Raw genomic sequence first — 72,089 nt, 5'->3', positions numbered from 1 at the left:
TGATTCTAAAGATCAGAAAGGATAGACAGAAAAAAGATAAAACAAAAGAAAAACCCAAGGGCAGACTGCATCAGACACAGTTAGAGCAAAAACAATATAGAAAATAACAATCTATATGATGCATGAACAAAATTAACAAATGGTGCATGCTCTAATGCAGTGAGAAAAAGTTTCATTTCACTGTAAAATCACAAAATTGGCTTGAGTATAGAGTTATATCCAAAAACCCAAATTTTGAAAACCCACTTTCACAAATTTGAACAAACTGACCAATTGATCATTACACAAGATAGAGAATAGATTATAATGATCAAATTAATCAATCTAACAAGCCAATTTCATCAAATTATGTTCAATTTAACAAAATCCCCAATTCAGGTAGTTTCAAGCCCTAGAAAATCCAATTTTTCCCAATTCACCAAATTGATCAAACTAAATCACAAAGATCAGTTATATATCATCCCACGACAAAAGCCCAAGTGATCAATTTAGAAAGAAAAGGTTGAAATCAACAAAATCCCCAATTTTCTATAGGTTCGAAAAACACCCTTAAATGCAAGAAAAAAAATGCATGAAACATGAAAATAAATGAAAATGACAAAAATCTTGCTTTGAACCCTTGACCGATCGAAGAGAGAGAGAAAAGCTTTTGAAAATTTTGAAAAAGTGTTGAACATGTGAAAAGCTAATGGTTTATAAAAAATTAAAAAATTAAAAAAAAAAAGAATAAATAAACTCTCTATGTGATTTTTGATTGATCGAAAAATAGATTCGATCGATTGAAAATACCTTTGATTGATCCAACAGCGATCGAGCATCGATCAAACCAGGCAGATTCAAAACAAAATTTTAATCACAATTTCAATTGGTCAAGAAACATATTCAATCGATCGAAAATCTGGAAAAATCAAATTTTTTGAAAAACAAAGCAATTTTATGCAAAAACTCCTCAAAGCATAATACGTTATATTAAAATGCATGAGTATGGGATGAAATGCTTTTCAAAAACACTTGTATTGAACCCAAATCTCTCAAAAATAAGATTTTCAATCAATTTTCCTTAAATTCTCAAACTTCAAACATATTTTGTATTATAATCACGGAATTTTCAATCTTGGATGGCCAAAACAAGATCACACACAATAACATGTACAAAGTTTAGCAAAGAGTAACTTGTGTAGTGTGTGCAACTAGCAAAAACTTGAGAGACATGTGAGGTGATATGTGAATAGTAAGCAATCACAATTTCTACAAAGTTCATCACATAAATTTGAAAGAGACTATCACCTAAAGAGTTACATCATATAACTCCTACATCTCCTAGAATAAAAGATTGCAATCATGTAAGTTTCTTGATTTGCCTTATAATGTAAACACCAATTTTATTTGATCAGAAACTTATTAAAATAGCCAGGATAATGTACACACCAATTTAATTGATTGAATTAATTATAGTCCAATAATGTACACACCAATTTTTGCATTTAAACCGAGGCTACACCTTATATTCTTTTCGTGCATGTGCTACACTTTCTTGAGCAATGCATTATGGTGTTCATGATTGGCTAGTAAACAATGGTGAGATGGCTATTTATGCCTTTCTTAATAAGTTCAAGTCCAACAATCGAAGGCATGTGATTTCAAGATCAAGACAAAGTGATCAAAAACTATAAACATCTTCCCACACAACATGCACTACAAAGCTCAAACTAGTAAAGTGTAATAAATAAATTCATCCAAGCTAAACAAGGTAAATAAACATGTTATGTAAAAATAGAATGGCCAACCTTGATTTCAAATCCAAATAAAATAATACAAAACACATTTTGCTTCCCTTTTTCCCTTTTTTTTTTGTTTTTTTTTTTTTTTTTTTTGAAAAGAAATAACAAAAACAACCTAGAATGAAATGCATGAATGTTATGCAATGAAAAATTCTAGAAAAACAAAGAAAAAGAAAACAACAAAGAACAATGGTCACAAAGAGTAGAGCAATAAAGCACAAGGACCATGTTAGAAAGACTCAATTAGATCGAGCCTTTTGCATCGAAAACTTTTTAGATGCAACTCTAGCATTGGAGTTATTTTTCACATTAGAATGCTGAGCAACTCCAGGATTGGAATAAAGGTTTAAAGCCTTTACCAATTCACTAATAAGTACCAAAGAATCTTGTGCTTGAGGCACAGGTACTTTCAGTTTATTTATTCGCTTGGTAGCTTGCAACTTGAAATAGTTTGGACAAATGTGCCCAAACTTTCCACAAAAATGACAAATCCATACAGGTCTATCATGCAACTTGTCCTTAGAAAGAGTAGAATTCTTAGGCTTAGACTTTTTAAGATCAACCCTAATCTTCCTAGGAGGTGTAACTTCTACAGGTTTGACAACCTCACTAACAGGAGGCTCAGAAGAAGAAACAAAGTTAGTGGAATAAGTTTCAGGCACATAGATGCTTTCTACAAAACCTAAACCAGTTTTGTCTGAATGAGACTTTTGAACACTCAGCATATGATCAAGTTTGGAACTAGGAGACCTATTTTTTTGTTCTCTAGCAACAGATAATTTATGTTTCAAATTCTTAACTTTATCAAGTAAAAGCATGTTCTCAATCTTCACATTATTCAACAATTCATTAGCATCAAACAGTTTCACAAGCAAATTCTTCTTATCAAGTTCAAGAGATGCAATTTTCTTTAAGCCTAAATCAACATTCATAGCATCCTTTGCCGCAACTTTGCAAAGTTTATTATAGACTTCTTGTAAATCTACATTCTCAGAGAGTTCCCCATCATAAGGGTTCTCTTCAACAGCAACACCTTCATCAACTATAACAGTAGCTATGAAAGCAATGAAGTTTCCATCCTTATCACTACCAAACTCATTGTTAGAAACTTCATTATTACTAAGGGTTACAACCATAGCCTTACCCTTAAACCTCAAGAATGTAGGATATTCTAATTTCACATGACCATACCCTTGACATCCAAAACATTGTTGACCCATGAAATTATTAGGGGTTTGACCTACTTTCTCTCTAGGTTTTTCAGTATTATTTACCTTAGTGGGATCATTCCTCCTAAAATTTCTAAGTTCAGCATTGTTTTTACCTCCTGTCCTTCTATTATTGTTCCCAAGAAAATTTCTAAAGTTCTTGGCAAGGTAAGTAATCTCTATAGTAGAGAGTTCATCATCAAATCCATCTACATCAACATTATCAATAGACTTAAGAGCCATTAATTTGGATTTGCTTGTCTTAGGTAAGTCCAATTCATAGGACTAAAGAGATCCTACAAGTTCATCAACAAGGATGGAGTTCACATCCTTACTTTCAATGATGTCAGTCACTTTAGGTCTAAAGTCCTTAGTCAAGGATCTAAGAATCTTCCTAACAATTTTAGATTGATCATAGATTTCACCCAGATTATAAGCAGAATTAATAATATCATTAAACATAGTATAAAATTCATCAAAAATTTCATCATCAGACATCCAAATGCTTTCAAATCTAGTTGTTAACTGCTGCAACTTAGTGATCTTGACTACCTTTGTGCCTTCATGCACAATTTGGAGAATATTCCATGCAGTGTGAGCAACTTCAACATTTGAGATTCTCTTGAATTCCTCCATAGAAACAACATTAAAAATAGCACTTATAGTTTTACTATTAAAAGCAGCTGCTTCTTTCTGAGAAGTTTGCCCCTCACTAACTAGAGTAGTGGGCTTCTCCCATCCGTATTCAACGGAGTTCCAAACTCTCTCATCAATAGATTTCAGGAATGCTTTCATCCTTACTTTCCAATAAGCATAGTTGTTACCATCAAAGTGAGGTGGGATCACAAGAGAGTGACCGTGTTCCATGACAACAGAAGTCAAGGATCAACTCTTAGATCAAAGGACCTATAAAAATAGAGCTAACCTGCTCTGATACCACTTTTAAGTTTTTAAACCTCTTAAAACACAACCAGATTAACCTAGTCAATTAGCCAAGTGATTACTTAGTCAAATTATTCAAATTTAGGTTAACATAAATATATCGTATCATTGCAAAGTGTGAAAAATAAATAACACAAAGATATGATAACCTAGAAAAACCAAACCGGTAAAAAACCTAGTAAGGATTTAACCTAGCTATCCTCAAGGTAAAACAAATCCACTATAGAGAATTGAAGTTTACACAATAGCGACTTAGACCACTAACATCCTATTACTACCACGAGTAGGAAACTTACTACCACGACCACGTGATAGCTCCGAGTCCACAGATTACTTCTCTCTTGGATTCACAGCAAGCACAAGTACTCCCACTTGTGTATCTTTAAGCTCTATATACAGCAACCGAACTGATCATCAAGTTCTTGACATAATCTTGATTCTTGATAACCCTAAGTATATGTGAAGGCAAACACCTCTAGATCTCATAACAGATTCACATACACAACATAAACAACCACAATAAAACGTGGCTAGGGTTTTTCCTTTTATACTTAAGGCAAAACATAAAACTCTACACATCAAACGAGCTTGGGCTGAGTTGGAAAATTCTGCAGAAAAACAATCTGCACGAGCTTCGATCGATTGAGTCTAATTCTCAATCGATCGAACCAGGCAGATTTACACTGTAAATCCTGCAGTACACTTGATTCCAACTTTACACATAAACATACTTTGAGCAAGTCTAAAAAAAGACTAAACATTTTGATCATGGTTTGCCAACATTATAAAATAAAGTTCTAATACATTAAATCTAAAGTCTTAGAACCCAATAGTGTCCAATCAAAGCATGAACAAAGTCACCTGTTGGGAAATATTTAGCCTTAAGGACCCTATAAAGAAGAGAATTACCACCCATTTGGAGATGCCACCCCTGTTTTGCAAGCAAAGCCTTATTAAACCATTTTAAATTCTTGAAACCCATTCCACCATCACATTTAGGCTCAAACATTTTCTCCCAACTAAGCCATGCAATTTTCTTTTCCTCCTTTTTTTGACCCCACCAAAAATTCCTAATCATCCCCATCAGTTCATCACAAAGTGAATCTAGAATTTTGAAACAACTCATAGTGTAAGTTGGAATTGCTTAAGCCACAGCTTTTATTAAAACTTATTTCCCCATCTTGGAGAGCAATTTTTCCTTCCAACCGACTAACACTTTTCCCAATTTCTCCTCAATAGCATTGAAGGTAGTTCTTTTATTTCTCCCCACCAAAGAAGGCAATCCAAGATACTTCTCATGTTGCTTAATTATTTGGGCTCCAAATCTATTCTTTGTCTCCTCTTGAACTTCCCTTGGAGTGTTGCCACTAAAAAACAAAGATGTTTTAGCATGGTTTAATTGTTGACCAGAAGCTTTCTCATACATAGCAAGCAATCTTTGTAGTTCATCACACTCCTTTAACATCGTCTTGCAAAAATTCAAACTATCATCTGTAAAAACAAATGAGACAATCTTGGACTACCTCTACAGATTTTTACTCCCTCTATTTGACCTCTATCCACTACTGATTGAATCAAAGCAGACAAGCCTTCTGCACACAAAAGGAAAAGGTAAGGTGACAAAGGGTCTCCTTAACAGATCCCCCTTGATGGAATAATGCATCCCCTCGAGGTCCCATTAATTTTAATTGAATAAGTAACTGTAGAAACACATCTCATGATCAAACCCCTCATCCGGTCAACTAAGCCCAATTTCTCCATAACTTTGTCAAGCCAAACCCACTCTACCCTATCATAAGCTTTACTCATATCTAATTTAAGAGCCATCTCCCCAACCTTACCCCCCCACCCCCCTTTTTTGGCTAATATGATGCATGGTTTCAAAAGCCACCAACACATTATCAGTAATTAACCTCCCATGGACAAAAGCACTCTGCGTATCACTAATAATTGAAGGTAAAAACCATTTCAACCTATTTGCAATAGCTTTTGAAGCAATCTTGTACACTACATTGCATAAACTAATAGACCTATAATCTGTTATCTTCTTTGGCTCTTTAATTTTTGGGACAAGAGTTATGTGGGTTTCATTAAAGTTGGGTGGAGAAATACCAAAGTTTAGAAAATCAAGTACCGTTTTGGTAACCACCATACTACTAGTGCTCCAAAAGTGTTGAAAAAACAAAGGAGGCATCCCATTAGGTCCCAGTGCCTTAAATGGATACATTTGCTTCAAAGCTACAGTCGCATCACACTCCACAAAAGGCCGAATCAGCCATTCATTCATTGCATGAGTCACCTTAGGTTGCACAATAAAGAGAAAATCAGAAAAATCCACCGGATTACTAGTAGAGAAAAATCCCCAAAATACCTAATTGCTATCTCCTCCATTTTATCCTCTTCAACCTGCCATACCCCATCATTATCTAGCAAACCCTCCATTAAATTCTTTCTATGTCTAGCCAAAGCCTTGGCATGAAAGAAAGCTGTATTCCTATCACCATTTGGAACCAATTAATCTTGGATCGTTGTCTCCACATGTCATCCTCTCTATCCAACCAACAATTCAGTTCAATTCGAGTATGTCTCAATGCTTTCACTACTTCCTTGGATATGGGCTGTGACTCTGCCAATTCTAATTTGGTTTGAAGCTCCATAATGGCTCTTCCCACATGGACAAATTCCATAGCATTCTAAGTAGACAAGTCAACTTTGTACCTCTCTAAACAATTGTGAAGAACCCAATCCGACTCTATTAGTTGACCACTTTCCTATGCATCCTTGACGACCTTTTCACACCTCAAGTCCTTCAACCACATTGATTCGAACTGGAAAAAAAAAAAAATTTGCGTCTCCTTTTCTTCTGTTGTTGAAACAAATGAAGTTATAGTGGAAAGTGATCTAAAATCGAAGAAGATAAATGGTGAAGCTTAGCTGTTGGATAAAGAGACATCCATTCCAAAGTAGCCAAAGCCCTATCCAATCTTTCTCGTATTTGAACCCCACTAATTGTTTGATATAGCCAAGTGAACTTAGATCCAATGAAACCCAAATCACACAATCCACAATGATCAATAGTAGATACAAAATCTATCATCTATTTTCTTGGATGAATACTTCCACCTTCCTTCTCTGAGAGACCCATAATCTCATTAAAATCACCAATAACCAGCCATGGTAAAGAAGACATGCATTTTAAATGCTTCAATTTTGCCCAAGATTCATGCCTTTTAATCGTATCCGGATGACCATAGAAACCCGTAAAATGCCACCAACCAACTTCCCCACCATTCACCCATGCATCAATATGATTTTGAGAAAAAGTCTTTACATCTACCCTCAACTTTTCTTTCCACAACAAAATAAGACCACCACTATTTCCAATACTAGGAACCACAAAACAATTTTTCATTTTGCATTTTTCCTTAATCAAATCCAGCCAACCATTTTTCAGCTTTGTCTCTATAAGAAAGACAATAATAGGCTCTTCTTTATTCACTACCTTTGCCAAGGCATTAACTGTTCGGAGGTTCTCAAGCCCCTGACAGTTCTAACTTAAAAGACTCATTATGCTCGGTGGGGTTGCTGAGCAAACTCCGCCGTTAGAGATGTGGAACATACCTCAAGCTTCTTCCTCTTTTCCCCTTCAAGAGAATGATCCTCCTTTTTGTCTATATCAGCAATTTTTCTTCTCACCAAGGTCAGGACCTGCTACTGCCTTCTCTACATAAATTTCATTTTTAGCAGCAATGCATTTCCATGTTTTTTTGGGAGTACAGGTTGCCTGTGAAGAGTTTCTCGAATAAACAGGACTTGTGTTTTTGGTATTCAACAATTCTCCCTATGGATATTTCCTAGGCCTTCCACGTGTGCTCTTCTTTTCTTTAGGAGTAGAGTTTCGGCCAACATTAAATTCCTCAACCCGGATTGCCTCCAAAGAGTCCACATCATATTTGACTTTCTCATTATTTAATCCTTGACTTTCTTTTGACACGTTAATGCATGACTTGGCATGAGAAAAAATAGGAGCAGTGGCTGAAACAACACTAGGTTTATCAATTTTCAAGTTTGAAAGCACTGGAAAGGAGTTAATCGCATGATCTAAAATGTGTAACTGCTCCTCAAGATTCAGAACCACCCTTGCATCATCCTTCACTGCCTGCAGTGTCTCTAATTGCTTCATTGAGGAAGAAATGTATTCATCATCATCCATAATCCCATCCTCACACCGAGGCACCAAGCTATTCTCATTTGTAGCACGGGAATCAGAAGAAGTGATTGTGTTGTCAAAGCCTTGATTCAGTCCTAGAAAACCATGAGAAACCCGAGCATCTGAAGAGACCATCACACCAGCAACACCACCAGCAACACCACAGATCACATTTTCATATCCTTTAACTTCAACAAAAGACTTTTTTGCTGGATTGAAAAGAGGTGCCTTGATCTATGGACCAAATTGTTGTTCTTCTATTGTCAGAGTACCCCTGCTTTGCAGCCAAAGAGAACAATCTTTATCATCATGAGAAACAGATCCACACCAGTAACAAATATTCGGCAACCTTTCATACATAAAAGCAACCCAACCTTCATTATCATTATCCCAATAGACCTTCCTTCCCCTACATAAAGGCTTTGAGACATCAACAACTACTCTCACTCTCATGAAATTTGGCCCCAACATTTCTCCCAAATCTTTTGGTTTAATTACAGGTCCAATAGTCTCTCCAATACTAAAAGCTGTTTCAACAGTTTGGAGGGGAAAAGGTAAATTATGAATTTGCACCCAAAAGGTTGTTGTTTTAAATCCCAATGTGTGAATAAGAGCATAACCCTCAAATTTTTCAAAGACAACAAGATGTCTATCAAAAGTCCACGATTCACCTTGAATAACTCTTTCAGCATCAACTTCCAATTCAAAAGCAAATAGCACAATGTTTTCACCACATACAATGACATTGAACCCTCCTTTTGTGCACCATAAAGGTCTAAAGGTTTTTGCAACAGCCTCAATATTTAATGATCTACAGGTGAAAATTTTCCTTGCAAGTATAAAATCCCTCTTTTTTCTATCAATTCTTAGTGCAACCCGATTTTCTTCAGACTCTGACAAAGATAACTTCTTCTAGTGAGTTGATAATTCCTCCATTAAAACAAGTAATGTAGGCAAAAGAACAGATAGTAACTGACACAACTTGAGACAAAACAAAAGTAGGCAAAATACAAACTAACACAATTTGAAACAAACAAATCTCCAAGCAGACAAATCTATTTGAGAACCGACCTTCCTTCTCAAAGAGAAGGGAAACCATATACTACAAGGAAGAGAAGCATAACTACCACTAGAGAAGCCAAACTGCTCTTACTTAAGAACCTACCCAATATTGTTTCTCTGAAACATAATATTTATTATTGCTATAATCATGTTGTGTCATCTTATCCGCCACGTCATTAGCCACATAATCATTATTTTATTTTATTTTATTTTTTCATAAATTTTGTTGACAATATTAAATATATGAATAGATTGACTTTACACATTCATCTTAGGCGGTTTTAACTTTAGATTTAACTTTGTCTTTACATATTTATCTACTTTAATTTAGATGTTTATAACTAAACAATCAAATCAATAAAGAATCAAACACAAAAAACAATGTCTATACATAATGAAATTGAAAGTTCAATTAGTGTGACAAACAATGTACCTCTTAAGGATATATCAATGGAAAGGGTGAGAGTAGAGGAATTTGGAGAATCAAATATCTAAGATTGTGACTAAGTCAATCTTGGTTTTCTCTCTCAAAATTCTCTTTGGAAGCTCTCTACAATTCGTGGGTATAAGGGTATTTATAGTAGTGTAAATGAGGAATGTGAAAGGTCATTTTTCTGTATAACAGGGCCTTCTAGCGATTCAGTCTAGGGAGTGGGATGAGTCGCGAGTTTGAGGCACGAGATAACTGTAAGGCCAAACTGTACTTTTTGTCTTGTAGTGCTCCAGCTGCCGTGACCCTTCAACTTCCTACATGCTTCACACGAGTGGCATTTTGGCGAGTTGCCAATCGCGAGTCACTCGTGAGATCCAGTTGCAAGAAACCTCCAAATACACACATTCTTGAATTTCTTCACACTTTCTCACACACAACCCTTACATAATTCCACCTAAATATAGGGTAACTAATTGCTAAATTACAAGCAAATTTGACACGGAATAAAGCCAACACATAATTGAATAAATTCAACCTTACAGAAATATCACTGAAAATGCCCTTGATTCTCTAGGAAATATCTTGGAGCTATGGTATATAGATGAAAAATTCAAAATTACCCCAAATTTCCCTTTCTAGTAACGACTTCAAAGAATCATCTTGAAGACATAACAACCTCTAGATATTCTATACACAAGTATTGATAGGGACAACTTTTTTAGCAACTTATGTTACAATTTGCAATGGTGTTATGAGTGGTGCAACATCATTATTATATGGCCCGTTACCGACATCACTCTTATTGTGCATTAATCACAACATGTCACCTTAGTAGTTGTGAAAATTACTTTCTTAGTGTCATTAAACTTATTGATTTAGAAATTCAAAACTAGCAAGCCACAATAACCATAACCTCTCAATTGAAAACAAAAATTCTATGGTACATTGGGGTTGCATAACATATATCCTTCAATTACACTTTACACATCTGTTTAGTTGTAAAATTACATTGATAGATGTATACATCTGAAGCCTTTTCATGTTTAATGTCGAGCACTTTGATAAGGACATCCTCAAAAACCTAGTTAAAATCCATAAGGACAAGATTATATCACTTCTACAGCCAATATCATTAAAAATCCCAAATGGCATATAATGGTTAGCAAATACCCTAGTCTATGACGAAGGACTTTCATGATAAAAACAACATTCTTCGATGGTAAGAAAATTACAATATCTGGATTAGAAACCCCAGATATTACACCAATTGTTAAGGGACCCTCTGTCAGCAAGTGTATACGATATCTGCTTAATTCGTTTCTTTGTGAGTAAAAACACTAAAACTTGTAGAACAATTACAGATTTTTTTTTCCTAGAGCGATAATCCAGAAGGGTAAAGGAAATTGTTTTACATTGACTCAATGTCATGCGGGACTTTGAAGTTAGAAATGAAGGCGAAAATTCTTGTTAGGAACATTTTGTGGTGCAAAAATTCAATCTTTTATGTCCTGTCTATAACTTCCTCACCAGTCCCGTGGGACCAAAAATAAATCGCAGTAATGTCGGCACCAGTCCAGTGGGACCAATAATAGATGACTGTAGTGGTAAACACGCAATTTACTTAGGATTTTGTTTCACAATTATTGAAAGTTGAAACTAATCGCAGACCCCTGCTTTATCACAGTCACGATGACTGTATCAATAACATCCTCAGCCTCATAAGCTACGTCCCTGATTTGGCTTACTATCTGCCATGTCTGCTTAATTATTTTCCCTACCTAGTGGGTAAAACACCAAAACTTGGTACAACAATTACATATATTTTCTCAGAGGGAGAGGTATTGTTGGGAAGGGAAAGTCCTGAAGGATGATGGAAAGTGTTTTATGTTGACTGTCATGTGAACTTTGTAGTTGGAAATGAAGGGAGGAGGGAAAGTTCCTAATCGTTTTCCTTCGAAGAGTGAAGACAAAAATTCTTAGCTGGATAGTTGGGCAGTGCAAACAGCAATCTTCATGTACTGTTCATAGCCTGTTGGTCTTGTGGGATCAATAATAATGGAGTACAGAGTACTGCTTTTATTTTTACCAAAAAAAGTACTGCTTGTTTACCAAAAAAAAAAAAAAAAAGAGTTCTGCTTCCTTCAACAATAATTGAGTAATGCTGCCAACGCACATTATTTATATGATATGTTGCAGTGAGTGACTAATTTTTTTTGAGCAAGCGGTGAGTGACTAATTGATTTCCCATATTAAAAAAAGAAAATGTGGCGAGAGTGTGTGACTAACAAACCCAAGCAATAATTATATTGTCTTGTTTCGTCAGTGATAATCGACAAGTAAATTCAATTAATTTGAAGGGAGTGCAATAAATTAAGATCTCAAATTTCATCATTCAAATTATAATTATTAGCAAAAATAGTCAGATAACACATTTTTTGTAAATTATATTGCAATCTATCACTGTTTCGAAAAATATGCAGAGATTTACTATTTTTTGGGTACTCGAGTTTGGCGAAATCGAGTTTTCCATGGCATTCAAGTTCATGGAACTCAAGCATCATGAAAAAATTTTCCGGCAAATTTGAAGTATATTTTTTCAAAGAACTCAAGTTTTTGGAACTCAAGTTTCACAGCAAACTCAAATTTCACAAACTCGAGTTTCAATAAGGTGGTGAATCCTTACATATTTCCAAAACAATGGTAAATTGCTAATTTTTTTGCTAAATAGTGGTAGTGGGCCATTTTCGCCCTAACTATCAATAAGATTTTCGGGATACCTCACAAAAAGGGAGTGGATATGTTCAAACACCACTCCCTTAAATCCAAAAAATTAATTTAATAATTTATTATAACAATTTATGTAAACAATTGTTATAATATATATATATATATATATATGTTAGTCTTTACAAATTCTATAGGTTAAAAGTGTGCATTTGGTACAATTTATAAGCTAGTTTTTTTTTTTTTAGCTTTTATATACAAGTTTTTATCCTTCTTAAAAAAGTACAAGTTTTTAAAATTTCAATTTTTCTTACTTTTTTTAAGTACAAATATACTTAAGCATACTTTCAACAAAAAAAAGCTAAATAAATTGATGTCAAATTGAAGCAGTGGTATTTTTATTAAAAATATATATATATATATATATATATATATATAATGGCAATTGTAAGGAAGCACCTTCTTAGAAGGTTCCCATTTACCATCCCTATTAGGACATATGTGATTCACTTGTTAAGAACATATGTCACTATTTTATGTAATTGGTTTATTCTTTGACAAAACGTACTTTACTTGTATTTAGGTAGATTTAGGATGTGTTTAAATACTTCAAGAAACCATGTTTCAAGATCAAGTTTTAAAGCTTTCCAAGTCTGTCCAAGAAAACAAGCTGAAAGTGCAGAGTTACTAAAGCTCGACAGCTAGCATATGTCGAGGTTTAAGAAGCTGTTTCAACCCCATGGCTCGACAGTTAGCTCGACAGATGCTCGACGGCTTCGATTTGTCGAGGTTTACAAAAACAGAATTTCTGATCTGTTTTTCTTGAGATCCATAGATGTGTCTTTGAGCCTTCTTTTCTCCTAACCCTAGACATATAAAAAGATTGTTTTAAGGGCCGTCAAATAGTTTACAAGTTGCACAAGCATTGAGCAAACTCTGTTCAAGAAAATTGTGATCGAAGACGAAGTTCTTGCCCTAGTTCATCTCTTTCTCTTGAAGAAGTTGTTGTATATGTGCACCATAAGGTTTTGTGACCAAGCATCTTCTTGATTTTCATCATGTGGATGAACTGAAGAATTTTGTAGCCAACAATCTTCTTAGTTGGTGATTGAAGTCATGTACTGGGATCCGCGCAATTGGTTAGTCACTTACTTGGGAGTCGTGCATTGAAAGAAAGAACTGTCACTACAAAACAAGTCCACTTGAGTATTTGGGTAAGGATTCAACTGTAGGTTGGTAAGGTACTTGGGATTCCTTTACTTGTGTTAGGGTACTTTTTTTATCACACCTAATTTTATTTAAGTACCACCTATCCACTTTCAAATACACACACCTTATTATATTTAAAGTCCAAGAACACTTATGCTTGGCAATATTTGAAAAGCTCATGATTCAAGTCCATGGCAAAACAATTTTATCAATGGAATTCAAATCCGTAATTAAAGCCCATGATTCAAACCCATGGCGATTCATTCATCCAAAGCCCAATTCTCATTGGCAATATCAAAGCCCAATTCTCATTAGCAATATCAAAGCCCAATTCTTATTGGCAACATCAAAGCCTAATTTTCATTGGCACTACTTCATCAAAAAGAAAAGAGTCCAAGATTATCAACGCTTGGCAAAGAAAAAATATCATGTTAAAATGTCACCGAGACAATCATCTTATGAAAAAACTCATTGAGAGCTATCTTCAGGATTATGTTCTCGTATTATAAAACCCATGAAATACATGGATGTCATTCGCATCACAACATCAATAATATACACCTTCAAACACTCATGGTAAACATTCAAACCCACAAGATCATCATTTAAGTCATGATGCAATTATTAGAAACCATGAACATTATTTGCAACATAGAATTCATCAAAGTAAATATTATTTATAAAAGTATTTTGAAACTTGTCCTATTGTTTCAAACATTACAAATTGGCCCATTGCAAGTATTTACGAAAAACCCAAAAAATATTTACTAATAAAAGTCCATGAGGAATGAAGACCCATGGCAATATGTGCACACTACCTAGCCCATGAGAGCAAGCCCAAGCAAAGAAAACACCAACAGGAGGCAAAGGAGAACTGCCCTTGTTCATTCCTAACCAAAAAGAGCAACTAAAGACTCATACAAGGGAACCAAACCTTTGAGGATGGACTAAAAGCTATCCCACCAGTTTTTTTGTCACCCTCTACCTGGCGTGAACAGTGCCCAAGGGCTATCATATCAGCTGGAGTTTAAAAAATGATGGAACTGCATCATCTTCCTGTAAACAGCACCTCCAGCAGAAGGGGAGCTGAAACCAATTTATTCAAACTCCAGAAAATTGATGTTAAAAATACTAAAAAATGTTCAAAATGTGATTCATGTGACAAGCCCATGAATCCTAAAGGGGAAAAATTGGGAACATGTGGTTTGGAGGGCATAAAGGGATCTCTAGCGTAACCCCCTTGAAGTAGACTAGAACTTGACACCTGGCTTGAGGTGTTAAATCTTACTTCTCAGGGATCCAAATCTCAGTTGCAGCATTAGGATTCACTCATGATAAATGTCTCAAATCACAATAATCAAACTCAGCCCCAAGAATCCAGGCATTTAATGCAAAAAGCTCTAAAATCCCATCATTACCCAAAAAAGCAAAGCAAACCCCCTAAATGGATTTTCCTACTTCTAAGCTAGAATCCCAAGGAAGCTTAACTCTGATTCATCGCCTCTGAGTGGTCACACGTTTTTCGGAGCTTTGTCAATAAATGCTTCTCTGAAAACTCCATTATAAAAGCACAAGGAAGCTAACCAAAAAGCCAACTAAGCCACCCCTCTGAGACTCCAAGACTCTGAAATTCGTTGGCCATTTTTACTAGTGGTTCAACTTTCTTCTAGCTCACCATCCATCACCTTCAACCCATACCCATCTGATCCCAGATATTCTTCTTCTCCCTTTACACTACCACAGCTCATAAGTGTCTTCCAGCTAACAACAAATAGCCCATTACCCATAAAAGACTTCAGTCTCAGCATCAACATCATCTCACTAACTCAAAAGCAGCCCACATTCATCTTATTCATACCTTACAAATTTACACTCACTAAAGTCTTAGCTTAAAATTTGTTGCACTAAGCTAGGGGGTTTTCTCTCCCTTCACACCATGCCAATTAATCCTCCATTTTTTCTTCCTATGGAGCCTTTAATTTTTACTTTTTACTTTATTGTTGAAGGGTATGATGTATTTGTAACGATTGAACTTTTTCCTCACATTGATGTAACAATGGCTGAAAGCACAATAAATTCTCTTGAATAAGACACATAAGGACCTAAAATTTGCCTAAATCTATCTAATTATTGATGGTTGGACCGTGTAATTCCACCCCTACTGTTGGACAATTTACCCTTTGGACTTAAGAACAACTTCACCCTTATCGCTGGAGAATTCGTTTTCCCTTGGACTATCAAAACAAGACCACTAATGTACTAATAAGTATTGTAACGTATTTCTTATTGGGCCTTTATTGTTGTTTTGTTAAGTGCAGTTCTTGTTTCTTCTTGCTGGGATAGGATTGTCATCACACTAAAAGCCTATGGGTGTCATATCAAGAACCCATAGTTGAGTCTTGGTTTGGTTTCCCAACATTTCATTCAGAGGCATCAATTTCTTCCCTCAACAACTTGTAACCGCTGGTTGTGATAATAGTGGAGTTTCGGGAGTGGTGACCTGAAAATCATCCGATGGGGTTTTTGCCATTAGTTTTTCCCCATTCATAAACAAATCACTGTGTTATTTATTTTTCACTACATAATTAGTTTATTGGTGATTTGTTTGTGCTACCACGCCTTTGCATATTAATTTGATTAATTAATAAACTTGGCTAATTAATCAATAAATTCATCACAAGGGGGTCAATACATTTTTGGCCTATCAATCCCAGTTTTTATTATTGCCATATCTTTAATTTCTTTTAAGGTCCGTTTGGATTGAGGAAAAGAAGGAGGAATGGAGAAGAGTAGAATAAAGTAGAGTTAGCTGAAAATATACTAATTTTTAGCTAATTTTACTTTACTCTACTTCCTCTTCCTCACCTCAATCCAAATGGACCATTACTTTTTTTATGTCTCTCTCACTATTCCTTTTCTCAAAAGTCCTCCCATTTCTCATTTTCTTCTTCAGGTCTGTAACTGTAACTCCCTCGCTTGACCTTTGTCCCTTTTTTTTTCTTTTTTTTTTACTGTCATTCTTGGCTCAATTTCTTTCTACGGGTCCGTTTGGATACAACTTATTTTGTTGAAAACTGAAAACACTATAACAAAATAATTTTTAAATGTGTGAATAGTGCAGTGGGACCCATTTTTAATAAAAAGTTACTGAAGAGATTTTCTTAGCAGAGATAACAAGACCATTTCTTTTGATAGTATCCAGAAACGAATACAAATGTTTCCAATGTTCATCAATAGAACTAGAGTAAACAAGAACATCATCAATATAAACAATGGTGAAATGACTGAAGGAGTTAAAAATATCATTCATGATGTTTTGAAACTCACTCGAGGCATTCTTAAGACCAAATCGCATAACATTCCACTCATAATGTCCAAAATGAGTGGTAAAAGCAGTTTTGTACCTATCATCCTCACTAATCTGGATTTGTCAGAACCCAGATTTCATGTCAAATTTTGAAAGCACCACAGCTTCACTCAACCTATGGACCAAGTCATTCTTATTGGGAATAGGATACCTAATCCACTCTAAAACCTTATTCAAGGGTTTGTAGTTGATTACCAATCTAGGGGTTCCTCTTTCAATCTCGGCATTTTTCTGGACATAAAAAAGTAGAACAAGACCAAGCAGACTTGCTATTCCTAATTAATTTTTTCCCCAACAAATCATGGATTTCTTTTTTGGAAAATTCAACAGTTTCAGCATTCATTTGAATAGGACGAGCTTTATTGTGAATATTTTTCTCATCAAAATCTTTAACATATGGCAAGTCAACAATATGTTTTTTCCTATGACAAAAAGCATTAGGAACATTGGAGCAAACATCATTAATCAGCATTTTCTGAAAAATTATCAATTTTTTATTGTAATAGTTTATCAGAAATTTGTTCAGCAATTTTCTTGTACCTAACTTCTTGTTGAAGGAAGTTGAGATGTTTGATTTTAGCATGAATCAGAGTTAAAGCATCAACATCGATTTCAAACTTTGAAGCAAATTTGAATTTTACTTTCTGTCCAAAAGGATCAGTAATAAATCCATCATGTTCAACAAGAAAAGGATATAAAGCATTTATAAATGGTAGACCAAGAATCACTTTATCAATCATGTTTTTAACAAGAATAGAAGGAATCTTGAAACAAACATTATCATGACAAACATGAGAATTATTCAATTCATATTTGATCTTCACTTGGGAACCATTAGCAAAAACTAATCTTTCAGTGGATTTTTCAAAAATTTTTGAAGGAATTAATCCTTCTTGGATACAGTTCATATCCGCACTAGAATCAATCATAGCAATAATAGTAAAATGATAATCATGAGAAACAACAATTTTAACTTTTGTAAACCATTTTGGAGGAAGCAATTTATTAACAAGACTAAGTTGAGAATTATCAACAATACCTTTATCAGAAGGAAGACCCTGTTGATTGGATTCATCTCCATCTTTGTGCTCATCTTGTTCATTATCAAATCAATTAAGATTTTTATCAATTTTTAATATTATCAATTCTTGTTTAAGATTATTGTTATCACTTTTAATGTTTTTAAATTCATGTTTCAATTCATTTATCTCTTGTTTAACAACATTAATTTCATGTTGAAGATCAATAACAGTCAATTCTTTGGATTTCTTTTTATTAAATCTTTCCAAAGTTTCTTCAAAGCTTATAGTTGATTTTAATTTTTTACCAGTTTCATCTTTTATCAATTTTTTCTTGAACTTATCCAAATATTATTTTTGTAATTCAGGATTTTGAATTTGATTTATCAGCTGAATTATTAATTTTTCATCTTCTTCACTCTTAGTGAGAGTATTAACAGTTTTGAAAGTTCAAAAACGTGTATAAACACCCTTGAATGTTTAGACCCCCAAATTACAACTTAACCAATTCAAGCAATATGTCAAACAACTAGTGTGCGGAAACTTAACATAAGCTATAATATGGAATTGGTAAAAACTATCTAAGCCAAAATAAAACACAATCCACAGCAGATAATAAAAAGGTAAAGATAGAGAGGAAGGAAGATGCAAATACAAAGACAACATACGATGTGTTATCGAAGAGGAAACCGAGGCCCTCGGCATAAAACCTCTCCGCCGCCCTCCAAGCGGTAAACAATCCACTAGAAAATACAGTTGGGATACATGGACAGCAATAGACCCTCCAAGCCTAATCTATCCAGTGCACCTAAGCCCTCCAAGCTTCTTGCTCCAACGAGGTTGCGCCGAACCTTTTCCTTTTCTAGCTTCCCGGATTCCGCTACTAGACCGTAGCATCAACCAATGAAGATTGGTTCCTTCCTAACTACTTCCCAGAAATCCAAACAGCTCTCTCACAGTAATGATAATGGTGAGAACCAGGTTTGGTATAATGCCTCTCAAGGATTTGATAATGGAGAGGAAGAGAGTTGAGGAATTTGAAGAGACTCTAATGTATAGATTGTGGGTGAATCAATATTGTTTTTCTTTAGGGTTTCTCTCTCAAAATTCTCTCTGGAAGCTCTCTTACAATCGTGGGTAAAAGAGGTATTTATACTAGAGTGGGAGAGGAATGTGAAACGTCAGGTTTTACAAAACAGGGGTGGCTCGCGGCTTGACCTCGCGGCTTGACTAAGTCGCGAGATCCAGTCGCGAGATAACCGTATGGCCAGTTGTCCTGTTTTGTCCTGTAGTGCTCCAGCTTGCATGACTGTTCACCTTCCAGCATGCTTAGCACGTGTGCTGCATCTGGCGGCTTGCAGCCGCGAATCACCCGCGAGGCCAAGCTGCGAGTCTCTGTTTTCTTGTACACTCTTGAGCAAACTTCACTCTATCTCACTCACTACCCTTACATCAAACCCACCTAAATACAGGGTTACTAAATGCTGAATTACAAGCAAATTTGGCACGGAATAAAGCCAATTAGATGGTTGAATAAATTCAACCTTACAAGTTTTAACGACACTGTAACAAGAATCTCTACAACCAATTTTAATATTAGGAGAATCAGAAAAATCATCAACAGATTGATAGCAAGAATCAGAAGAGGAAGAAAAATCATCTTCCAAAGAATCAGACGATTTGTTTGATTCAAGGATTCTGAATAATTCTTCTTACTCTTTATCATCAATATTTAACATTTTGAACTTGTCTTTCAACTTACCAGGTTTTTTCTTATAGTCTTTACTAAAGTGTCTAGGTTTATCACAGTTAAAGCATTTACCTTTACTTGATCTTTGTTTATCATATCTTTTAGAAACATTTTTCTTCTTAGCATAGAAATCATTAGGTTTAACAAAGTTGTTTCTATATTTTTTATTGCTTTTACCATATTTTTTACCTTTTTGCCTGGAAGGAGCAATAGGAGGCAAACCATATTATTCACAGAAATTACCCATTTCATATTTAGCTTTTTTTTTATTCTTTAATTGGTGTTTTAACAATTTTTCATCATTACACATATTAATACCAAGTTTTTTAATAGTACTGAAAATATCACCATAGGTTAAATTATCATAATCAATAGAATCATTTTTACCCATTAACTCTTGTTTTACCTTTTGAGCAGAGATAGGAGGCAGACCGTTAATAAACTTTTCTTTCCAATAAGGCTTATGGCAATCTTTCCAGAGCATCACTTTGGAAGTAAAAACATTTTGATAACATCTGTAATCAGACATAGTAGGACAATTCAAATTATTTAAATAATCAGAAACATGAGATGAAATATTGGATGGAGTACCAATAAAATGTTTGAGAATAGTATAGATCAGGGTATTAACACCATCAGGAATACCGTGACCAATACTTTCATCAAAAATGGGCAAACCTTCATCATTCTTTTTAACAGCATGTTTAATAGACTCTCTGGATTCTTCAGTGATGTATGAATCCCACCATCCACAAAGAGTACTAGAAAAACTAGTAACAAGTAAATTAACAATTTTAGGTTGATCAAGATCATGGTTATTTTGATAAGCAATACCAACCATAGACATATGACTCATTTTATTAATGATTTCTTGTTTAGACAATCCGTCAATATTCCATTCATAAAGCTTATCAACAAAAACAGAAAACTATGTTTGAAAAGATCTTTCTTCAAACTGCATATCAGGAGTGGGTTTTGAATACCAGTTCTTAGTAAAAGACATGGATTTGGAGTTTCCAACAAATCTTTTAATTTCTGGTAAATCATCATCAAAAATCCTTTTTGCAAAAACAGAAGATACAGTATCAGAATCTATATCAGAAACAATTTCTTTTTCATTTCTTGAAATAGTGCAAGTTGTACTTCTCAAAGTACCTTCAGTTTTAACTTTTAAATCAGAAAGCATTTTTTCAACAATTTCAAGAGCCTTGGACTAAGAAGTTTTAAACATAACTTTTTCTCTTTGACTGGTAAATTAATCAAAGATTTTTCAGTTTTAACAGAAACAAATTTTTCAAGAGAAACAGTTTTTTCAACCATTTTTTCTTCAATATGGTCAAGCTATTGACTAATAATATGCAAAGACTCATTAGTAAAATTGTTTTGTTCAATAAGACTAACAATGGGAGTTTGATCATCAGCAATTTTGAAAGGAGAGGCCTTGACTTCATCCTTCTTAGTAGTTATCAAAATTGTTTCAAAAGGAAGATGAGTAGACTTGAAAATGGTTTTATCTGCTTTAACAAAATTTGATTTTCTTATCACATTTAAATGTTGTATTGAAACTTCATCTTTTGAAACATAATGGTTTTCAAGAAAATCAAAAAACAAAATATGTTTTTTCAATTGATTCATCTTTTCTAACCATTTTCTATTAACACGGTCTTTTTCAGACTAAGCAAAATTATTTTGGAAATATTTTCTTTTGTTTCGATTTTTTGCTAGCATAAATTCATCATACAAAGAAACCAAATCAACTTCAAAGCTTTCATCCAAAATAGTCAAAACTCTTAATTGATTTTGGTAAACAGGATTTTCAATAGGAGGAAAATCAGAATCAGATAGACAAACAGATTTAGTGTCATCTTCTTCTTCGCTAGCAATTCTGCCATATGGAGAGGAAGATTCTGCTTTGGTGGAGTAAAAAGGAGTGCTAATTTGGGATTTATCACTTGAAACACCTTTCATTTTTAAATCAGTGGGTTTTTCAAAACTCTTTTTCAAAAAATCTTTGATCTCTTGATCTCTTTTTGAAATACTTTCAGATCCAACAAAGGAATATCTTCCTTCGTTGATCCTCAAAGGTGGATTGTTTTGAAAACTTATTTTAATAGTACCATCAAGATATTGTTGAATATGAGTGAGATCTAGCTCATCAAAAACAGGTTTAGCAGGAGGGGATTTTTGTTCCAACAACCAATCATTAGGAAGCTTAACATCTTGCCATTGAATCATTTTTGGAACTTGAATTTTAGCATCAAGAGTTGAACATTAGATTAACATGGTTTTACCAAAAGGTTCTTTTGGAATCCTAGCACCAGGGTTTATTTGAGTACCCAACAGTCTATAATAAATGTGATAAATTAAAGCAAAAGGCTTACTACCTTCTTCCATGTGATAACTAGATGAAGCAATGTTCAAAGTTAAAGCTTTAATAATATTAGGATCATCCAAAGCAAGAGTAAGATCAGGATAACAGTCAAAATAAATAGGACCATCATACATAGAAGTAGTAATCATACCAAGAATGATATCTTTAAAGATCTTAAATCTAGCATCTCTTAAACACATAAGAATAGAAGCATTAATACCCTTTCGGGTGAGTGGTTTAATAGCAACTTGAACCATGCCAATATGCAAATAACTGAATTTTTTAGCAGCAAGGAATTCATGAATATTTCTTTTAGAAAACAAGTAGCATTTTTCATGAACTTTTGAAATAGAAAATATTTGTTCAACAGTTCTAGCCTTGTAAGCAGAATAAAAAGCACTATCAACAAAACTGGTTTTATAAACTGTTTTAGTATCAACTTTAGGAATATTCCAATTACGAAAATCAGGGTTCAACTCATTATCATCAATAGTGTGATCTTCTTCATTTACAATATCAGAAGGATAACTAGTCCTGGAGCTGATAAAGGAGTTGGACCTCCACAACCTATCCACACTATCCTAGGTTCAACACTCAATTATCATGTTTTTCTCACAACCGTTGCATTTCGTAACACATACCCTTACCAACCTTATACCTCTCATGCCCTACATGCCCTCTCTTGGCTCAAACGGGCCTTATAGTTCAGTTCTAGGAATTCCTTTATGACTAGGGTGGCGCCAACGACGGTAAAAAAGGAACACAACAAAGGATTATCAAAGTTTCGGGTAGACATAGATAGAGAGACAGAGAACACAGCCACACTATCATTGGCTAGAAAAGAGTGGCTCTGATACCATAAAGGGGGAAGGACACCAAGGTGGAGCGAAAGCACAATAATAATATAGTGAAAGTAATGTAAATAAATAAGTTAGAACAATAATAAGGCGTATATATCAAAGTAACACATACTCTATACATTATAAGGTGTATCACTATATTAAGGTGTATCACTATATTAATGTAACACATTACTTTCACCAGCCAAGCAGTATATATTAATAAGGCTTCTAAGGGAAGAAGTTCTAAGGAAAGAAAATTTTGTAATAAAAAGCTTGTTTAAACTTAAGGGACAACCCCCCTTAAATAGGCAAAATCGGAGTGAACAATGTCATGAACAGTAACAAGTGAACAGTGTCGGATGAACAGTGATAGATGAATAGTAAAAGAGAATTTTTCTTCTTTTTGACTCAAGATAGTGGGGAATCCTTCGTAGAGATTAGCAAGAGGCCTACAAATTTAGGGACAAGGCCACATTATCGGTGTCCTTTGGTGTCAAAAGAAATCAAATAGCATTATCCTTCAAAAGCTTTGGCATCTTTGTCTTGAAATGAGCACTAGCATTGGGAATCTTCAGAAGCATCATATTGGTGGGAAACAGGCCTTTAGCAGTAGTAAATATTGAAGTGTTTTGGCTGTTGTGCAGGCCAGACAAATGGGAGAATCAAAATTTTCTGCCAAATCTAGAGTATCATGAAAGTATCTTGAAACAGTTTCGAATTTTCAGTAACATATTCTTCAAAGACATTGAAGTGTTTTGGCTTTTGTGTAAGCCAAACAAATAAGGGAAAGTAATAGCAGTCTCAAACAATAGTAATCTTAGGAGTGAACTCATTAATCAGTGGAAGGAGCATCGGATGGATAACCATCATGAGGATCCTATAGAGCAATATCATCACATGCATGCTCATGATATATAGCATATTTATTACATAGTCCACAATATAAAATCGACTCAAACCTTGGAGTTTTTCTTGGGATGAGAAGACTCCTTGGATTAGGATGATCTGCTATCCGTAAGTGAATAAGGGCATCAGCATAGGGTTTGGGACCAAAAACAGAGACTCTATCTGTGCTTCCTATGAAATGATAATTTTTCCATAGATTCTAGCAACCTCAAGAATCTAATTATTAAAATAATTTCTCCAACATTCAGATAGAGCAAAAGGATCTTCAAAGGACAATTGAGAATTCCCCTTCAAGCCATTGCCCTTGGTGAGTGTGACCATTGATGAGAATGAGATGTTTTGAGGGCTGGACATTCATCCAACTATCTCTTTCCCATATTGGCAAAGTGCTTCAACGTCTGATGGAAACAAAAGGTCTAGTAGAAGAATTTTCAAATCCTTTAATAGCAGTTTGACTAATCTGTGGAAGCTGACTGGCCTATTTATGGCTTGTTAATTTTATAAACCTAATAAAGCCATATTCAAACATTTGGGAAAGCCAGTTAGGATTCCTATCATCCTCATCATCTGAATCTTCATCAGTAAAATATGACCCATCATCAAAATCAATCAGGAAACCAAGAAATGGATGTTTCTTTTCATACACTCTGAGACTACTCCCATAGTGTTCTTCTCATTCAGGCTGAATAAAGACATTATCACCTTCATTTAATTCATCAGGATTAGGAACAGTAACAGTAACAAGTTTCTTGAAATACTTGAACCATAGGTCAAAAGACCTAAACATAGCCTTGCATTCTAGAATACGGAATCGTATATCTAAAGGCAAGTTGGCAATAGCACTTCTTAACATAGATTGGGTCTTAAGACTCAATCTAGCATAATTAGTGCCCATTATAGTCTTTTTATCCATTGAATGGATTTCCTCTTTGCCAAAGAGTTGACTAATATAGGCTTTAAGACGGCTTTTAAGAGCCTCTTTTTCTAAAATAAGGGTATTTTCTGAAGCAGAGTTATTTTCTGAAATAAGGTTATATTCTGAAACAAGGATATCATAGTGGCTCATATAAGCCTCATTTTGAGCAGTAAGGTTAACAAGGTGGATTTCAAGGGCTTTGAGGGTTCTCTGGAAAATATTATGGTGATTTCTAGTAAAAGCAAATTAAAGATTATCAAGAATGAATTTAATAGAATCTGGTAATTCTGAATAGGTTCCATTGTGGAATTGTAAATTTCTTAATAAAACTTCCTGTAAAGCAATAAATATATCACCATTGGAATATGTCACCTCTATCAGGACAAATTCCTGAAGGGATGTTAATCTACTGGATTTTACTCCAGAAGATGCCCCTTCATGCATTACAAAAGGTTGTCCCGCTGGGAGTCTTTTGTCTTGAGAATAGCCCTGTGCTGGTGCTTTTCCCTTATTCTTCCTCTCTGTCGAGGAAGTCATAATAATCCATGTAAAGTTGTGATTTACAATTATGTTTTATGTTGGCTTTATTCCATGACAAAAAGTGTTGTAATTACTCTAATTTTATTCCTTGTATTTTGTGGGATTTTATTGTATTGGGTTTAGTATTAAGTTGGTGAAGACTCAAGCTTAAATGAAGAATCAGTGGATTTTGCGAGAAGCTCGTGAAAAGCTAAGTTGAGAAAGAGCATGTGAGGAGCACATGACTGGAAGCTAAAAAGTCGTGCCAGGCTGTCGTTTTTGCGAGTGTCTCGCGGGTAAGGCCTTCCCGTAAGACAGTCACGAAACATTCTGCCTGGAGGATTTTTATGTGTGAATTTCTTACCCTTCACTCATACTATATATACCCTCATTACCCACAAATGTAAAAGAGACCATTGAAAGAGAAAAACCCTAGATAGGTTTTCTACAACACACACACCCATCTTTTTGAGAGAGAGCTACTCATCCTTAGTGCGAATTAATTGTAGCCTCTTCTCCTTCCCTCTACCATTATCATACCTTGAGAGGAGATTTGTACCCAAACACAATCCACACCTTTTCAAAGTGTAGTGAGTGTTTTTGGTGTTGCTGGGAAGCATTGGAAAATGCCAAGATTGGCGGATGCAACATGGAGCTTGTTGCGGGATCCGGAGAGCTAGACAAGACAAGATTCCGAGAAGCCTTGTTGGAGTAGGACCTTGGAGGGTTTAGGTACATCGGGTAAATTAGGCTTGGAAGGTCTCTTGTTAACCCATATATCCCAACTGATTGTCTAGTGGATCGATTACCGCTTGAAGGGCGACGGAGAGGTTTTTCGCCGAGTTCTTCGGTTTCGTCTTCAATAACACATCGGCGTGTTATCTGTGTTTGCATCTCTCTTCCCTACTCCTGTTCATTTCATTTTATTGTTGTGTTGCTTTAAATATGGATTAATGTAGCTCTCTTGCTTGTATGCTTGTGTTTATACTATTCCGCACTTAGTATTAAGTTAGTGTAAAATCAACCAAGCTGTAACTTTAAAATTGGGGGTCTAAACAAGCTCTTGTGTTTTCAACACATTTTCGAGCTTTCAATCCACTTACTTGTGGTATAAGTATTAGTATTAGTATTATTCCACTTATTAGTGGTATTTATCCACGAAACATTCTCCGATTCCTGAGAAGAAACATTGTTCATATTAGAATAGTTGATAGTACTTAACATTTTGGTATTATGAATATTACCTTTATAATCATCAATGAAATATTGTCAAGAACTCATCTTTCTTATAGGACAGATTATCAATGTCAATTTCAAACTTTGAAGCAAATTTGAATTTTACTTTTTGTTCAAAATGATCAGTAGTAATTCCATCATATTCAACAAGAAAAGGATACAAAGCATTTATAAATGGCAGACCAAGAATTACTTTATCAGTCATGTTTTTAACAAGAACATAAGGAATCTTGAAACAAACATTATCATGACAAACATGAGCATTATTCAATTCATATTTGATCTTTATTTGGGAACCATTAGCAGAAACCAATCTTTTAGTAGATTTTTTAAAATATTTTGAAAGGATTATTCATCTTGGATACAGTTCATATCTACACCAGAATCAATCATAGTAATAACAGTGAAATGATAATCATGAGAAACAACAATTTTAACTTTTGTAAACCATTTTGGAGGAAGCAATTTATTAACAAGACTAAGTTGAGAATTATCAATAGTACCTTTATTAGAAAGAAGAGCATGTTGACTGGATTTAGCTCCATCTTTGTGCTCATCTTGGTTATCTTGTTAATTATCAGATTTATTAAGATTTTTATCAATTTTTAACATTATTAATTCTTGCTTGAGATTATTGTTATCACTTTTAATGCTTTTAAATTTGTGTTTTAATTCATTTATCTCTTGTTTAACAATATTAATTTCATGTTGGAGATCATTAGCAGTTAATTCTTTGGATTTCTTTTTATTAAATCTCTCCAAAGTTTCTTCAAAGCTTATAATTGATTTTAGTTTTCTACCAGTTTCATCTTTTATCAAATTTTTCTTAAACTTATTGAAAGCTCGAAATTGTGAAAATACAAGAGCTTGTTTAGACCCCCAATTCAAATTATGGCTTGGTTATTTTACACTAACATAATACTAAGTGCGGAATAGTGTAAACACAAGCATACAAACACGAGAGCTACTCTAATCCATATTTAAAGCAACACAGCAATAAAATGAAATGAACAAGAGTAAGGAAGAGAGATGCACATACAAATAACACCAAGACGTGTTATCGAAGAGGAAACCGAAGAACTCGGCGAAAAACCTCTCTACCGCCCTCCAAGCAGTAATCAATCTACTAGACAATTAGTTGGGATACATGGGTTCGCAAGAGACCCTCCAAGCCTAATCTACCCACTGTACCTAAGCCCTCCAAGCTCCTACTCCAACAAGGCTTCTCCGAACCGTGTCTTGTTTAGCTCTCCGGATCCCGCAACAAGCTCCATGTTGCATTTGCCATCCTTGGCTTCTTCCAATGCTTCCTAGCAGCACCAAAACCTCACTGGACACTCTCAAAGGATGTGGTAAGTGTTTGGGCTATTGACCTCTTAATGGCATGGAAATGGAGAGTTAGGAGATGAGGAAATACCACAAACAAAGGTGTAGAGAATTGTTGGTATAACAATTTCTAACTCTCAAGTGTTTTAGCTTGGTTTCTCTCAGAAACTCTCCTTCACATTTGTGGGTAATATGGGTATATATAGTGTGGGTACAGAAAGTGTGTATCAGACAATACAGACTAGCAAAATAGAATGTCTCGCGAGTGTCTAGTGGGAAGACCTTACCTGCAAGATACTCGCAAGACACAGCTATCTCCATCTGTACTGACTCTTTGTATTCCCGTCATGTGCAAGACACATGCTTCACTTTGCGGGAAGCTTAGTCGCGAGACACCTGCGAGAAGTCTTTTGGCTTCACTTTCTTGAGTCTTCACACTCTCTCTCTTTAACACACAACCCTTACAATCACATCCCACAATAAGTACAGGGTACACAAGATTGAATATAATTACAATCAAATTTGGCACGAAATAAAAGCTAACAAAATACAAATTTGTAAATCATAACTTTACACTTATCCAAATATTCTTTTTGTAATTCAGGATTTTGAATTTGATTTATCAGTTGAATTATTAATTTTTCATCTTCTTCACTCTTAGTGAGAGTATTAATAGTTTTAACAACATTACAACAAGAATCTCTACAACCAATTTTAATATTAAGAGAATTAGAAGAATCATCAACAGATTGATAGCAAGAATCAGATGAAGAAGAAAAATCATCTTCTAAAGAATCAGACGAGTTGTTTGATTCAAGGATTCTGAATAATTCTTCTTGCTCTTTATCATCAATATTTTAACATGTTGAACTTATTTTTCAACTTACCAGGTTTTTCTTTACAATCTTTACTAAAGTGTCCAGGTTTACCATAGTTAAAGCATTTACCTTTACCTAATCTTTGTTTATCATATCTTTTAGAAACATTTTTCTTCTTAGCATAGAAATCATTGGGTTTAACAAAGTTTTTTTCTGTATTTTTTATATTTTTTATGGCTTTTATCATGTTTTTTACTCTTTTGCCTGGAAGGGGTAATAGGAGGCAAACCATATTGTTCACAGAAATTACCCATTTCATATTTAGCTTTTCTTTTTTTTCTTTAATTGGTGTTTTAACAATTTTTCATCATTACACATATTGATACCAAGTTTTTTAATAGTACTGAAAATATCACCATAGGTTAAATTATCATAATCAATAGAATCATTTTTACCCATTAACTCTTGTTTTACCTTATGAGCAAAGATAGGAGGCAGACTGTCAATAAACTTTTCTTTCTAATAAGGCTTATGGCAATCTTTCCGAAGCATCACTCTAGAAGTAAAAACATCTTGAAACCATCTGTAATCAGACATAGTAGGACAACTCAAATTATTTAAATAGTCAGAAACACGAGATGAAATATTGGATGAAGTACCAACAAAATGTTTGAGAATAGTATAGATCAAGGTATTAACACCATCAGGAATACCACAACCAATACTTTCATCAAAAATAGGCAAACCTTCATCATTATTTTTAAAAGCATGTTTAATAGACTCTTTGGATTCCTCAGTGATGTATGAATCCCACCATCCGCGAAGAGTACCAAAAAAATTAGTAACAAGTAAATTAACAATTTTAGGTTGATCAAGATCATGGTTATTTTGATAAGCAATACCAACCATAGACATATGACTCATTTTATTAATGATTTCTTGTTCAGACAATCCATCAATATTCCATTCATAAAGCTTATCAGCAGAAACAGAAAACTGTGTTTGAAAAGATCTTTCTTCAAACTACATATCGGGAGGAATGGGTTTTGAATACCAATTTTTAGTAAAAGACATGGGTTTGGAGTTTCCAACAAATCTTTTAATTTCTGGTAAATCATCATCAAAAATTCTTTTCATAGAAACAGAAGAAACAATATTAGAATCTGTATCAGAAACAATTTCTTTTTCATTTCTTGAAATAGTGCAAGCTGTATTTCTCAAAGTACCTTTAGTTTTAACTTTTAAATTAGAAAGAATTTTTTCAACAATTTCAAGAGTCTTGGACTGAGAAGTTTTAAACATAACTTTTTCTCTTTGACTGGGTAAATCAATCAAAGGTTTCTTAGTTTTAACAGAAAGAGATTTTTCAAGAAAAACAGTTTTTTCAACAATTTTTTCTTCAATACGGTCAAGTTGTTGACCAATAATATGCAAAGATTCATTAGTAAAATTGTTTTATTCAATAAGACTAACAATGGGAGTTTGATCATCAGCAATTTCGAAAGGAGAGGCCTTGACTTCATCCTTCTTAGTAGTTATCAAAATTGTTTCAAGAGGAGGATGAGTAGACATGACAATGGTTTTATCTACTTTTACAAAATTTGATTTTCTTATCACATTTAAATGTTGTATTGAAACTTCATCTTTTGAAACATAACGGTTTTCAAGAAAATTAAAATTCAAAATATGTTTTTTCAATGGATTCATCTTTTCTAACCATTTTCTTTTAACACGGTCTTTTTTAGACTGAGCAAAATTATTTTGGAAATATTTTCTTTTATTTCTGTTTTTTGAAAGCATAAATTCATTATACAAGGAAATCAAATCAACTTCAAAGCTTTCATCCAAAATGGTCAAAACTCTTAATTGATTTTGGTAAACAAGATTGTCAATAGGAGGAAAATCAAAATCAAATAGACAAACAAATTTAGTGTCATCAGATTTAATGTCATCTTCTTCTTCATTAGTAGTTCTACTAAATGGAGAGGAAGTTTCAAGCTTAGTAGAATAGTAACCAGAGCTAATTTGAGATTTATCACTTGAAATACCTTTTAGCTTTAAATCAGAGGGTTTTTTCCAATTCTTTTTCAAAAAATCATTAATCTCTTGATCTCTTTTTGAAATACTTTCAGATCCAGCAAAGGAATGTCTTCCTTCATTGATCCTCAAAGGTGGATTGTTTTGAAAACTTATTTTAATAGTACCATCAAGATATTGTTGAATATGAGTGAGATCTAGCTCATCAAAAACAGGTTTAGCAGGAGGGGATTCTTGTTCCAACAACCAATCATTAGGAAGCTTAACATCTTGCCATTGAATCATTTTTGGAACTTGAATTTTAGCATCAATGGTTGAACATTGAATTAACATAGTTTTACCAAAAGGTTCTCTAGGAATCTTAGCATATGGGTTTATTTGAGTACCCAACAGTCTATAATAAATGTGATAAATCAAAGCAAAAGGCTTACTACCTTCTTCCATGTGATAACTAGATGAAGCAATATTCAATGTCAAAGCTCTAACAATATTGGGATCATCCAAAGCAAGAGTTAGATCAAGATAACAATTAAAATAAATAGGACCATCATACATAGAAGCAGTAATCACACCAAGAATGCTATCTTTAAAGATCTTAAATCTAGCATCTCTTAAACACATAAGAACAAAAGCATTAATACCCTTTCATGTGAGTGGTTTAATAGCAACTTGAACCATACCAATATGCAAATAGCTGAATTTTCTAGCAACAAGTAATTCATTAATATTTCTTTTAGAAAACAAGCAGCATTTTTCATGAACTTTTGAAATAAAGAATATTTGTTCAACAATTATAGCTTTGTAATGTGGCCTTGTCCCTAAATTTGTAGGCCTCTTGCTGATCTCTACGAAGGATTCCCCACTATCTTGAGTCAAAAAGAAGAAAAATTCTCTTTTACTATTCATCTGTCACTATTCACCTATCACTGTTCATACAACACTGTTCACCTGATACTGTTCATGACACTGTTCACTCCGATTTTGCCTATTTAAGGGAGGTTGTCCCTTAAATTTAAACAAGCTTTTTATTACAGAATTTTATTTCCTTAGAACTTCTTCCCTTAGAAGCCTTCTTAGAGAGAAAATTCCTTGTTCCTACCACTACCTTGTTCACTACAAATCTTGTAACTAGGACTAGTTCAAGCTTTGTAATTGTCAACTTGTTCTGAGATCTTGTATTAACTACTACTACTACTGTAAGTGTTTTGTACTATTTTCAATAATAAGTATTTTCAATTTCTATTCATTATACTGCTTATTGCTACCGCCACCTTGGACGGATTACTGCCATCTCAGATGGTTCTAAATTGCTTTCATTTACTTTGAATTATTGCTTTCATTTACTTTGAATTATTTTTGATATATACTGCTTGGCTGGTCAACCGCCTTATTATTGTTCTAACTTATTTATTTACATTACTTTCACTATATTATTACCGTGCTTCCGCTCCACCTTGGTGTCCTTCCCCCTATATATATATATATATATATATATATATATATAACAATAAACACCAAATTACCCAAATCATGTTATGTAATAGAATAATATATATTATATTCTTATATATTATCTTTTTAAATTTTTTTATAACGCAATAGTATAATATTTAAGAACCAAAGAGAACAAAAAAACTTAAAACACAAAACTAAATCATACCAAACCAACGTAGAGTTATAACAAACATAAAAATTTATCAACTTAAGTAGAGATGCAAGAAAAAAAATACACCAAAAATTATTATGTGTGTGTGTGTGTGTGTGAGAGAGAGAGAGAGAGAGAGAGAGAGAGGGAGGGAGAAACAACCTTTTTGTGATGGAAAACTATGTAAAGAATGGAAGAGAGAATAACAAATTTATAGAAGATGGTGTGAATGTGAAGAAACAAAATAAAGGAAAATGAATAGTGATATTAAGGGTGAGGGTAGTGGGGAGATGAAAAGGTAGGGAAGAGAAAGATGAAAAGACACTTTTCTGTGATGAAAAACTATGCAAAGAATGGAAGAGAGAATAACAAATTTATAGAAGATGATGTGAATATGAATAGACAAAATAAAGGAAGATGAATAGAAAAATGAATAGTGACATTAAGGTTGAGGGTAGTGGGGAGATGAAAAGGTAAGGGAAGGAAAGATGAAGAGACAAAATAAAGAAAGATGAAAAGTGATATTAAGATTGAGAGTTGTGGGGAGATGAAAAGGTAAAGGCATGAGAAAGGTTGGAGAAAGTGCAATTATTAAAAAAAAGTAAATGTTAAAAAACAATTATAGGAAAATTGGAAAGAAAAAGGATAATGACGTGGATGCTGATGTGGCTCAACATGAGCACAGTAACATTAAACGCTACGCTTCAGCTTTTAGTAATATATAGATATAGATAATTATGGGAGACAATTTGGTCGCTTAGGGAAAAAATGTTTGAGGGAAGATATAAAAGGAAAAGAACTAAAAAATGCACAATCTTATTTTATTTAAAAAATTGATTGTATTATCATCAAGCACCTTTAATATGATGGTCACTTAACAAGTATAAGTGTTTGAGGGTGGGGGGTAAGGACTAAAGTTCAAGTCTCCAAGAATGAGCTTCACACATCTATACACTTTATATAATATAGATTATTCTAGAGTAGAATTTCTATCTTGTGTGTGTGTGTGTGTGTGTGTGTGTGTGTGTGTGTGTAACAACTTTGATTGAATTTAGCAGAGGTTTTTGGAGGTTGTTGTTTTTGGATAAAAGATAAAGTAAAGAGACTTGAAATTGTTTGCTATACGGATGTATTGGGTTTAACTGCATTGGGTCCTTTCAAACTTTGGTTTTATTTGATTCACGAGTAGATAGATCATAATGGCAGAAGAAGAATGCTCCAATATCTAAAGTCTTTTGTGTATGTTTTGTTATATTTAGTTTAAACTTGGTATTTGAAGTGTTAATTTACAGTTTCATTGTTTGTTTTATAAGTACAATTATTCTTTATAGGAATAATAAGTACAATTGTTTTTAATACTAGCATCTATTATTTTGCAAGTTACCCAGATTATTAATAATTAATATTGTTATTTGCAATGATCATGATAGTGTCAATGATGTGATCATTCTGAATGCTTCACCTAAGAGTTTAGATAGGGTCTATTTTTAAATTAATAAAAACTACAATCAAAAGACTTCTCAACTTTTTTTTTTTTTTTTTAAAGTTGTGGATACTTTGGATCTTTAATTACTTCTATTAAACTTCGTCCTTACCGGTGTTAGCTTAACTAGTAAAGTCTCTGATAATTAAATAGAAGATTTAAGGTTCAATTCCTACCTATACCAGAAACCGATTTGTGTCTTAGTTTGATGATAAAGAGTTATGATTAAGAGTGGATCCCATAGATTAAAACTCTCTAAAAAATTAAAAATAATTTTAAAAAAAAACCTTATAGATAAGTATTAGGATTTTTTTTTGGGAAGTGTCAATAATAGACTACTAATAAGTGTGAAGGTACTACACATGGCACATATGCATGGGCCGCGTTAGATTAAGGTCAGGGGGTTCAAATGAACCCCCTAATGAGGCCCAAAAAAAAATTTTATATATAAAATTTTTAAAATTTTTATATATAAAATTTTTAAAAAATTTTTATTTTGACCCTCTTAAAATAAAAATTTGAACACCCTAATCTTAAATTTTGTTTAAACCCAATTGAAAAAAAAAAAAAAACTTGAATATGATTATCTTAATTTTACTTTCACAATATTTTCACAATAATAATGTAGCAAGTTGTATTTGGTTTTTATCTGGACCCACAACTGACATAATTTTTTATTATCTACCTTTAACAATTGGTCACTTACATTTTTTTGTGTGGAATTTTTGTGAAAGTATTGTGTCAGTTTCATTAGTTTGCTCATTCACTAAAAAAAATACGAATATTCTCTCTAAGATTCTAGCTTACTTTGCACTTGACAATGGAATGAAGTTGTTTTTCCTTGCACTTTTCTTTTTCATTAGCAAAATAATTACACCACTGCTACAACCAACAAATCTGTATCTAAATCTGTAATTTTTTCCTCATTCTTTCTATCTCGCTTTCTCCTTTTTATTTTTTCTTAGTTTTTCTTTCTATCTCCATTTCCAAGAGAGTGACTATGTTTATGTTTATGGTTAAGAAATCATCCACTTCAAAAGCAAAAACTTATATCAGTTACTATTTTTTTTTCTTAGTTTCACATTTACTCCTACTCCTACTCCTAAGTGTGTTACTAGTCTTCTTCTTTTTTATCATATGTCTTTATATAATTGATATTACATAATTATAATAATAAGTTATTATTAATTTAACAAAAATGTAAATTAGTTATTCAATTATATTTGTTTATGCATTTAATGGGTTTTTTTTTTACCGACCTTATAATGCTTTTAGACTATCATATAATATAGTTGTATTGTATACTAAAGTGTATTTAGAATATTATTTTAGATTATTGTATATAATATGGAAGTTGTATATATATAAAAAAAATATATTAATAATTTTTTTTTACTCGCCTTCCATGACAAATAACAAATTTCTAGCTCCGCCATTGCTAACCCCCCTAGAAAAAAAATCTTGGAGCCACCACATTACATACGTAGCTTGTAACATCATATACTATATAATAAAAATTAAGCCTATAGTTATTTTCTCTCCACAACAAATGGTTAAATTCTCATTAATCATGATAGTTCACTATAGCTAAAACTCTATTAGCTAAGTTTTAAGAAATTTAAAATTCTAATCCAACTAGAATTCTATTTCAAAAAATTTCAAGAACTTTGAAATAAAATCCAAATTTTATTTTAATTATTTTGATCACCAATCATAATAATTTTATATTTTAATGTAATAAAATTTATACATTACATACCATCATTACCCCAAGTAGCTCAATAAATGTATGCATTTTGATAAATTAATCTAGATCAAACTCTGTTAAAATTTCAAGTGGCTCACTAAAGTTTCAATAATATTTTTTAAAGATACTTTTAACTTTTGGTTGACATTATAATAAGGCGAAACTATACTATTGGTCCCTAAAGTTTACTAGATAAGCACAACTAGTCTCTCAAGTTTTAAGTGAATGTTATTGGTCCATCAAGTTTCAAACATGAACATTATTAGTCATTCTATTATCTGATGTTAATCTCATTACCTACATGCCTAATGAAGCTAAGACATGCAATTTTTTTTTTACATGATATGACACTTTTTCCAATTAAAAAATTACACCTATTACTTCACATCCCTGTTTTGAAACAGGTTGCTCAACCCGATAAAGAAAGAATTAAACTCTAAGGGACTGTTTGGTACATGTGTTTAAACACATGTTTTCAGTTTTTTAATAACATTATATATATTTTCACACACTTTTTTATTTACATATATTTCTAAAAAATACAAATAATTTACTAAAACAACGTTAGCAAACGCCCCTAAGTCTCTAACCCATGATACGGCTCCGCCCATGCCAATGGCTCTGCCTCACGGTACTCCATTTGACACACAGACACCAACGCAGCCCATTTCCAACCCGATTTGCACACTGTCACTGTAAAACGTGTGTATATATATATATATATATATATATGTATTGGAGGAATTTTGGGGGGCTTTTAGAATAGCGATTGTGATTTTGTAGGAGTTCTTTGAGATGGGCTTAGTTGGAACTTGGAAGTTTTGGATTCATGTCAGGATCCATGGTCCTCATCTCATTGCAACAATAACAAAGAAAACCCACTGATTCTTACTGCCAAACGCAAAGAATTACAAGCCAATAATACAACAAAATACAACAAATAATAAAACCAAGAAAACCTCACTACTATTTAGAATCAAACGAAAAGACTACCAGTAACTCAATCTAACCAAATATGCAGTGGCAGTGTGCAAATCAGATCTCAAATTGATGTGCGAAACTAGCTGGAAATGGGATGGCGTTGGGTCTTTGTATGGCTGGCGGAGCTGTCATGTGGGGCAGAGCAGTGGCGGACATTATGTGAATCGGGTTAGGGTTCAGTTCTCCCACTCTCTCATTTTAGTCGGTACGGATTTTTGCAATTTGATTTGGGTAAGACCCATGGTAGCTAATTCTCTGGCATGTCAATAATGTGTAAACTTAAAAAAGTGCCAAATCACATTAAAAAAATGTCATGTTCTAGTTCTGTTAGTTACTTACCTGACAATGAGACTAGCTAACAGCAGTTAACAGAAAGACCAATAATATTCATGTTTGAAACTTGAGAGACCAATAGTATTCCACTTGAAATTTGAGAGACTAATTACACTCACCTAACAAACTTTAGAAACTAATAATGTAGTTTTGTATTATAATATTGTACCACAAAAGCTTTTGAGATCTCAAAATTATAGTTTCATATGCAAACAAAATTATAATAAATTTCTAATGCTAGAATATATAGTACTATATACAAACACAATCAAAGTAAATGACTATTTTAAAAATAAATAGTAAATTTCTATTAATAATTATCATAAATATAAAATTACTCTTAAAACCAACAAATTTTGACTTGTAGTTAACTTCATTATACTTTCCATCTAAATCCTCACAATTTTATGTCATTTTCCATTTTTTTTTTTTAATTTATTGACTTGGCTATGGAAACCATCTTAACACCGTAAAATGTTTGAATGCTTCGAATGGTACCCAAAAAAAGAGTTTGAATGCTTCAATTGGTGAAGCTTTTAGCATATTTTTGTCAATGGCATTTAACAAATTCTCTTCAAATCCATTAATCTGAATATGGTTTTGTTCATAAAATACTTATATATAATATACAGTGTAGTCATTTATAAGTAATATTGTGATTCTGCACCATTGTTAGTAGTATTTGGCATTCGGTGCTTCCTGCGTTTTTTATTATACAAGGTTATTTTATGGTAGTATTTAAAAAAAAAAAAAAAATAGTGAAAATTGAAAATATCAAACTGTTTTCTAGCCTTTGAAAACTGTTACTAATTAATCATGCTCAAAATATCTCAAAAGGGAAAAAGATTAATTCTTTTGATGTCCTTTTTCAAAACCCACACTACTATCTATTTGAAAATTCTACTATTTTAGTTCTTCTTCCATATTTCTTCAAAGATAAAATTAAGAATTTGTGTATCTATTGTGTATAGACTTATTAGTTTTTAGACTAGATAACTCTGGTTCTACTTGTTTTTATTACTTATCTGATATATGGTCTAAGTAGCATGTAAAAGAAAGAACAGTTGACTATTAGAGAGAGAGAGAGAGAGAGATATGATGATGAAGTTGAAATCTGCACAGTAGAAGAACTTTGATATGCAGAAATTGAACTACTTAGTACTTTGGAAAGCATAAAATCTAGTTGCAACAACCAAAAAAAAAAAAAAGCTACAGCTTTGTTTGGAGCTATGGCTGTAAACATATATTCGCCAGAACAACTATATATGACGCCATTTTGGCTGCTGTGAATCCACATGACCGGCCAACTGATTGTACTTTAAGGGAAAAACTTCAGTTATCAGCACCATTGATATTCTTTCTATGTTGGGTGTCCAGGATGATCAGGAAGAAACCCATAACATCATCTCAGCCACAGCTTGCTTGTATATTTCTTCCACAGGAAATTCTGCCTCTTGGAACTGAACGGAAGCTCCAGTCACCTGCTCAATGCAGAAAGGATTCACCCTTAAGAGTTAAAAATCTGCTTCAAAATGAGCATATGGTTATTAATCACTTTTTTTTTTTTAATTTTTCTTATTTCACTTTATGTTCTATCAATTTTAGTATGTTATGTATTTGATTTTTTTTCTTCATTTTAAATTTTTATTATATGAGTCATGTTATTTATTATTATTATTTTTTTTTTGGGGTTAATTGTTCTCCTAGTCTTTTAGCACATTTATTAATGGATAATTTTAAAAAAAAAATTGATACTATTTTTATAAGAAATATAAAATTAAATATCATCCCTTAATAACTTTTTCCTTACTTTATAAATGAAAAAAGAAAATGTAGTAAGTTATGATTGGTAAAGTATAAAATAGAATATTAGATTTTTATTCATGTTTAACAAACATAAAAACTAATATATGTAATGAAATTAAAAATTTCCTTTCATATATGTTTAGCGCATATGAATAGTATTCGCTGTAACAAAAATTGGCTGAAAGACTAGCAAATTAACTAGGGTTAGCTGGCTTCGGTCTCTTTAATATTTATTCATTCTAAATGAATAGGACCCTAATTCATGAAGCAAGGATTTCATGCTTGTATTATGCATTCTAATCACAATTAGTTTAGGAACACTAAATTAAAAATAAAGTTAGAGCAAGTTAAAGTTAGTGACATTAATTCCTTAAAGAGTGAAAGTAGCTAGCATAAACTGAAAAAGGAAAATTCAAGTAGAATAGAAAACTTACATGAGCTTGAATCATGTACATGGTCCGATCATAATCTGAGGTAATTTGAGCAGATACCACCTCTATTTTATGCTTCTCCATCACATAGCAGATGGTGGTCAAGAGGCCAGGCTTCTTACGCGAGCACACACTAATTTGTGCATCATTGCCGCAAATATTCAAGACGACATTTGAAGAAGTCCATGTTTGAAACATTACAGGATTTCGCAAGACCGGGAGTGAATTTGAACAAGTAGTAGCAATTGTTCCAATTGCCTGGATATTTGAAGATCCTTGATCAGCTAAGAATGCCTCCCTTGTGTCGTAGGATAGGTTTTGTGATGAAGTGATTGTGTTTGGCTCAAAACCGAAAGTTGATGAGGCACCTTGGAGCCTTTCTTGCTTTTGTTTCTGCAGCTTCTGGAGATTGTTCTGTAGGGTTTCGATGCATTTCACTGCTTCATCCACGATTGTGGATTTGTCGGCCTATATGAAAAGTTTCAAATGGATGGTAATTTAGAAGACAGAATATAAAAACTTTTAGCAACTGCGTTTGCGAAATTAGATGAAATTTTTTTTTTGTTTGGTAATATCTGTGTGTTTGGCATTAACTTATAAACCAGTTTTTTCTTATTTTACTTTTATGTATAACCTTTTAAATTTTCATTTTTTTCTTACTTTTTTTTTTCATTTTTTCAAAGTAAAATAATACTTTAACACATTTTTAATTAAAAAAAATTTCCAAAAAAAAAAAAAAACTAAATAGACCGCTCCTAAACGGATATATATGAAATTACATTGTCAAATCAGATTATAGGAAAGATGGCTCATGGGGCTGAAATTTCACTGTGGTTGTTTTATTGCCATATATTATTTTTTTCAAGGATTTAAGTTGGGACTATAATAGCGCTCATCTAGAAGCCTAGAACAAACAGATTTGCATATTAAACCTGAAACAAATTCAACCAGCCAATTATACTTGAAACAATCATTCATTTACACATTTTTCCACAAAAAAGAAAAAAGATTTTTTTTTTTTTTTTTATGATAAAAAAGATTTACACTCTCTTTTTAGATAGCCAAATATGTAGAATAGCCAAACAAGGGGGAACTCAAGATAAAATCCGTACTTAGATCATGCCTAGAGAATATTCTTGCTACAAAATTTGAAACTTTGTTTGATGAATCTGTCATCACTTTAATTATCTGTCAGAAGAAGCCTTAATTACAAAATAAGCAAAAGGGCACATCGATGCATGAACAATATGGTTACAATTTTCACATTTTGCCAGGGAAAATATTTACACCAAGAATGAATTATGAATCCCGAGTTTTGATGGGCACCTATAGTGCCTTTAAGAATTTTTTATTTATTATTATTATAAATTTATATCTTGTTTAAATGTGGAAGAGAGAGAGAGAGAGAGAGAGAGAGAGAGTTCTCTCTAACTCCCCAAGAAGAAAAGAAAGTAAAAAAATTAAGAACCTGGAATGTATAAATATCAAAAGTAAAAAAGTTGAGATCTTTGATGTGCATAAATATCAAAAGGAAAATTGAAATAATAAAGGGCATTCTCTTTTTTATAAATATATTGTAATTAAAATGAGAGAAAAAGAGAGCGGCAACATGCAAAAAAAACAATATACATTAAGTTTCAACCTTGAAAAAGCAACACATTTTGATGGTCAAGAAGCAATACATTTACCTTAGGAGGAAGTTGAGGAAGCAAAGCATGAAGATTAGCAAACATATTTCTCATCTTCTTCCGCCTCTCTCTCTCTGTCCATATATGAACATCATGATCTGATTCACCACTTCCTTTCCCTGCTCTCCCTTCACCATTACTCCCCTTCGCATTTTTGCTCACACCCCCTCTTCCCCTCTTCTTAACAATTGGCAATGGCACCGCCTCTTCCATTCCTATCTCTGCCTGGCTATTCGAGCTAGAGCCTGGCACCTTCTTATTACCCAATTTCTCTTCACTGCCACCAGCTGAATTGTCTGAATTAGTAAAACCCCGTGATTGGTTTTCCCAGAAGAAACTTTCATGGCATCCTACTCCTTCTTCAGACATAGCTACACACACACTCACACAAAGAGAGAGAGAGAGAGAGACTTGTAAGAGAGAGAGGTGATGAGGAGGCGTTTAAAAAAGGTGGCAAAGGTTAAGGTGTGAGAGATGATTTGGCTGGCATGAACCCAAAATATAATCATAAGCTAATGCCGTTACTGTGCTTAAAAACAAAAACGGATACCCTAAGTATTCGATAAGGGTCCCACGATGATGATGACCTTGCCTGCCCAAACCATATAATACCTATCCTTACATAAATTACTACTGCCATTAGCCTCAATTGGAAATAAATATATATGAATTTTTGGCTAGGGTTGTGACTTGTTAGGCATTGAAATAATGACACTGCTTGTTTCATGCAGTGTGTTTTACACGCAATGTGTTTTTATAAATTGAAAACGTGATTTTAAATCACGTTTTTTTTTAGTTACTATAAATCACAGGAGGTGGAAAACAAGTTTTTACCTTAAAACCCAAAAAAAAAAAAAAAACAAGGGATTTTGCATAGGTTTTTTATTTTAAGTAAAGTTGAACTATGTTTCCACAAGTTACTAGAGTTCAATTCGTACTAGGCTTGATTGTGAAATAATCAAAGTCATGTTTAATCTTACCATACAGCCATTTAAATTATCAAATCAAGCCTAATAAACTTTATAATTAAACAGCTTCATCTAGGATAAATTATTTAGTACTCCTATTAGTTGATATATATGGTTCCCCAATTCAATAGAACCGATAATATAATGTCATTTGTTAAAAAAAAAATAAAAAAAAAAAAATAAAATAAAAAAAAAAATAAAAAATTTGATTGAGATCCTAATCAAATTTTACCCCACTCAAATAATAATAATATTTTGAGGAACTATAATTGATTCAAAAAAAAATTTAGGACTAAAGCTTTATTCTTGTTGTTGTCTAACGAGATCTAAATAATACTGAGACTAAAATTGTTTTTCAATACTACGTCTGTGACTTCTTTGGTACAAGTGCATAGCTTGTTCAAGATCATAACTCTAGTCACAACCAACCATCCCCTATGCTTAAACTAGCATGTATGATGTAACCAAGTTCTAGGAATACCATTTCAAATTAAGATTAAAGACATTTTGAACCAAATCAATCCAACAAAAATTATTCTGATTTTGGCATGGCATAGTTTTCTGTAATTTATTTGTTTGATATTGTATTAGTGGGAGGACCATATAATTTGTCATTATCTTCGAACTTGCATTTACAATATCATTTGTCAAAATTTGTATTAAAATCTCATTTCTTCTCTTTTGTGTGTTTTTTCAAAAAGAAAATCCTATGAAATTTTCAATTTTTCTTGTCAGAAAATGCGTAATTTTCTCAAATATATCCACCCGTACGTTAGAGTTCTCAATCTCATCCTTTCAAAGCTAAAAGACAATGTTCATTAATTACTATAATCTGAGTGAAACTAACTATGTACTTAATTAGGAGAAAGATGCGAGCGTTTTTTTTTTTGGTTGTTATATGTAATGATTATGGTCAGGACTAATATACCAAATATCAGTGTTCTTTGAGCACAGGCAACAATATACTATAATAAGAGGCTTTTTAGGGCAACCTCATAATGCATGAAAGCATCTTTTTCAATAAGGTAAGAAAATCTTCGTAGATTATATTATATTAATTTTTATGAGACAGAGAGAGATATATATACATATATATATATATATAAATATATATCATTTGGAGGGTGAGGGGTGAGAGTTTACTAATTAATAGAATAATCTTTTACCCTACAAATGTTACAATCATAATGGATTGAATATAAAATTCTCTATCTTTTAAATAAAATAAATATTCAGCAAATATAATACTAAAGAAAAATTTCTTTAAAAAAAATAGCCAATCATACATATCAATTATCAATTGTTTGCTTCCTAAGGTTATATTTCAATTTTCTCCCTTCAATAGGGCTAATTATCAGTAGGCAAGAAACTATGGGGTAAAAAATTTCCCATTAGTAATATTCAATATCGGTGTATGACTTTATTAGAAGAAAGAAAGGTGATGCAATGACCCAAATCTCTCTTTTTTTCTTTTTTTCCCAATTACAATTTTAACTTCCTTTATATATACATATAAAGAATTGAGGTACTTCTTCTATCATTTTTTTTTAATATAAATAATAAAAGGCAAACTACACTACCCCTCAAGATTTTTGAAATAATACTCTCCCTAACATTTGTAAATTTGTATAAATGATAGTCCCTCGTTGAGGTTTGTACAAGTGAAACAGTGACTTTTATTTCCTTTCAAAACTATGATACACTAATGGAATATTTTATTTTAAAAAAATATTATTACCTAAATTGCGGAGATAATGACATTACCCTCCTTGAGATTTATGAATCAATGACGCTCTCCCCCTTTAGATACACATAATTAATGGTACACTTTTTTAAACATAGAATATTCTGCTATTGAAAGTTGAAACTAAAAACTTAATTGTTGCATTTATTTAAGCCTTAAAATGTGTGTTCTTTCATTAAACATTTAGAGGGAGAGTCATTTCAAAAAAATTTAAGGGAGGCTAGTATAATAATTTACCTAATAATAAATTACGTATTATTTTTATGAAATTTTTTATAATTATGATACTCATGGTTATAACTTATAAGCTAGCCGTACTCCAACAATTTACAAAGGAAAGGAAGCCTTACTAGAACCCATTCACCTTACAAGAGAGGATTTTCTGTCAAATACACATATTACAAGAAATCTTGGTATATCTTCACAAGCTGTTGACATTTGTTAGCTCAAAGAGAATAATGTGCTTTAATTTAGTCACTCTCTAGAATAGGCTAATTTCTCCCGATTTTCAAAACCACATCACAAACAAGTTTGAGTTCTCAAAATTAATGTATACTAGAATAGGCAACTAAGTGCATATCTGGTCTAGAATATTCTTATTGAACTTAATTTCTAAAATTGATCTAATTAATCAGTTTTTACTTTAAAATTAATGCTTCATCAACATGATTCAAATTGTTCATTTTTAAATTGCTTTACCAAAAAAACAATATCATTACGGATTGATTATATATCAATTTGACGTCAAAAGATATCAAGACACACAAAGGGATAAGAAAGGAGATGGTATTTGGTGTCACGATGACGTATGTAACGTTCATTAAAAAAATAATGATGTATGTAACTGCACCTATGTGAGTGCGATTACACGTGTCACCATGACATAAAATAAAAATTCGTCATAAAGACAAAATATAAAAGAAGCAAGCCAAATTTTTGTTTTTTAGAAGGAATTCATCGCATCTAAGGCCAAAGGCCAAATATGAAATAACAAAATTATATAGGAAATTAGTAAAATTTTAGTGTCCATTGGTATAGCTTAATTTATTGGTCTATTTAAATTTTAAAAAAATTAGAAAAAAGCAAGTACTTAAAAAGCTATACATAAGCAGGCTTAAAAAATATGTCACCTTATAACTTAAACAAACGCACTCTTAAAATGATCATTTGAAGAATCAAAATCCATTAACTCAACAATCATGCTCCACTTTATGTTACATAGCAGAGAATAAATCAATCAATGTCTTCTTATTTAACTCTCTAACATTCTCTCAAAAAAATAAATAAATAAAAATTAAATTAAATCTTGAACATTGGTGTTACCTTGTTGTTAAAGGTGAAAAGACCTGTTTAGACCCTGAAATAGATTATGCAACAGATGTATTTGTTAATTACCAGTTAAACCAATATGTGATAACAATGTCAATGATTTAAACAAAAGAAACAATAGATGAACTCACTTTTACAACCCACTACATGGTAAAAAAAATCGATGGAGAACATCTCCAAAGAAAGAAAACCACTATAGGGTAACATACTACAACTAAGGGAACCCACTATATCAGAATGAGTTACAATCTAGAATGACCCCTGTTGCTTAGATTCTACGACTCAGTAGATGAACTCACTTTTGCAACCCACACTAGCTTCAAAACTCCAAACTTGTCACATGGACTCCTTCGCAAACAACCATTCTATGTTAACTACCAAAATCTATGACCGATTCCAAAGCACCTCCTTGAAGGTTTAATTTGATAGCAGTGAACTCTCTAGGATATATGACTAAATTTATGATTTCATAATGTTGATCACACACATAAATGTAAACTAACGCGATAACATATTTTGCACTCACAGGATCACAAAACAGAGGATTTGATTTTCATTTTTGTAATACTAGTTACTACCTCTAATAGCAACCTCTAGGAAGTTGAGTAATTAAGTCCTTGAAAATGCAAGTTTTATCAAGGTTGAGAAAACAAGCACATCAATTAAATCTCCAAGCTCCCTTATTTGAATCTTGAAGTAGCAAAGCCATCCCTATCCATTGAAACCTATGGCATTGGATTCATATCGGAACCACTTTTCAGCATCATTGACCAATAATATACTGATATATTAAATAGTTAACAGTCCTTGTCTTTCTTAATCTCCTCTGAAAATTTCTCCAAATCCCATATACTCCATAAAATTTATTCGTATTTTATTATTATGCCCAATATATTTTGTAATATTCTACTATATTTTTGTATTATTCTTGAGGGAGATTCCAAGGTGATCATTTCAGCTTTAAAGAGCGAAGACCAGTCCTTCTTTTGGTCATCTCATTGCAGAGGTCGAAGCTCATGCAGAATCTTTTCATAGTTATAGTTTTTCTCATACCCGTAGATAAGAGAATTTTGCAGTTCATAACCTTGCTAGACATGTTAGCAGTTTATCAGTATGGTTGAAAGATGTTCCTTCACAACCCAATAATATTTTGTTAACCAATTATAGCTGATTTATTTTAACGAAAGTTCAAGTTTTTCTTCTTAAAAAAAAACTAGAGACGGTTAAACTTTCATAAATATTTAACGTAGTCAGCCATCTTTATATGACTCACCAATATGATGACAAAGTTGTTTTTGAGTGACACTACTCTTCTCACTGTAATCCTCTATCTCTCTCTCCCCCGAGTCATTTTTTTTTTCTTTATTTTTGTTTTTCCAATTAGTCTTTATGGAAAGTCGGCGACGTAACGCCATTGTTAAGTGCGTTAAGGGAGAAGATACGCGGCATGATCAGTTGCTCTCTGCCCTGCTTTGTGGCATCAAGTGGAGTATAGCTGTCTTACACTCTTAAGACGATTTTGATTCTCATTCGAATATTCAAATTTATTTTTAGACAAGATTTGGCCACAAACTTCAATATCTTTTTATTCAATGTGAATTTTAACAAATTCATTATTTGGTGAATTACATTTACTTCTTACATCATTTATGTTTGCAAAATTTGTAGAAAATCAAAGATTAATAGTTATTTCATCAATCAAATATTTAAATTTTATGTTTTTGTAGTTTAAAATTATGCATAAAAAATAGTTCATGCGCGTGCTCATATGCTCTTCTATTTTTTTTGGTAAAAGCTAATAATTTGTAACAATTATAATTTCATGAGATTACTACATTTTCCAATAAAAATAAATAAATAAATAAAACTTAGGGGTATGATGAGTATTATGCATTTGTGGGTGAAATAATTTTTTTATCACACCTCCTAAATTTTTTTTTTTTTTTTTTGGTGATTGAAAAAATTAGTAATCCCATATTATAATTGTTGCAAATTATTAACCTTTAATCAAAAAATTAGAAAAACCTCTGAGTACACACGTGAGCACTTGCTTAGAGGCTAGTAATCATTATTCATCAAGGGTGAGCATATTTATTTTGATGTAAAGACTATTGAATCACAAAATAAAACGTACAAAAAAAATTATATGAATCTTTGATATTCAATTGTATAAGTTCTTTACATAATAAGTGAAGGACTTGCTACGTGCATTACTACTAAAGCACCTGTATCCACTTTTTAACCACCCAATTAACCAAAAAGAAGAAAAAGAAGAAGATGTGTGCTTGACGGTCTTTTATAATGTATAGGGGTAAAACCCAAACCACCCTTCTTAATCTATAGAATCAACCTGCAAATAAGTTAAAGATTGAGTTACCAATGGTACTATTTTGGTTGGTGGAAAAAAATCCTCAACAATTAACTAATAATAAATATTTTAAATTTCCTTTAATTTTCCATGATTCTCATTCTACAAAAAATAAATAAATAAATAAAGGAGTATTATAGCGCAATAAAAAAAAATATAAAAAAAATTATTTTGTGAAGGTTTGAACGAAAAAGGGAGGGTGGGGGGAATAGGAAAAACATGTAAAAGGGATTCTAGTCCTATAAACTATGAGTAAATCTATAAATGTACCATTCTAACTCTTGAATCCTCGTGTTGGCTCCTTGTTTGATTTTTTTTTTTTTTTTTAAGAACTGCAGAATACTTTTATTAAATTGAATCAATTTTTTAAATTGACCTAGAATTTTCACTTTTAAAAAATCCATTATTATCTATATTTTTTTAGTAACCAAACAGAGATATTAATAAATAAATAAAATTTCCAGTAAAAAACAACCCAAGAATTAAAACCTTTTGAAAACAAATTTGAACCTTTTTCACTCAAAATAAATAAGCAAATTACCAATCCATTAAGCTACAAACTTTGAAAACACAAATTCACATAAATTTCAATTAATTGAAAACTTACCTCTTTCGCTTATTGTACTATTTATTATCAAACTTGGGTTGCTTCAAAGGTTTTGCATTTCCATCTACAAAAGAAAAGAAAAAGAAAAACTTTTTTTTACACCGAGTAATCGAGATCAAAGGGAAAACTACCAATTTAAATTGAATTCAATTGATGATAAATGAAATGAAAAATCAAATCCAAGAGAGTTAAATAAACAAACCAAAAAACCAAATAAGTATAGAAAATAGAAAAACTGATACTTGAATCTCGCTTGTGTTACACATTTTTTTTTATTAAAAAAAATGTTTTTGAAATAGTGGTAACTACCATGTGTGTGATATGGATGAGAAATCAAGAGAGAAATGAGGATGAGAAAGTGATGGGAAATGGGAGAAGTGAATGCACCGTTAGGAGTAGTGTTAATTCAAGTTCTTTAACATTATAAAAGTTTAGTGTAAGGGTAGCTTTTAAATTAGTAGAATTTCTTAGTAATGATATTTTGAAAACCAAGGGAGTCTAATCCAACGGGAGTTTTTTTTTTGGTTGTGTATGTGTTTTGCCGTGTTGAATGGAATTATGGAAGATATGTGGAACCGTGGGATTTAATGTGAACTTTTGGATAACAGTAAAAAAAAAAAAAAAAAAAAAAAAAAAAAAAAAACTTAATGAAAAGAGGGGAAAAAACTTCTTCTTTTTTAAGGTAAACTTATCTAATTGCAAAAAAAAAAAAAAAAAAAAAAAAAAAAAAAAAAAGAAGATAATTGTGTAAATTTATCTCTTAAAAAAATTTAAAATTGTTGACAGTATACATCTAAAGTTGAGTTTGAAAACCAACAGGAAAATGGTCCTAATTTGTAGGCAATATTGTAGGTGAGAGTTAGAGATGTGTTTTCACTAAATTATCTTCTTTTTTTTGTCTCTACTTAAACTTAGGATGTAAGGGTATTTTTGAATTACCAAAAAATTCAGTTCAGGAGAAGCCCCTTAAATAGTAGTATAGATAAAGAATATAAAATTCAACAATTAGGTTATGTTTGGTAACAGTTTTTGTTTTTATTTTTAAAAACTTGTTTTTGGAATATAAAGAAAAAACAATTTTCTTGTATTTTTGAAATCAAAAATATGTTTGATTAGTTGAAATTAAAAATAAAAATAAAAAATTGAAGAAAAAAAATACTAAAATATGTTGTTATTAGTGTGGGGGCCCATGGACCTAGGAAGGATATAATGAGCTGTAGTTATCACTATGGAGGCATTATGAGCTCGAAGAGAGAATCTACCCGAGGATAGGATGGGAAGAGACAAAAGACTTCTGGGAAGTCCGGATGAGGAGGATGGGATATAAAGAGAGAATCATGGAAGGTGAAGGAAGTATCCAGTGACAGTCCACCTCCTGCCTCCGCATTAAATGTCTGCAACAACTTTATCATCTGCATTGATGAGGAAGTGACCTAAACAATGGAATTCATAGCTAAGCAGATCTTTCTACTACCTTCAAAAAAAAGTTTAAGGAGACAAATGTCAGAGGGAGAGTCTAGGTAGGTGGAGATGAAGGGTCAGGATACAATGGACTGAGAAATATATAAGGGAAGGGAGCTTCCAAATAAAAAGGGGGATTTGGAGAAGAAGAACACTGAGAGAAAGAAAGTGAATAGTGTACCATTCTGTGTAAGAATTGCCTCATCGAGCTAGCTTGTAATAAGCCTCACATATAGATATAAACTTTGATCTTCAGTCACTCTGGTCCTATTATTGTCCTCAAGCTAAGCCCCATCTCCTTTGTTTTTAACTCACTCTCTTGAAAATATCTATTGATTTGAGCCTAATTGGGCTGCACCAATTTCATTGTTCTAGGTGGGTTTGGACAGCTTGATTTTTGTGTCCTTACAATTAGGATTTGAACTCTAATGCTAACTCATTAAATGAGACAGATTCATTAAATCAAATGCGTGTTTTCTTTGACTTTTGAAAATTAGAAATTGAAAACAGCATTTTACATGTTTTCAGTTTTCTTCACAAATTGAGTTTTGTGAACAGTTTTTGTTTTCTGTTTATTTTGAGTTACCAAATAAGATTTTTAGTTTCAAAAATAGAAAATTGTTTTTAAAAATAGAAAAAAGTGGAAAAAATAGTTATCAAATATACCCTTAGATTTTCAAAATATGTAGTCATGTTTTTTTTTAGTAGAGGTTGTAGTCTTATACTACAATTAATTTGAAGTCAAACTTTTTCCTTTACTTTTTTATTATGGCAAGGGTGAAATCTATTTATTTATTTATTTTTAAGATAAGTAAATGGTAAAGAAGGGGAGGTGGTGTTTAAACCACACAGGTGTGGAAACATTTGCTACCATTGTAATTTATGTAAATATAAAATTTTATTACAAGTGCTGGTTTGTGTAATAAGATTTTATATTTTAATTATAGACCTTGTTGGCTTGTAATGTAATGAGATATTGCTTTTTTTTTTTTTTTTTAGAATTAATGAGATATTACTTTCTTTTTCTTTTCTTTTTTATATAAGATAGAAATTTTACTCTAATCTAATCTAAGTGCATATGTGTGTGAAGCTCCCTCCTAGAGACTTGAACTCTGACCCTTACTCCTCACCCACAAGCATTTATACTTGTGGAGTAATCATCACACCAAGGAAGTGCAATATTACTTAGATGGTAATACTTACTTCTTTTTTTATAACAATAGACCTATTGTTATGTAATGAGATAATATAAAAACATTCTTATAAAAACCTATATATATATATATAAATAACAATACTACCGTCAAAATAATTTTCATAACTGCTTAATTGGCAAGTTATTATTTATTTTTATATGGGCTCACCATTGACACCGCTTTATTATCTACTACTAATAACTTGCCACCTCAGAAAAATGTGAATTTTATTGTCTCTAGATTTATTAATATTATAAATCTTCTTGTTAGATCATTTGATGATGAAGTTAGAACTTAAGAATTTGTATTATTTAGTTTGATTATTTTAAATTGATAGTTTTATGTTGCATAAAACTATATGTATTAAATATGTATTCGTGCAAGAATTGACAATGGCACACAAGAATTAAATATGTATTAATTTTATTTTAAATTGATAATTTAGCATTTACCCTAAAATGGCACACAAGAATTGACCATTACCAAAATATTTCATTACAATGAGCAAATTAGTACGGGCATCGAAATGAAATTGACAACATTGGATAAGAGCTTTTAAAATTGTAAATCACCCATATATTTGACCAACGGAAAGTCTACATTTTTTCTTTTTCGACCTAATATGCCAACCCATAAATACACATTCTTTTCTTTCTTTCTTTTCAAAAAATTAATAGTCAAAACAATGGAAAATGAGAATTATGAACCCTAAAACATTCACATTTAAAAACATTTGGAAGTGTCAATTATACTATGTCAATTCAATTACAAGGCTTTTAACTACATGCATGATCTTACATATTTAGCAAGAGCCCACATAATTTAATAAGAGCTTCTAAAATTAGAATCCCATATCTAGCCCACCCACCCAACAGGATATGCCAGCCCATACATTCACAGACACATAACCCAGAGGGTTTTCTTTTCTTTTTCTTTTTTGGCGGACTAAGAAGGTGAAGGTTTTGGAAGAAACAATGGATGTTCCAAGCTCATGGGACACCCTTGTTCTTAAATTTTATTTAGTTGCCAAAAAATGCAGTTGACCTGAGAAATTTATGAACTCCTAAAAGCATTCATATCAAAAAATACTACTCTATCCTATTTTACCATCCCAAAAAGTTACTTTATCAACTATACCATACCATTTTACAATACTTCCAACATCCCAAAATTCTTTTTTTTTTTCCCATTTTATTTAAATATTCTTTTTTATTCTTTTTTTTACTGTTTTTCTTTTTCTCTTCCTTTTCCTCTTTCTCCCTCAACCTCTAGCACCGGTTTAACACACAGAGTCACACACACACCAACAACCACCACATCCACAACAAACAAAATGACCACCGATCTCAATGCTACCATAAGCAACCCACAAACTCACTGATCGCAACTCAAAAAAAACCCATTCACCGCCAAAAACACCAACAATTGCTATGACAGACGAACCCAAAATCCAACCCACCGTGACCACCGCACACAACCCAAACACCCATATATACCGCCGACCCAAAACACCCAACTTGCAGACCCACCATCATGAACCCACAACTGACTAACCAACAGCCAAACTTAACCACCGCCGCCACCACCAAACCCAAAACCAAACTAAAACTAAAGCAACGCCACTAGAGCCACCATCGGAGCTACCAACAATCAACCCAACTGATCCAACCACTGATCAACAGATCAACCGATCCAAGCCCACCATCAACCGATCCCAACCCACCAATCCAAACCTAGCCCACCGATCTAACCTCAAAATCCAAAACCCAACATCGGTGCCAGCTTTGAACGAGAGAAATGTGAGAGAGGGAGTGAGGAGGAAGGAGCTGTGACTTGTGAGAGACAGAGAGAGGAAGTGAGAGTCAAAATGAGAGAGGACAGTTGAGAGAATAAAATGTTGTTTTTGGTTTTACAATTGTGCTACAGTGCAATTCTAAAGGTAGAATTGCACTGTAGCACTATTGCAAAAAAATTTGCAATGGTTGAATTTTAGAAGCCCGAATGCAACTTGCTTTTTGTGTGAAAATGGTAAAGTTTCCTTACGTATGCCATTTAGCATACCTAGTGCGAATGCTCTAATAGGCCCTCCCAACTCCCAAGAGAGAAGAAATTGTAAAGGAAGCATATAAAACTATTACAAATAAGAGATTAAGTTGATTCTCAAAATAAATAAATAAATTAATTAATTAATTAAAATAAGAGATTAAGCAACATACAAGATACAACCACCTAACACAAACAATCAAACACCTTGAACTGATCACGAGCCCATGTGAAACACTATGAGAACAGATGAATAACTTGTTGAAGACCAACAATATGCATAGGATTCTAGTATGAAATGATAAAATCATCTCTGAAATTAAGTCCAAAAATAAAATCAGTCATAGTTTGACCTCATGTATCCAACTCTAGTTACAGGGGAATTAATAAAATGAAGATAAAATCCAAACTAAAATATTAAAATCTACCAAAATTGATAGGTCCAACTATAGGTGAAATAAAAATTTTAAATTAAAAAAAAAAAAAAAAAAAAAAAAGTAATTCTTATTGCCAGCACCATTCTCAATGCCAGATAATGTGATATTTATAATTCCAGTGTATTTATAATTCACATTATGATATAAATGTATCAATTGCTAAAGGTATAGGCAAACCCTTTTATGACTAAAGCAGCATTTTTTTTTATTTTTTAAACAAACAGCTGCATCTTTTGTCTTTCTTGAAAACAGGCAGTTCATGAATGAGAAAGACTGCTTTAGGAGAAAGAGGTATTTAAGTAATCATCCACCCAATTATGGAATTGTTGATCCATAAGCAAAGAAATAATAATTTCAGGGCTTAGAGAATGATTGGTCGTCCCTCTCATTTTAACAGGGCCGTCGTTTTACAAATGGGGCACAGATTCTTCAGCATTAGCCACTGTTTGATGCAGTTGGTGTGAAAATCATGCCCACAATCTAGTGCCCCGAGATTATCCCCATCAGCATACTCCTCCTGCAGGCGATGGTAACATTTCAAGAAAAGGAAAACAAAGTTGAAACTTAAAAGTAGTTGAGTGGAGCAACTGAAAGCAGAAATCTATTAGTTATAAGAAAAAGAAAAGGCTTGGAGGAAAAGAAAGAAAGTCTAGTTATTCTCTTCTCCTTTTTTTTTTTTCTCCTCTCACTGCCATATATAGACGGACGGATCTCATACCTGACATATACAACATGGTTCTAAGTCACGCAGGGATTCTGTTGCAGTAGCATATTTTCGCTGTTTCATTAACTCAAAAATGGTATCCTCGCTCAGTCCGGTGCTCACATCTCCAATGCGTTCTCCCAAAGCCAACAATTCCTGATATCCCAATCATTTGTATCAAGGGAACACTTACTAGTAAAATTTCCAATTGGAAAAATCATTTGTCCTTTCTTACCTCATAAGACATGTTATCGACGTCAAGCCGCATATCTCTATGCCTGTCATGCATATCAGCCATTCCATGATATACAAAGGGATCAAAAAGCATATAGTCCTAGCATATCACCCAAAGGAAGTTCAAATGTTAGACAAAGCCATCATCAGTGTTGAATGATAAGTTCCTAGTAGCAATTTTCTGGATCACCAGAGCATCTTAGTGAACCCTAATTAGAAGCTTGCCTAACAGAGCCATCATGTAAAGGTCTGTACTTTCTCACAGTTGCAACTATGCTGATTTATGAATAGGAAAATCTTTTAGAATGTGTAAGAAAGATGTACAAGCCAGACGGTAACCTATGTTTCCCTTCAAGCTCACAAACTATTTAATCCAAACCCTAGGAGTTAAATCAAACATAAGGATAAAAACGAATATTTAAGTATCTAGGAGGATGGGGACAGGAGATGAACAAAGCTGTTATCCAATAAAAACTAAATTCACTTAAAGGGTGATACCCAAAAAGTTGACCATGACCCATCAACAAAAAAAAATTTATAATTAAAAAAAGAAAAAAAGAAGAGATCATCCACACACCAATATTATACTTGTAATTTGTTCGTGTGCCATCAGTTGCACAGTATATCATGTATAATAGATTATTCATGTTTAAGCTAGCACCATCATGATTCAAGATGATAAGGATACATGGGAGTAGTTAAAACTAGGTGCTCAATAATTTTTACAATATGGTGTAAAGATAAATGTAAGGTGTTTCAAATTCAGCAGGAAGTTATTTTAACCATTTTTATCCACTGCAAAGTACATGTATCAGTATAGTGTTAATTGTTAGCAGCTAGCTGCTAGGCATTATGCATGATTCCATCACATCAACAAAGCATCTCCGCTTTCTCTCCTGGCTGCTAATATTAAAATAAAAGGAATCTAATAATAAAAGAATCACATTAAATGACTGAAGCATTTGAAATGCACAAAAACACAACAATAGAACCATCAATCAGTTTTTGAATACCACAATAAGAAAAGAAAGATAAATGTAACTGAATCAACTTGAGCCAGAGTAGGTTGTTAATGCAGTCAACAGATCAAAATAAGTTCTAAGATACCAACTTCAAACAAAAACAGTAATTTAACATTTAACATAAATGATAATAACAGTAAACATAAATGATTATAAAAGTAAACATCGAACCTCAGCTCGTATGTTCTCACCCCTGCGCATGGCACTCAAGACTTGACGAATCTGGTACATAGAGATGGACAAAAATTGTTAGTTCCAGTGGGAATGCATCTGCAAAATCAATTAGCCAGTCAATGAGTTGTTTTAACAACCAACATAATATTACATGTCAGACAAAAACCATGATGAGTGAGAATACAAGTAGCAAGGAGTTTTTTGTGCATAATTGGACATTCAAGTGAGTATCCTTTGGGCTAAGTGGCACTTCCACCTCAAATAAAAATGGGATAATGGTTGATGTCAAGAGTTGCATCCTGTGGGGTGTGGGTGAGAATTTTACGCTAAAAAATTTTGAACTGGACATTCAACACAGTTAAAACTTTTCCATTTTCCCCATTTCCCAAATATAGGTACATAGTGATAAAAGACAAGTACTTTGTGATTATTAAACCCTAGCTCAACATTTAATTCATTGAGATAATTAACCCTCCATAGATCACATGTTCTGCTGCAAAGAACACCATAAAGCTATTATCCACGTTATGTAATATTACAACTTTTTTTTTTCTTTTTTGATAGGTAAGAATAATTTTATTGAAATGAGACTACTTCATGAAAAACACACAAAGTAGCCTAAAGAATTACAAATAGAAAAAAATATCTACATAGACTACATATGAATCGACTCTATGAAAGATTGAACAGAGTTACTATCTATGTGACCCATTACAAAAGATCACTCATAAAGAGAACTAATGAAGGATTCTAGCAATTGAGTTGACATGCACTCCACATCTTCAAAAGTAATATTACAACTTCCATGCGTATGTATCTGTATGTGTACTATAAATGAAACAAATCTCAGGCATAATTACTTCCGTTGGTCAGTAAATACATGGTATGTACTATATTGTACATATAGATTCCTTGCTAACATGAAATTATCCAGTTCCAACTCATACTTTCAGTAAAATATCCTAGAGAGAAAAAAAGGGAGGGAAATAAAACAAAAAACAAAAACAAAGAGTAACACAGATTTTTATTTTTAACTTAAGTACACTTTTGGCTATTAAAGTTTAGGATTGTTTCATTTTAGCCCTTTACATTTTAATATTTTCATTTTGGCCCTTCATAGTTGATTATGTTCTCATATTGGCCCTGCCGTCCATTTTCCTTAGTAGTGTGACTGTAAATACAATGAAATTCCTACATTCCATAGGATTTTAGAGCTACTATTTCATGAAATAGTTAAACATGAAGGGCTTTAAATATCACATTACTAAGGAAAATGAACAACAAGGCCAATATGAAAACATAATCATACACGAAGGGCCTAAATGAAAATAAACCCAAACTTTATGGGGCAAAAGTGTACTTTAGTCCTTTTTCTTTTAATTGGTGAGTTTATACATGCACTCAAAGGGTTGTGAATCCAGGCTTTTACCCTCCACCTTTTCCCCCGCCCGCCCGCGGGGGGGGGGGGGGGGGGGGGGGGGTGTGGGGGTGGTGGAGGTGCCAATTGAGTTTGAGCTCATTGGTGAGTTACACACAGAAAGTAACTATAATGAGCAGGCATATCCATCTATGTATATGTACATAATATATTATTAGGACAAATATAGAGTTACTTCAACTCGGAGATTACATGAATCAAACTCATAAACATGTACCCACTTCCACTCCCATGTGACAGAAATCTTAGACCCATGAGCTAAAGTTGATATAGATTTGAGAAGTAATTCACAATTAGTTATGTAAAAGAACCTATAGTTCATATGGTTTTCAAAATCATACCTCATTCATGGAAAAACAGAATAAAATTGAAGATTGCATAACAGAAAGTTACAGACATCACAATAGTAGTCACCACATGTTACCCAGAAATGCATGATTGGATTTTGTTTTAATGATAATTACACGGATGCATGAATTTTGAATCCACGACCTCACAACCCACCTTACTCTAATTTGGGAAGGATTGCTATTTGAGTTAATGCTCATTGGCTGCTAAATCCATGATTGGAATAATCAAGATCATACCAAATAACTAACGATATCATCAAGATCCATCCTTACCCCCTGAGATCTATGAACGTGACAAGCTTCAAGAAAGCACATCAAGGTGCGGTGGAGCTAATGGGTCACTGATCTAACAGTAAGGATGGTCGACAAGGTGTGATGGGGTTGATGGGCCATCAATCTAATAGTGAGAAAGAAAATCTATGGCCAACGGCACAATGCAGTGTGGGAAAGAGAACTGAAAGGGGCTGTTCAAGAGTGAGAATTAGCCACAAATGGTTGCATGATGATTTAGCTAAAAAAATTGAGGTAACTTTGGTTGAAAGAAGGTAATAAGAAAACGTTTTTTTCCCCATCATATAGGTAAACTCTCATAGGAGGAATAACTATCAACAATCTAGATTAATGTGCTCACATCAAATAAAAAGGAAAATAGAGATAATTGTGCAATTCTATAGTAACCTAAATCGTGATGGGATGCAATTCTCTACCATTAATGTTGTGAATGTAGAACATCTAGAGAGAGTTAGAGACTGAGGAGGGAGAAGTCCTATACGTGCTGAAAAGCATGGATGGGTTGAAAGCAATAGGACCAGATGGTTTCACGATTGCATTAATAATAATAATAGTCATACTTTTGAGGATTTGGAGCAAACAGGGGACCAGCAATTAGCATTGTAGGGACTTTGTTTGCTTGGTCTTGTGCTTGGGGATTCACTTCTAGGGATTCCATTCCGTCATTTTTAGATTCTCTTTCTTCTTGTACATAATTCCCTTTGTGTAGTTTTTTTCTTTTTCTGTACATACGTTTTTTGGCTGCTTCATTCTTGTATGAAGTTTTTGTTAATAAAATTGTCTTACCTATAAAAATAAAAATAAGTGATGAGAGAATATATTGTGAAGGTATCCCACACCTTCTGAGACAGTAACATCTAAGAAAAATATTCCACAGTTTATGAGACAGTTATCTTTGAGAAAAGTTTAAATGTCTCATTACCAAAAAAGCAGAGGCTGTGGATGTAAAAGATTTTGGACCTATTAGCCTCATGGGTAGTATTTATAAAATTTAGGCTAAAGTATTGTTGAACAAATTGAACAATGTTTTGGGGGAATTAGTATTTTACACTCAAAATGCTTTCATTCATGGAAGAGAAATCTTGGATTTGTTTCTTTTAGCAAATGAGTTATCAGATAGTACATTGAAAGCTGGTATTTGTTCTGCAAACTAACTAGATTTGGAGAAAGATTATGTCCATGTTAATGGGGAATTCCTACTATATCTGTTGAATAGGTTTTGTTTTTGGGAGAAGTTGTGTAACTGGATATCATCTTGCATTTTCATTTTATGATTTCTAGTTTTGGTGAATGGAAAAAGGGGTTTTTTTGACAGTTCAAAGGCTTAAGAGAGGGAGATCCACTTACTCTATTTCTCTTTGTTATTGTTATGGAAGCACTAAGAAGACTACTATCAAAGGGGTACTTAGCTGGTTTTTATATTACCAAAGCCAGTGGCAAATCATTGGAGATTTCTCACTCTTTGCAGACGGCACACTCATTTTCTATGGAGCGGATTAACTTCTATATTTAAGGTGTGTTGGGGCTAAAGATTATGTAAATCTGAAATTGTAACGGTTGGTAAAATTAGAGATATGGAGGAGTTGGTTGCAATTATATTTGGGATAACCTCAAGGAGCACTTTTTAAATCAACTCCACATGTGTCAATTGTTGTATATTTTGTTCATAGTTGATCCCAAGCCTGGAACAAAGATGGTTGCAGTAGGCTAACAGCCAGTGTAATAAATCGTCACTTTATTATGATGGAGCCACTACAGATCAGGAAAATACATGTGACCGACCCTGACTCATTTATAAAGAATCCACAGCCAACCCCCAAAATTTTGAGACTAAGTTTGGTGATTGTTTGAAAAAAGATATAAAAGCGATAGGCAGGATGGAAGAAATTTCATTTGTCTAAGGAAGCCTTACAGTAAGAGTATGTTGTCTAGTCTCCAACTTAAAAATTAAGTTGGAGACTAAACAACACACTCTTATTCCATTGTCTATCCTTGATTCCCTTGCTTCTTGTCAACCAATAAAAAGGAAAAACTATGACATGATTTTTGCGGGCAAGTAGGGAGAGGAGTTTGATTAAATTCCATCTTGTGAATTGGAATGTGATTTGTAATCCAATTTCATTAGGTGGTGGTTTGGGGGTTAGGAAGCTATTGGTTTTCAACAACCATTACTTGGGAAATGATTATGAAGATATATGGAGGAGAGAAACAGTCAATGAAGAAAAGTTATAGATTTAAATATGGGGGGACTTGGGGTGAATGGTGTTCTGATATTGCTAGGGTTCCATATGGAGTGAGTTTACGCCAATATCATAAGTGGATGGACCAACTAATGTAGGAAAAATTGGGAAATCCATCTACATATGCTTGTGATCGGTATAGAGTTAGGAGAATTTGTGGACTTTGGGTTTAAAACCCTTTCAAAGAAGGGATCAAAAGAACACTAAGGCCCCGTGCCTCAATATAAAACACTCACAAATATATATATATATATATATATAGGACTCTTTCTTATACTTATAGTATTTGGACTCTTGGTTTGACTAGTAAACTAAAACCAGAAAAAAGATTAAATTGGACTCAAAGAAAATTAAACCTATGATGCATAGGATCTCCAAGAAAGTTCTAGGCTCAACTAAACTATTTTAGATGTTAATTCTTTTTTCTTTATTTTCTTTTTTTGGGTTTCACTCTTGTAAACATCTCGTGTATTAGGATAGCACCTCTTTTTGGGTTTATTTATATAATGAAATTCATTATTAGCTAGGAAAAAAAAAAGGGGCTACAAGATCACTATTCAACAGACTTTGTAATTCCTATTTAGCTAGTTACTAGTTTGAGATGAATCTCAAATGTCTTAATGCAAAAAGATTATTAAAGGTCAAGTGTAAGATGAGGAGAAGGAGAACTATGACAACCAAAATAAAAGAGAAGTTAAGAGTCTATTTGGTTGGAGAGGTGGAAAAGTAGGAGGATAGAAAAGTGGGAGGATAGAAGAGATTTAGTTTTCTCTCATTTGTGTTTGGTTGGAATGGAAAAGTGGAAAGATGGAAACCTCATTTGTTAGGTTGAGAAGAAAATGAGAGAATGGAAAATAAATTTAGTGTAAATTTACAATTATATCCCTGTTAATAAAACAAAAAGTAATATAATATTTTTATTAAAAAAAATTTATATGGATACTTCACTTTATAATCGTAAAAAATGTCAATAAACTGTGATGACAGAGTAAAATACATTGCAAAGAAGATTAAGTAGAAGATAAGAATAGTGGCTGATGTTTCTCAACAAAAAAATATTAAAAAAACAAAAAAAAAAAGTAGTGATTGGCTTAAATTAAACCACAACCACATAATAAAACCAAAATATATCTTCAATTAATATATATCCAGACGCATCAAAATCTAGATTCAATGACTAGCATTCTTTTGTTCTTAGCTAGAAACTGGTGATCCTCAAAAAAAAAAAGCTAGAAACTGGCGGAGAACGAAAGACAAAGAAAGAAGAACGAAAAAAAAGAAAAGAAAAAGAAGCAAAGGCGATGAAAGAAAAAAGCTCAGGCAAAGAATGAATGAAGAAGAAGAAGAAGATTCAGTTCTGATGAGAGAAAAAATAAGCATACGAAGCAGGCGTTGGTAAGTAAGGACGAAAGGGTAATTTTTGGTTCATTCTCAGTTTTCTTCCCTATTTTCTTTCAGATTAGGAGGGATCTTGTTTGGGAGGGCCCAGAAGGAAAATACCTGGGCCCCACCAAATTATTTTCCTCTCTTCCTTCAAACCAAACACCCACTAAAATATTCTCTCCACTTTTCTCTCTTTTTTTTTTTTTTTCCATCCTCCCTATTTCACCTCCAACCATACATACCCTAAGAGTCAAGTGATTTAGATTGAGTAAAATGTAAACAATGAAATGAGTAAGCAGCGTATCAAACTACAAAATTACAGCATCACTAATAAGAATAACTCTGCACCGCTGCAATACCACTACCACTATTGCACATTCAATTGAGTAAACGCCATAGCCAGAACACAGCCTCTAAATAACAAAGACATAGAAAGAGTAAACTTGAAAAGGAGAAAGTATTATCAGAATACCAACCTCAGTTACCAGTCGGCGTCTCCCTTCAATGTCAACAGCTAAAGCCCGCAAAGAATGAGGACTACCAAGAACATCATCACCTGGTCTCTCCAAGAAGAATGCTGATCTTGGATATTGTTGGTGACGGCCCTGGCTATTAGGTCCAGATGACATCAGTGTATCTTGTGAAGAAGTAGACGGGCCTGGAGGTAATGAGGTAAAATGACCACTGGGACCTCCAGATTCTGAGTCCATGGATGGAAACAAAGACCACGGAAATTCCGACAGTCTTTGCTGATTTTGTGATGGGGGAGGGTGGCGAGGAATCCAGGTAGGATTGGGCAATGTATGCATGCTTGAACTGGGACCAATCCTAGCGGTGGAAGGAGCTCCTCCAGAATTGCCCAAGTTTCCAGTAGCCAAACTCCAACTTGTTGGATCATTTACAGAATTTCTCACATCCGTTGCAGGTACAAACATAGGGTGCTCTGCACTGTGTCTTGGGATGCTTCTTAAGTTTGATTCTTCTCTTAATGCAGGCCCTCGTTCTCCAGAGTTAACAGAACTTGACAAGCTGCCCACTCTTGAATTGGAAACCCCATTCCACTGGAAAGAATGCATGTTTCCTGACAACCCAGGCATATGCATTGCATGAGACTGGCTTTGGGGACCACTTGAAGTTGTTGATACTGCTGCTGTGGGTCTCAAATCCGGAAAATCACTAAATGGAACAGGTCTAGGTGATTGATGAGAGGAAAAATTAGATCGCCTGATACTCCCTGTCGAAGATAAATTATGTGGTACAGCTTCCTGTTGATGTCTAGCAACTAACCTCCTACTGTAATTCAAGAAGCTATCTGCATCCCCTGTAACGCCTAAAGGAAATCCATCAGTAGTCGCTCCTCTTACACCAATCCCAATGCTTAGGTTCTGCTGTTCTGGAGGACTAACAACAGGAGAATTCTGTGAGGGCATATATAAACTGTCAGAAGGATTATAATGAGTAGTGCCAGTATGCCATCCAACATTCTCACCCTGCGGAAAGGAGCTAGAACTTCCACCAGTATAAGACTGCCCAGAAGTACCTTCAAGGGACTTTCTCTTGCAGGATAAACCCCAAGTCCCCAAAGAAGAACTTGAGCCACCATTATTTTCCTCCACCATATAACTGGGGCATCCTGATGAAGTCCCAACATTATCAAATGAACTACTAGCAGTAGATCTCTGATCTATTTCTAGTCCACTTGACCTGTTAAGATTCGGGCCTATACCAGATCCCATATCCTGGCCACTATTCCCACTGTTAGCCACATATGTTGCATTTAAATTCACGTTCTGAGGGATATGTGTAGAGCTGGAGCCTTGCATGAACATAGGGCCACTTCTAACCCTATTGCCACTTATGCCAATATTAACTCTCCCGGGAAAGAGGAAATTGGTTCCTTCAAATCGCCCTTCATTCAATCTTGGACCAGACCCAGAATGAATATTGAATGAAGAAGACCAACCGTGCTCAGTTTTTGTCCCATCATCATTCGCTTGGTTTTGTGGATTCATTCTAGAGCTAGGTTCACCTGTGTTCCAGCCACTAAAGCTTGGAACATCCTGTGTACTAACATTCAGACTCGTAGTCTCGGCAGAAGATACCATATAATTTGACAGCGGACTTTCTACAGGATGTAGCGTGTTATTCAAAGAAGTCTGCTGACTCATACCTGAGGTATTAGAGACAGAACCCTGCCCAATATCCACAACTTCAGAGAAGGAATCAAAGGTAATCCTTTGCCCTTGCATCAGGGCCAATTTATTCCAAGTGATAAAGACTGTATGATGTTACACAACAATCCAGCTTCTATCAAAAATGATGGTTTATGTCTCACTTCTCAGGCACACCTGAAAGCATGCAACCAGAAGAAAAAGATACAATATACATATAAACATCAAAAGTGATTTAGATCTCAAGAGAGAACAATGTCAAAATAGCTGTATAAACTCTAATATTAAACAACAGAAGTAGACAAAAAGATAATATAATGTTCTTGCAACAGGCACTTACTAGACCATATGATATTAAACTTTATAGGCTCCCATGTATGTCAACTTTGATGAATGATGTAGACTTATGACTGATTGCATCATTTCATGTCTCAACCAAAAGCCCAGAGAAGCTACACCTGAGAGTACAACAGAAATAACCATCCTTAAAGGCAAGTGAAGGGAAAAAAGGTGCAGAAAACAATGACTTTTGGATGAGATATGCAGGTTGTTATATGCTAACCCTTAATACCCTCAAGCTGATACTTAGCAGAATTAAATGGAGATAGGATGACATTGATACATGCATGATAATAATCCTCACATTCTATTTGAAGTTTTGAAATACCTTCAATGATCGAGTAAAGAGCTTACCTGTTATTTAAACTGCAAATACTGGCAGTTTTAATGGGTCAATTTAATTACACATCCCTCGTTTGATAGTCTATAAAGAAAAAAACAACATGTCAAAAACATAATCAATGGTGTCTTTGCATGAATGGTGAGCTAAATGGGTTAATTTGAGGCAAATGCCTATAAGAATTTAAAAAGTTTTAAAAACATAGAAAGGGAAGAACCATTTTTTTTTTTGATAGGTAATTAGAAAACTTATATTAAAGAGGAAAAAAAAGAAAAGAGAAGTACAAGATGTTCATGATGATGAACAACAACACAACACAACAGCAATAAAACAGCAACACAGCACAACACTACACAACACAATAGCAAGAGAGAAGTCAGGAAACTAAGCTAAGGGAAGGCATAAACTCAGAGAGGGAAGAACACTCAGTAAAACCCCAACACTGAGACCACTCCATTAGACTGCGTTGGCATAAAATCTTTAACTCCTCCAATGTTTTCTCTTTATCTTCAAAAGATCGACGATTTCGCTCCAGCCACACAATCCACATTAAGCACCCTAGAACCAAGTTCCAAATTTCCGAATTATGCTTCCCAAGCCATTGATGCCAACTAGATAACAAACCCGCCACCGAACCCGGCATAACCCAATGAATACCAAAAGCCTGAAGCATGAAAGCCCATAGGGAATGTATAATAGGACAATGAAGAAGAAGGTGGTCTACCGACTCTCCATCGGAGCAACACATACAACACCAATTAGCTAGAGGACGACCCTTAAGCATTAGGTTATCCAAAGTAAGGATCCGACCATGGGCAGCAGTCCAAAGAAAAAAAACCACGCGCTTAGGAATCTTTGGTTTCCAAACACCCTTCCAAGGAAATAAAGAATTCGAGGCACCCCGAATCTCATGGTAGTAAGATCGGGTGTCGAACTTCCCATCCCCTTTCAGCCCCCAGCAAAGAGTATCTCTCCTATCACCTCGAGGAATACGAGGATGGATAAGCTGAAAAAGAGAGTAAGAAGCAGCCAACTCCCAATCTTCAAACGCTCTATAAAACCTTAAATTCCACACTCTAACAGAACCCCCTTCTGGAGCCCACAAAACCTCAGAGATGCAAGCATCCTTGACTGCTGAACATGCATAAAGCACAGGATAGCGATCTTTTAAAGAATTCTCACCAATCCACCTATCATGCCAAAAGCGGATGCGAGTACCATCACCCACTTCATAGGACAGATGCTTAGAAAAGCTCTCCCACCCTTAATTAATGCTTCTCCAAAGACCACACCCATGAGCCCTCCTGCAGACTTTAGTGCACCACCCCCCTTGACCCTCACCGTATTTTGAGGAGATAACTCTCCTCCAAAGATGGGTAGCTTCATGACCAAATCTCCATAGCCAATTCCCTAAAAGAGCTTGATTAAAAGACACCACATTTCTTATCCCCAAACCGCCCCTCTCAACGGGAGAACACACCTTATCCCAAGCCACCAACGGAAACTTGAAACTCCCCTCAGAAGACCCCCACAGAAAATTCCTCTGAATACTTTCCAATCTAGCCGCCACAGCTTTAGGAATAGTAAAAAGAGATAAAAAATATGTAGGGAGACTTGAGAGAGTACTCTTTATAAGCATGAGTCTACCACCTTTAGATAAATAGAGCCGCTTCCATAAATAACAATCAATCACTAAGACAGCTAAAATTTGAAAGGTCTAAGATAACACCAACATTGAACAACTACAAATCTTCCACTCCCATATCTCTCAAACATCCCATGAACATAATGAAATTTGGCTGATTAGTATATTTAAGTAACTCAAGCTAGGGAGAAACACTTTTTAATCCTATTTTCTAATAGATTTAAAATACTATAGCATGTCAATTGGCATTTTGATCCAATGGTTCTTTCCTCCGCAGAATTGTTCAGGGACAAAAAACAAACAAACAAAAATAGGGGGTTAGGGGGAGGGGGTAGGGAGAGAGTCATACATACAAGAGTACCATATTGAGCACCCTTTGGCACTCCAACAGGTGCCTTAAGTATGCTGTCCATACCATTGCACTTCATTTGTTTTCCTCTAGTATGCTGTCCACACGTCTGTAAAAGCACAAAATACATACCCTACCTTAGCATGCCATATCCCATGTGACCCAACACATGTTTTACCCTAGCTCATACACTACATTCATCTAGCCATCCTTATAGATATATGATTGAATTTAAAACTATGGTATCCTCTACATGATGATTGCCATTTGCCATTATGCCAAAGTCACCAATGGTTTCTTTCCGGTGTAGGCGAAAATTGAATCCAGGTCCCTTATTCAAGGGCAAAATGTAATGACCCAAGGAAAAACGCTAGCCACATCTGCACTATACCTCAAAAGGACTAGTCACAATTGAGGCTCTTGTAGTTGTTAATAAAGCCCAGTTCAACCCAATAAATACCCGATGTGGGACTCATTACACACCCACACACATCACACAATCAATCAAATTGGGGTATCACAATAAAGGCCTCTACACATTGAAGGAAGGTCATTCTTTATAAACACATTCTCATGTACTTCCCTAGGCAATGTGGGATTCCATGAAATGCAAGACCTCTCTTTTTGGGTCACTACAATCCACCCCCCTTACGGGCACACGCATCCTCGCGTGTGGGCTCTAACGAGGACGTTAGGGATTTAAGTGGAGGAAATTATGATGCCCCAATTTGATTGATTGTGTGATATGTATAGGTGTGTGATGAGTCCCACATCGGATATTTACTGGGTTAAACTGGGCTTTATTAACAACTACAAGGAGCTTCAATTGTGACTAGTCCTTTTGAGGTATAGCGCAGATGTGGCTAGCGCTTTCCCTTGGGTTGTTACACAAAAAGACTTCACTAGCAAAGCTAACTAGAACCCACATTCTTCTATTTGTCTTTTATTAATAGTATTTGTTGTTAATTTGTTGCCAAAGGAATGTTTGGAAGACAAAGAAATTGTTTTCAAATCTACATTATTTATATAAGTGGCCTAATGTTTGATTGGCAATGTCTCCTCTCTTTTCTTTTGTAGAAAATTTGATGTGTATTTACCAAAAAAATTATAATACTAAACAGATACAATGTTCAAACTGCTAGCTTTTGGTACAAATTACATTTAGATATAATTAAAGTCATCACCAGAGGAAAAATTGCAAGGAATTTACATAATAATTGCTCCACTAGAGCTCCAGGTCATATCTCAATCAAGAACAAACCTTTAAAAAATCACTAACAAAAAACCTTTTAAAACATCAAAAATTTCTACACTAATATTATTTTTAGGAGAGAAAAAAAAAAGGACAAAAGTGAAGAAGCGAGATCATTAAGACTCAATGCATGCAAGAGTAAGTATCTGCATTCTCAGATCAAAAACTCTAACAAAGCTTTGTGAAGATCACCTAAGACGCTCAATTTCAAAATACCCAATACAAATCTTGTATTTCTTACACTTTAAATTACCCAATTCAGCATCAAATGCCTTAAACACAAATACCAACATCATAAACACAAACAAAAAATTAAAATATTATAACCCAAAAAAAAAAAAATTCAACAGGACCATGCAGGGAAGGGGTAAAAAATAGAAAAAGTTTCAAAATTTGAGAAAAAATTAAATTAAATGGGTCAATCTGATCCCCTCCATGCTCTCAAAATTGCATCAAAATCTTCTAAGAAAACCCAAAAAAAAAAAACAAAAAACAAAACAAAACAAAAACAAAAGTAGGAATAATGATAATAGAAAATAAATATAAAAAAAAAATAAAAAATAAAAAAGACAAATTTTTTTTTCTTAAGAAAAAGCACCTGAGAGAGCTGAGGAAATTGAGAGTAAAGGAGAGGATCGGTGAGCAGAAAGATCAAATTGGATTTCAGATGAAGCAACAGGAAGAAGCACTAGCTCTTGAACCAGATTCAATAACGCTTATGACTTTTCTCTCTCTCTCTCTCTCTCTGATTCCTTATTGTTCTTCTTGTTTCAGTTACTTTTTTTTTTAATTTTTTCTTTGGTTTTTGTAAAAGACTTGGAAATCTCTCAATACGACAAGAGCAACTGCACAATCGGATGAGAGGTAGAAGAGAGAGAGAGAGAGAGAGAGAGAGAGAGGGCGAGTGTGTCTGTGAATCTGATTTCTTTTAAGATTTGTGTTGTGAGGTTTGGGTTGGGTTTGGTTTTTGTCGTTTGTTTGGGTCTTTGTTTTTTTTTTTTTTCGTAAGTACTAGGCAATAGGCATAATAGCCCAAAAATATATTCGTTGTCTGAACAAGTTCCACGTAGCTCGCATGCACTTGAATCAGCCAATGATTCCTGCTGTGACCTCACGACTTTTTAACTTTTCACTCGACAACCCATTAGGATAATCAGGAAGATTATCTGGCTGTTTAACGTTAAACACCGTAAAAAAAATGTCATTATTGTATGACATTTTTTACTTGAAAGTTTTGAATTCTCATTTAGGTTTTTTTTTTTTTTTTTTTTAATCTCTCTACATTTGCAATATTTTTTTAAATTTTGATTCTTATTTTATTTGTTCCAATAGAAAAAAGAAATTGGTTTTTCTAATATATTTTTTATGTAATTGATTTGTTTTCTTCGATTTGATTGCAACCATAAAAATGAGAGAGAGGAAAAAATTCAGATCGTATGAACAAAAATTTTCATTTATAAAAACTTACCATAAATTCATAATCTACACAAAAATTTAAGTAGGAAAAGTAACTAATTTGAAATAAATAAATAAAGTTAATGATTGGTCAATGGCCAATCGATAATCGATATGTAAAGGGAGTGTGAAGAGAGAAGTTTCAATTGGGTGAGCTTTCCATAGGATGGTGTTCATTTTTTGTGGTGGTTGATGGCCATTTTCTTTTTGCTAATTCTTACAAGCCCAAGATAAAGCAAGCCCTGTTCTATTTGTGCCCACAAAACAGGTTGTTAAGGGTTTTTATTTTTGGTGTATATGGCAATACAATAGTGTATTATCTCCTTTATTTTTCTCATTTTAATTTATTGAGGACTTGGTGCATTTACAAAGTTTTGTATTGATTGGAAAGTGAACAAATACTTTTACCTTTTGTCAACTTATTTTTTTAAATACAATTTTTAACAGACTTTTTATCATTTTTCTATCTCATTAAATATTATTTTTTCAATCATTCTTTATTCTTTCTTTAATCTTCCTTTATTATTTTTTTATCAATTTTTTATTCATTCCCAAAATTGCCTATATTTTCCAAATTCCTAATAGCTACATTTTTAAATCTCCCAACAGTATAATTTTTTCAAAATTTTCAATGATCTATTTTGTTAAGGGTCTAATTTTAATTATCACTCTTTCATTATTTATTTGTCGATCTTTATCAAATCTATGTTAGTATTGTGCAAGTCCTTTGAAAATTCTATAAAATTTAAATTTATCAAATATAAGTATATTTGGAATGAGTTTATTCATTAATTATTTCCTAAAAATTCATTAGTTTTTATCTTTTAATTATTAATATTCATTAACTTATCATTATCCCTTTTTATGAAGTTATTATTCTTATTTATTAACTTCTAATTAATTTCCTTAAAGAGCTGGCCATTAGGTTTTTTTTAGTAAAAACTTATCATTAATTTTCAATAAAAGACAAACTTATAACTTAAAGGCCACACGTTTCTCCCATCAATAAACAAAAAACAGAGTAAATTACGTATATGGTCCTTATCCTTTACACTATATTTTAATTTAGTCTTTAACCTTTCAATTGTGTCAATTTAGTTTCTAACCTTTCAGTATCATATCAATGTAATTCATGTCGTTATCTCTTGGATGGAACAGTCTAATGTGTCAAACGGCTTAAATATATAATAATAAATAAATAAATAAATTTATTTCCACATCAATTGCCATTTGGACTAACATGTCAACATAATTTTTTTTAATTTTAAATTTAAAAAAAAAAAAAAAAAAAAAAAAAAACAACAACAACAACAACAACAGATAAATGAAAAAGTAACTTTTGGATCAAAATGTTTTCAAAAAAAAACTTTTGCATCAAAATCCCTAACTCACATCTATCAAAAAAAGAAAATCCCTTTCCCTCAAAAAGAAAAAAAAATTAAAAAAAAAAAAAATCCCTAAGTCACAATTTCAGATTTCTTCACATTTTGGTCCTCTAGAGAGAAAGGTGAGGCACTACGGTGGCCAGAGATTATACTAATGGTGACGCCTGACAATGACACTAGAGCTAGGGGCCAACAAAGTCGCCAATCTCTCTCTCTCTCTCTCTCTCTCTCTCTCTCTCTCTCTCTCTCTCTCTCTCTCTCTCTCTCTCTCTCGGTATTACCTTCCTCTTAGGTTTTTATCTCTTCTTTGTTTGGAACGGACCAAAACGTGAAGGGTTTAGTTTGAGCTGGTATTGACTTTTGGTGTAGTTCTAGGCAAATTTATGTTTTTGTTTTCTTGTTCATTCACCTTTAAGGTTATCTTTTAATTGTGCAAATTTTTGGGTACAAGGAGATAGAGAGCCCCAATTTCATTCACCATATATGGTTCTTCAATTTGACTCTTTTGTGAATACTCTTAAGGTAACCCTCTGAAGGTCTAGTGTTGGGTGATCTTTATTTATAACATTGCAACCTGATAATTTAAATCATGATTTCATCAGTTTGGGTTCACTGATAAAACCATGACAGCCATGTCGATTGGAAAAATAGGCACAAACTGTGATTCCTACATTCCTTTAAATCTTGGTATGATGATTATCTTAAAGCAAAGCAACTAGGGCCATTTTGAGGGAGTTTACTCAAAGTGTATTTTTATAGAGCAAATAATCAAACTGAGATTAAAGAAAACATGTTTAAACTAAGGGAAATGCTAACGAGTGCCCTAAAGGGCACTCCTTAAGAATCTAATTAAAGAAAGATTTTATAGAAAAAAAAAAAACAATTAATGTTTTGACAACTTTTTTCATTTCCCATAAAAGTGATGTCAAAACTTTCCTAAAATGGATTCTTAACGAGTGCCTTAGCATGACCCTTAAACTAATACTAGAAACAAATATGTTAATAAGGAGACTGATCAAGATGGATTTCATCAGGTCATCTATTGGCACCGCCGAAAGGAAGGAAAAGGCATCGTCGTCCTCATGTAGTGGTTTTGGATTTTAGTGAGAAAGTGTTTTAAATGGGTTCTGCCCTTGTTTATCAAACTAAAAATATTTCATTTGGTTTTTTTTCTTTAAACTGATGTGGATCTATTAAAGATTGGATTTTGGTTTTTTATTATTATTATTTTTTAACTGACGTGGTTCTATAACTTTTTCTTTTTCTTTTTTTTTTAATTTTTTTTTTTTTAAAGTTTGATAGGTGGTTGATGATGTGGCAATTTAAAAAAAAAAAAAAATTTATTTAGGCAAAGTTTTACATGTTAGACTTTTTCATCCAAGAGATAATGACAATAACTAAATTAACACGGTATTAAAAAGTTAGAGACCAACTTGACACAATTAAAAGGTTATGGACTAAATTAAAATATAGTGTAAATGACAGAGACCAAATACGTATTTTGTCCCAAAAATTATGAAGGCCACATATTTGACGTTTCAGTGTTTCACCCAAACAAAACAGAGGGATCATCGTCTTCCTTCTTTTTCGTTTTCTTCGCCTCCCCCGCCAACGACATGCAACCCAGAGGGGTTAGATTAGTTTATCTATTTATTGTTGTTTTAATTTCATTAGTTTTATGAGGATGATTGTGTTTTGTTTGATTGAGTTTTGTTATTTGTGTTTTATAGTACTTTGTAGTTGTTGAGATAAAGGCTACAAGATTTTTTGATCTAAACTTCTTATTTCTTTATTATATACGTGCTTGAGAGATGGGAATAAATGAGAAAATAATTGAAATATGTTTTCTGTGGCATTTTCAATAACACAACTAAATATTAGAAAGATGGTCTCTTTGTGAAAGTCAAAGGCTTCTCATCTCCAGCACCTATATAGGGAGTGGGCATGCAATGATTCATAAGCATGAGTATTATCTCAGCAGGTCAAACACTGAAAATCTCATTTAAGTACAAGGGAGCTTGGGTCGGTAAGCAAATCGATAAAGCAAAGCCACAAGCATTTTCTTTTCCCACGGGTAAATAAGAGCACTCAAGTCAGAGCTTAAGAGACGCAAATTGCGACCGAAAAATAATAAGGAACTTTGATAATTGCCTCGCCACCACCGTGGTTGAGGAAAATAACAAAAGATCATCAACAATACAAACAAGAAATAAACATGAATAAAAAAACACTCAACTTCCTTCTGCAAAGTTGGGTTTGTCTTTTTGTGTATTTTTGTAGGTGTTGGATTAGGCTGCCCCGCTAGCATTTAAATGGTGGGTTAAACTACCAGACAAACTTGGGCCTAGCTGAAATCCATTTTCACTTATCAACTT

The 72,089-nt window shown here is 33.3% G+C and overlaps 2 protein-coding genes across 6 annotated transcripts; both read right to left on the bottom strand.

The window, feature by feature from the left end:
* Positions 1-38,247: 38,247 nt before the first annotated feature.
* LOC115967999 (transcription factor bHLH95-like) lies at positions 38,248-41,159 on the bottom strand. The gene is made up of 3 exons (XM_031087186.1): positions 40,791-41,159; positions 39,106-39,570; positions 38,248-38,346 (listed from the first exon to the last, which is right to left on the bottom strand). The coding sequence occupies exons 1-3, from the start codon at positions 41,157-41,159 to the stop codon at positions 38,248-38,250; spliced, it is 933 nt and encodes a 310-aa protein (XP_030943046.1).
* Positions 41,160-52,988: 11,829 nt separating this feature from the next.
* On the bottom strand, positions 52,989-67,864 carry LOC115967238 (E3 ubiquitin-protein ligase MBR2-like). 5 transcript variants are annotated; one of them, XM_031086295.1, is made up of 9 exons: positions 67,473-67,860; positions 65,623-65,731; positions 63,643-63,712; positions 63,290-63,407; positions 61,255-63,126; positions 55,074-55,124; positions 53,882-53,980; positions 53,662-53,802; positions 52,989-53,460 (listed from the first exon to the last, which is right to left on the bottom strand). In XM_031086295.1, the coding sequence occupies exons 5-9, from the start codon at positions 63,025-63,027 to the stop codon at positions 53,329-53,331; spliced, it is 2,196 nt and encodes a 731-aa protein (XP_030942155.1). In that variant the 5' UTR covers positions 63,028-63,126; positions 63,290-63,407; positions 63,643-63,712; positions 65,623-65,731; positions 67,473-67,860; the 3' UTR covers positions 52,989-53,328. The 5 variants fall into 5 exon arrangements, with proteins under 5 accessions (XP_030942155.1, XP_030942154.1, XP_030942152.1 ...); XM_031086294.1 differs by having other exon boundaries at positions 65,627-65,731; XM_031086292.1 differs by lacking the exon at positions 65,623-65,731.
* Between the last annotated feature and the right edge of the window lie 4,225 nt (positions 67,865-72,089).

Source organism: Quercus lobata, chromosome 11 (genome assembly GCF_001633185.2).
Source record: "Quercus lobata isolate SW786 chromosome 11, ValleyOak3.0 Primary Assembly, whole genome shotgun sequence".
NCBI classification, from domain to species: domain Eukaryota; kingdom Viridiplantae; phylum Streptophyta; class Magnoliopsida; order Fagales; family Fagaceae; genus Quercus; species Quercus lobata.
The sequence above is the reverse complement of the archived record's forward strand: the minus strand, read 5'-3'. Positions and strand labels throughout refer to the sequence as shown.

Excerpts from the sequence above, each read along its gene's own strand:
- LOC115967999 (XM_031087186.1), bottom strand. The coding sequence starts at position 41,159 with ATGTCTGAAGAAGGAGTAGGATGCCATGAAAGTTTCTTCTGGGAAAAC. Across the intron at positions 39,571-40,790 it reads TTCCTCAACTTCCTCCTAAG|GCCGACAAATCCACAATCGT; the intron begins GTAAATGTATTG and ends CTTTTCATATAG. Across the intron at positions 38,347-39,105 it reads TGTACATGATTCAAGCTCAT|GTGACTGGAGCTTCCGTTCA; the intron begins GTAAGTTTTCTA and ends TGCATTGAGCAG.
- LOC115967238 (XM_031086295.1), bottom strand. The coding sequence starts at position 63,027 with ATGCAAGGGCAAAGGATTACCTTTGATTCCTTCTCTGAAGTTGTGGAT. Across the intron at positions 53,981-55,073 it reads GTGAGAACATACGAGCTGAG|GACTATATGCTTTTTGATCC; the intron begins GTTCGATGTTTA and ends GTGATATGCTAG. Across the intron at positions 53,803-53,881 it reads TCGATAACATGTCTTATGAG|GAATTGTTGGCTTTGGGAGA; the intron begins GTAAGAAAGGAC and ends TTGGGATATCAG.